Raw genomic sequence first — 70,430 nt, forward strand, 5'->3', positions numbered from 1 at the left:
TATATATAGAAAGGCAGACTTCTTAGCCATGTTCTTTTCTCATCTAAGTAAAAGTGAGCCTGATAATTAAGATCCAGACTTGTTACACAGAGGCGTTAGGAACTTGTAAAGGGGCTTTTAGAATCTGGACTCATCAACATACCTACTGGAATGATGGAGGGAATTCAGTTTCTGGTGTATAAACTGGGAGTATTATTTTCCTCGTGATTGTTGGAAGAACTGGTTTCTATGCACACACCTACAGGTGCAGTGTCTAGTCTCTGGTGAGATGTTTAAAGAGTTATTATTTATTTATGCATACAGGAACTGGGGTATAGGCCAGAGGTGCAGGGGTGAGAGGATTCACTGGAGACAGAATATGAAGCAGAGCAGGCAGGTTGACTGAAATACACTGCCATTGCTGAGGGAAGCTATGGGCAGACACAAGAGAGGTCTGCTATGTCATGTGGCTTAGCTCCCTGGCTGAGGATCAAATTTAGGCCAAAGGGGTGGTAGCACTGAGCCTTAACCCCTAGGCCACAGGGAGGCTCCTCTGGTGAGATATTTAAAAGAGATGCCTTCGGTTAGGGTATAGTCTTTTGATCACTGAGCACAGTAACTTAGGCCATAATTGATCATGAAGGCTCTTTTCCCTGTCATCCCCAAACATATACTCATAGTTAATCTTTGGCAATCAGACGCTAACAACAGGCATCTCCCAGGATACCAGTCCCTTTAGGGATGTAGGTACAGTATTTACAAAGTAGCTGTTTACAAGTTACTTTGCAATTCTCTTTGTAACAGGGACTCTGCTCTCCTGAGAATGGGACCTCTAAACAAGGCGTAGCATTTTCTCAACTAGGAAGTATAAGATTAGGATTGGAAGTAGGACCCAGTAGTAGCCACCTGTTGATGATACAGAGGGTGTGGTCGCTCCTTGGGGGACAGAGGGCCTAGGTCAGGACTCCTGCTTTGCATTGTTAGCAAATAATTTGCCTGCTGGCTGCCTGTGGATGCTGTTGGTGCAGGAGGGCTGTTCTGAGGGGAAGGGTATGTAGCTTATCACTGGTCTGTGTGTAGAGGTGAGGGAGACTTGGGCAAGATGACTAAACCATTCAACTTATCTGCTGTTGAGAGAATGCTCTTCATTGGGTGAGTGGGAAAACTGCATTTGGTCTTCGCAGATTTAAAAAGTCTCCTTTCCCCTTTTGTTAGTCAAGCAATGAATCATACTTTCCCTGCCACCCCAGTTGAAAAATTTTTCAACTAAGCGAAAAAAGATCTGGCTAGGCTGCTCAGGCGCACTTTCTACCACTCTTAAGAGCTTGACTGCACAGTGGCTGAGCCCATTCTGCAGCAGGCATGGCAGCGTTGTGGGATAAGGGCTGAAGTGGACTTGAATAATAATGACTTTAAAATGTCCTTGAACTTAGTCTGAGCTGCTGGACTTGAGTCAAAATATATGGATGTTAGTCTAGTCTAGTATAGTTGCTCTCATTTTAGACTCTGCATTAGAAGTAAATAATTTTAGTGTTGAATTCTTAGTTTAACAAAGAGCATTACTGGGTCTTTAAGAATTGAACCCCATTGAGCTGGCAAATTTGGTAGCTCTGATCCAAACAGAGCTTGTACCATATGGGAGTTGCCTCTCTGCTTTGAATGTTGTGACATTTATGTGGTGTCACAGGAAAGGGCATTTTATTTCTTAAAGCACTTTTAATGTTGAGACAGTGAAAGAACAGAGGAAGTGGCTGTGAGCAGGAAGGTGGGGGGAAAAATGCAACTCTTGCATCACAAACTCACAGATGCAAGTTTTATTTTGCCCCAACTTTTATGATGGCAAGTCAGGATGTGTAATCTTGGCCAACAGCTAGTACTGACTTCAAGGTATGGGGAAAGTTACTCATTTGACATTATCTTTATTTCTGAATCACTCTGAATGTCTACATCAAATTCCATTAACTGCAACACCACAAGAATGAATCCCTTGTGTGAGCCGTTACCATGCAATTTTGTTGAGGGTCTTGTGAGCTGTGATCTATTTGGTAAAAGGTCTTAGAGGCCCAGTGTCATCACTTTAAACAAGAAATCCAGTCTAGGTAGGAACAGAGCTACAGAAACACTTTCTGCATTTTTTTCACCAAAAATCAGCAAGAATTGAATATTTAAGAAGCTGTTTGGGCACATGTGAGCTACTGTGGGTGGTGAGGGGCAGTGTGCAGCCTCTGTTGGGACTTTATGTCTCCTGTTATGACTTCAGCTCTGGAGAAGAGGTTGGCAGAGCCACTGAGTGGGGCAGCCACACCCCTGCAGCGAGTTGTCGAGTTCTGCACGGTCTGCACGTAGGAGTGAGTCAGGCTGCAGTACCTCTGGTGGCCTCTGAGACTCCCTTGTGTTGGAAGGCTGAGCTCCTGACAAAAGAGCTCTGTCCAGAGCCTTTCCTTTCTAGCAGCAGCCAACCTGGGGGGGCGGGGAGGGGTGTGTTGAGGTGGGAGGTGCTGGCCTTGATAGGGTGGTGTATGCTGGTTATAGCACTTTAGAGTATGAAACAGCCTAGCGGGGTCCAGTCAAAAAGATTTACTGAAAGGAGCCCCATCCCTTCCAAACATCTTTAATCACCCAGCTGAGAAGAATCAGTTCAATCTGAAACAACCTGTGTCTCCCATATCTTCAGTGATAAAAGCAAAAGAATCATCCAGTCACCTGAGTTAGTCATGTTCATAGAACAAAACCAGGCACATTTTTAAAAATAATATACTAGTTTATTTTTACATCATTTTGTGTCTTTTTCCATCTCAGTTGTAATCCCCGTGGGCTTTCCATCACCAGATCACACATGTGCCATCACCATAGTCCAGTGCACTTCCCCCTCCCCACTGTTTTTGATCCCATTCCCCACCCCACCCCCATAAAATGTCTCTGGTATATAGCTGTTCATGATTATTATTTTCTCCTCTAAAACTAGGCACATTTTGAACTGGTTTAAGAGGTGGGAAAATAGAGACTTTAGCAAAACTGTTTCTCTTGTGTTACTTTATTAGAGAATAGACTAACCAGTGTCACCCAAGAGATAGGCAAACTTTAAACTTCTGACAGTCTCAAGTATTGATAAAAGTGTGGGAAGGGAAGGACGCATATTCCTGGTTGGTAGTAAATGTCTATAATAACTTTGGAGAACAATTCTGCAGTATTTAATAAAACAGGGACATGAACCTGCCCAGTGACTCATGAGTTCTGGATATAGAAGTACAAAGAGATTTTTACTAGGAGAGTTGTTATAGTGTTGGTTAATAGGGAAAAGTTGGTTTTGGGGCCAGGGAGGGACTGGCCAACTAGTAAGGAAATGCTTAATTAAATGGTCTAGTTCAGTGGGCTAGTATAGTAGTTATATGAATCAACAAGAACTGTGTGAAAAACAAGTTTGATGATATTTGTACAATGTATTACTTAGGACATTTGAAGAAAACCCACCAAAATCTTATGGTTTAGTATATATATAATGGTTTAGTGTATGTGTGTATATGTATGTGTGTGTGTGTATACACGTATATACACGTATATATATGTGTATATATATACATATATATATATATACGTGTATGTACACTTAAATGATCCGGAAGGATATACAGTTCACAGCAGTAATAGGAGTCAAACGGAGGAAAATGAACTGTAAAATTCTGATTTTTAAAATGTCTAAAGAGAATCTACTAAATGTTAATGGTCAGCTCTGGGTGTCAGAAATACAGATATTAATGTTTCTTTAGTTCAAAATGAAGTGAGAAAGAAGCAAACCTGTGAAGGTCACTGTAGGAAGCCCAGTTGTACTAACTAGGTCACTGCTCTTGGAGAGCTGGCACTGCCCTTCCTCCTTCAGCACCCCCTTCTTTTCCCTCCAGCTGTGGGCAGCTCTCCCTGTAAATGATGAGCCACTGTCCCACTTAGCTGAGGCCCGGTTGTACCTCACTTGAAGGGCCCTGAGCCAGGGTCCCAGGTCTCTTGCTGTTCCCATGACCCAGCACTAACGTGTCCTCCTTCAGGCTGCATTGCACAGTATGGACCAAACATCTGTGGTCAGACTGGAAATCCTCTGAAGACTCAGAGCTTTTCCCTGACTTGGAATTTCCAGCCCTGGAGCTGAGTGGGTCCTTTGGGGGATAGGCCCATTTACCATCAACTTTTGTGCCCATTTACCATCAACTTTTGTGTTCCACAGGACCTTACAGAACTGCTTACAACGTTTTTTTTTTTGTTTTTTTTTTAAGATTTATTTATTTGTGCATACAGAACTGGGGTCCAGGACAGAGGTGCAGGGGCGGTGAGAGGCTTCACCAGAGACAGATGGGAGCAGAACAGGCAGATGGAGGAAGTACACTGCTGTGGGGAGCAGCGGGCGGGCCAGGAGAGGTCTGCCGCGCCATGTGGTCACCTCCAGGGCAGGCAGGAGTCGAACTCATGCTGAAGTGGCTTTGCCTCTTAGAGCTGTGCTTTAACCCGTTGCGCCACCAAAGAGGGCCCTGCTTACAAAGTTTTTAACTCAGTTAATACTGGCCCTGGATAAAAGAGCAAGGAAATTCTACTTGATCCTACAAGTGGACTCTTTTTGTTTAATATAACCTGCTAACACCAGGTTATATTTAATATAACCTGCTAACACCAGGTTTGATTTCTGTTAGGAGGCCTGCTAAGAGGCTTCATATGACTTCATATGGGCTTCAGAGTCATATCTCTTAGCTAAAAACTGCTCATCCTTCCAACCCCACTCCATGTGTGTTGTCTGCAAGCACCCACTCCAGACCTTACCAGGTTTGGTGTTGTACCCAGGAGCCATCTTGATTCTGGTGCTGCTATAGTCCTAATGAAGGTCAAACTTGGGGAGCAGATTTCCATGCTCCATCATTGAGGAAGACAGTGCCTAGAGAGCAGACCAACCTGAATGCCGTGTGGAGCATATGATGATTCAGATTTTCTAATAGATCTGGAGTTCTAAGCTTTTGAGATTGGAAACTCTTCATGCTTAAAGGCTTGGAGGTGTAATTGACAAAGACTAAAATTGTGGGTATCACAGGTGTCATCATTATTGGGTTAGTCTGTGTGGTGAGTCTGGGTTCGCAGCACAGTTGGTGCAGATATATCTGCATAGTTAATATAGATTCAGGCTCCTAGACCTAGGCCAGGCCAGTTTACTAGGGTAGAATGATTTGGGCCTTTTGAAAGATTGAACTGGTAAAATGTGAATCTTTGCCAGCATGGCCTGCTAATAGGACTGGCTCTCCGTGGTGTGTTGAGTGGTTTTGTTGTTGTGTTTCTTATATGATCCTCTGTTTTCAAAGAGTAGCCAAAGAACTGTGTCTGGCATAAATGAAGCTGAGGTTTTAGGGAACTAGGAGCTTCGTGAGATGAGAGGAATGCTGGGGTACAGACACCTGAGGCTGTGCCTGTTCCATCCTGCCAGCCTGCTCTAAGGCGTCTGATGGTGTCTTATTTCAGAGGAGAAATGACTCTGAGGAAGATCCTCCTGCAGGGGCTCAGGCTCAAGATTAAGGCTCCTGTTCCTGAGCCTGCCACGTGCCATCAGCAGCAGCTCCACTGGCTTTCCACTGCAGACTGGAGGTTGGCGCTGCACGTCTGTGCCTCCCAAGGAGGAGGGCGCAGTAGTGAGTCAGTCTGGCAAAGGCTGGAGCGCATGTCCTGACTGGCACTGCCCAGAGGGTAGCGTTGAGGCCGATCTTGAGAAACCGGACTGGGGCGGAGTCCAGAGGGTGGACTCTAAGTAAGTGGTTGGTGGAATGGGCAGCTTAGACTGAGGAGAAAAGACTAGTCTCCACAAGACTTTGGAGACAGGCTGGAGAGCTCTGGCCCTCCTTGCCAGAGAGGCTCCAGGCAGAGCTTGAGAGAGACCAGTGGGTGACGCTCAGATGAGACATGAGATCTCTTGGATGGTAGACCCAAGGATGTGCTTTAAGGATGTGTTGAGACCTTTTATAAGAGGATGGACTCATTTGCAGACAAGCAAGCTTTTATTGATTGCTGGTGTGTAAATCTATTCAAACACATAACAAAATCATTTGTTGGTTTGGTACATAATAAGCTGGGTGAAAAAAAGATCAGAGCTTGTAGATCTCAGATTTTTTTTAATTCAAGATGGTGTAACAGGGCTTTTGTTTTTTTGTTTTAAGATTTATTTTATTTATGCATACAGAACTGGGGTACAGGCTAGAGGTGCAGGGCTGGGGAGGTGAGAGGATTCACCAGAGACAGAGTGGGGAGCAGAAGAGATAGACTGAAATACACTGCTGAGGGGAGCAGCCGGTGGGTCAGGAGAGGTCTGCTGTGCCATGAGGGTCAGCTCCCTGGCTGGGGATGGAGCTTGTGCTGCAGTGGCTGCGATAGCTTCACAGTGCTGTGCTTTACCCCGTCGCACCGCCAGGGAGGGCCCAGAGTTTGTGTTTTGAGCCCAATATAATTTTATTTGCTAATGGGTGCTATATGCAGTCCTTGTGTACCAATATGTCCTTGTCACAAAGGTTTTTGTGTTAAGACTGAGGATGGATGAAGTTTCCTGGTTGTTGGCACATAACTAACAGTTCTGGAGCATAGAATTGTCCTGTGAACAAGAAGAATTTTTTTCTATTGCTTTGAGGTTCTGAATGAATCATGGTTGACTTTGTTAGGCCAGTGAAACTGCCTTGCAGTATATTTGTGATTGGGGCCAAAAATGTGCATTTTGCCTCTGCCATATTTAAACAGTGCTCTTTAAGTGTATAAACAGCAGTTTACTAATGGAGCTGGGACTGTCACTTTTTTTCATTCCAACAATTTTACCAGGATGCTTATAAGTGTATCAGTTTTGGAAGAGGAACATTTGTAATTTTCCTTATTAGAAAAATATATTTCATGTGAGTACATATTTTATGCCAGTATATTTATTAATGAGTGAAGGGAAAAAATCACTGTAATGTTTCCACCCAGATAACATGCTGTTATTATTTTGGTACATATCCTTCCACCTCTTTTATATATTTACTTTGAGACCTCCTTACTCTCACCTCCCAAAAAACAGGGGGACCAGGTTCTTAAATGAACAGCAAAATGATAGTAAGCCACAGATTTAGGGAGACCTTAGAAGAAAGACAATCTTTGGCTATAAGGAAGGGGATAAAGCATCAGAGATGAGAGCCATGCTTTCGAATGTTTCACATTTAGTTTCTTAATATTTTGGGGGGGAGGCTTCTGTTTTTCTTTGTAATATAGCTGAATCTCTAGGAGTAGTTACCACCTGGATTCATGGTTATTAAAGTAATTTCTCCATTGCCCCCAAAGAACTTTAGTTATACTCAGCTTTTACCTTAATCCTTGTACAGTTCTGCAGGGCAAACCTTTCTCAGCTCTGAGCGGTCTTTGCAAGTGGGGCCAAGGAGCCACCTTGAACCAAAAAAAGAGCATTATGTCACCGGAAGCCCAAGCCCAGGGAATACAAGGTATGACCCAATAATCATACACTCCTTTGCAAGGAGACCCTTATGACTCCTTGTTTAGCGAAGAGCCAGCTGGTGACTTTCAGAGTGTACTTAGTCACTCCAACCCACTCATTCAGATCCTATTCTGTTCACAAGACTGTCCTTGGATTGGATGACTTTCTCTATTTAGAGGCAACAGCAAGGCCTTTGTGTTCAGCTGGCTTCGTTTGCCCCCTCGTACCATTCTTCAGTTATAGTCTACCAGCCAGACTCACCTTAGCCCAGCTGCGTGGGTGCTCTGAAGCTGTGCAAGCCCCGTCTCAACCCTGAGAAGGGAAAGTGACTCTGGCCGCACAGGCTGTCCTGTCGGTAGTTCAGAGATGTTTCTTGGATTTGGGAGGGGTGAGGAGAGGTATAGTTTTGGTTTTGACAAAGGTACTAAAAGGTCAACAGATCTTGGAAAACCTCACATACTAAATGTTAAGAGATACAAAATCTAATAGGTCACAGAGGAGACGACTGATTTTTCACTTTTGTACCTAGTATCATTAGGAATTAGGAAATGCACATTGAAAGGCATAGTACATTTGCCAAGTGGAATATTCAGCTAGTATCTTATTTCTCGGTTTTCAAAGGTTTAGATTCTATAGTTGAGGAAGGACCCATAAATCTGTTTTCAGATGGGTTGTCTACAACTGGTGGGCTTTTGCCAAGCGTTGAAGTTGGCATGGCCAGTTTAGATGCATACTTTACTCGAGCACCTGGAGAGGCCACAGAGTCTGGGCATGGGGGAAAAGAAAGATTAAGAGTGCCCTGTCTGGGTGACTTGGTTTAGAGCCCTGAGATTTAGAAGACAGTGGGGCAGGCTACAGAGGTACTTATTCTCGAGCGTGAGTGGGAGCATTTGGGCTCAAGAGTTTCTGAGGGAATAGTCCTTGGTCTGAGAAAGTGAGGAAAGGATATCTTTCTGCTGCAGAGCTTGTGGCTCATTTCCTTACCTGATGGTTATTCAAACACTGCCCAGAAGCTTCTCAGGTCTCTAATCAGTTAACTAACCGGCTGAGTGAGTTTAGTTGTAAGTAATGAAGAAAAGCAAAGGTCGGGGCAGTTGTCAGGATTGTGACCTGGGGTGGTTAATTACCTGGAACAGATGTTCTTTGTTACTGCTACACTTGTTAGACTTAGAAAGGGAATCAGGATGGTGTGTCAGAAGTCATTTGGGGGGGCAACCTGACAAGCAAACTAAACTTCCTCATGTTGCAGCTGTCCTGTTAGTGTTGCTGTAGTAATTGTAGAGTCAGAACAGTGCCAGTGTGGTAAACCTTGCTTGTATGCAGAATGCATATCTTAAGATCCACCTGACTAAAAGTAGATAAGGTTTGTGGGTACAGATTTCTAGGATAAAAGATTTTGCATTTGGGTTTATTGCACTTGGCTTCCTTTCCAGGGACTGGTTTTTAATTGCCTGTCAGTGGCTTGGGACTTACTCTTTGCTTCAAGGTGTGAGTAAAGGAATCACTAATGTGATGTTCTGTGTTGGTGAAAATCTAGGACTCAGGAGCACAGGTCTCCTTGGATGGGGATTGTCTTTCCTTCCAGGTAAAGCACTGGGTTTGAGTGAGGACTGTTTTAAAACATCAATGTGGGTGTTCCATCACAAAATAGATGTGTTGGTAACTTTGAGACAACTTGCTATACAAAGATCTAGTTTTACCAGGGTACTAAGCTGTGAGTCAATTGATACCACTTAAAGACTGGTTACAACTTCTTTTTCAGGAAGCATCTGCAGGTATAGCAGGAAAGTTGTCAAGTACATGTTAGGCCAGTGTATAGGAAATCTGCTTACAATGGCTGCCTTGAGGTGCATGCATTGGGCATGAGGCTTTAGCATGTTCTTTAAGATCCTTTCCATTTGCTCATGGTTTTGTGAGCCCAATGAGGAGCACCCATGTGGCCAGAGCATGGCGGACTCTCTGTGGCTTGTGCACACAGCGTGCTGATGGAGTTAATGTGTAAGCAGGAAATGGCCTCCTGTGCCAGGCTGCATATGAACCATCCTAGGTTTCTCAGACCAATTACTGTCTCTTCACTTCGTCTGGACCCAGGACCTCAGAAGCCATGTCGAAGCACCACAGCGATGTCGGGACTGCCTTCATTCAGACGCAGCAGCTGCATGCAGCCATGGCTGACACATTCCTGGAGCATATGTGCCGTCTGGACATCGACTCGCCACCCATCACGGCCCGAAACACTGGCATCATCTGTACCATTGGTGAGTAGGTGTGGTCCTCCCCAGTCCCAGATCAGGCCTCATGTGACAGTGATCATTCCTCTTCTGAAGAGAGTAAATAAACGTAGCCAAATTGGATTTTGAGCACCTAACACAGATTCTTAGGGGAAGTCCGATAACACAACAAAGCACAACAAAGCATGGGTATGCTTTCTGTTGTGTGCTAAAGACAAAATATATAGGGTGTCTTCCTTACCAGATCTTTTAGGAGCTTCTCACAAACCTTTTTGGCATGCTTTGTGCAACCAGGACCCTGTGCTGGATATCTTGTCTGTGCTTCATTGAGAGCAAAGAGGGCTGGCATCTAACTAGGCTTTGTGAGTTAGATGGAGCCTATGGAGTTGTAAGTGAATTTGAAGGAACTGTGAGTGTCCCTCTAAGTCAAGGAGGTGGACTAGCACAAAAACAACCTTCTGTTTGTTTTTGAGAGAATGAAGAGCTATTAGGCAGCGGGGGTGGGGGTGGAATTTTAGGGGGAAGTAAACTGTTCAGAGTTCTTTACATTTAAAGGTTAAAGGGTTATACCTATTCTGAATAATTAATACTGATTGCTTTAAAACTGTATTTTACTAGGCCCAGCCTCCCGATCAGTGGAGATGTTGAAGGAGATGATAAAGTCAGGCATGAATGTGGCTCGTCTGAACTTCTCCCATGGAACTCACGAGGTGAGCCTCATCAGGACAGTTTGGCCACCTGGACATCTCATAGGGAGCAGGAGGGGAGGCAGGTATTCCATTTAACCACAGTGGATCAGATAAGAGTGAGTCTGGGTTTCTTCACACTGTTGTCTTTACAACCCAACCCTGGTCTCCTTCCACGTCAACTGGCAAGTTTCCTTACACAAAGAAGGAAACAATCATGTCTCCCCTTCCCCAACATTCACATACCTCTGCTGCCATCAGCCCTCATAAAGGGGTGTGATCTGGAACATAACCCCCACTTCGCCAGCATTGTGTTCCCAACATATCCCATCCCAAGGCTTCTGCTACATTAAAATCAAACCAGTCACCATACTTCTTCAGTAGCCTGGTAGGTGGCCTTAACGATGGTGCAGTGTCTGAGCTGATTTGATCTATAAACAGAAACCTAACCTAGAACTAGGCCACAGTTGTTGGGAAATGCTCCCTTCCTGATTCTGTTCCCAAGAAAGGTACAAACTCCTTTTGGGGGGGGGGGGGGGGGGGGGGAGGGCCCTCTTCCTGAAGAGGACACTACCTTTTTAAAAGCTTTAGGCTCAACCATGTGCCTTGCAGTTTCATACCGGTATTGGTAGAGGAGTAATGAATAAGGTAGACTTTCCCTGCTCTATATAGACTTGCTATTTTTCCTGTTGAGACTATAGAACTGCTACTCTGTAAGGTCAAGTGATGAGGGGTTGCCCTCTGGCATTTGGAGATGGTGTTGAGTCTAAAAATAAAGCCTCGGGAAGTGCAATCTAAGAGGTGAATTCCTCCTTTCTGGAAACATGAGACTCTTCATAGATTCCCCAACCCATGTTTCATAAACAGCCTATGGCCTGGCTGGTGACTGGTCACCAAATGTCATGGGAATCTGACCAAGTTAGAGCAACAGCAAGCCCCTTAGGACATTCAGTAAATCTCCAGGACATTCAGTAAATCTCCAGAGGCAGGACTCACCAGGGATTATTTCAAGTGTTAAGCTTAGCCCAAAGGGAGAGCTAAGACAGCAAGTAAGGGTTGTTTCATTCTTGATTCCTGTTGCCCAAGTGTGTCCACGTCTCTCGTGTGCAAGGGAAGGAGTAGAAAGAGAGTTCAGAAGTTGACCTTTTACTGGGCCGTTGGCCTCTTCCATCCTGTAAAATAACACCTCCCAGCTCTGAAAGGGCAGGGCTGAGTGGGAGCTGCTGCACCTGCCACAATGGGACTGGCTTTGGGTTTTTAAAACTGCAAAAGGCATTTGAAGATTATCTGTGTGTTTCTTATTCCCAAATTAGAACTAGAATTTAAAGATAGATCAATCCAAGTACCACTTGTGTGTTTAATTTTGAAGTTTTTGACAAGGGTAAGGGGTCTCCTGGAATCAGGGTTTTGGAAATTGATCTGAAACTGTCCTCATAGTATATAATATAATGCAAATACTTTTAGTTTGATCACATGTCAAGGGTCTTAATTCACATGCACCTTTGACTAGAGGCTGGGACATGCTTTTTGGAGCTCCTGGGGAGTTTTCAACATTCCTATAAGCAAAACATTGAAATTGAGATCTCTCCCTCACCCAGGTGGAGGGACATCACTGTCACAGTGTCATGAGGTTTTGATAGCTTTGCTACAGTGTCTCTGTCTCCACACCTTGCAGGTCATTTATCGAATATATGTGCCCATAATGCCACATTAATCAGATACTGACTTTTAAGCAACCTAAATTTTGAAACTTTCAGAGGGATAGCATTGATTGATGGGATTATTAAAACTTGAAAATATCCAACAAAGCTACAATCACATTAGTAGAGTCCAGTATACCTCCCAGAAGTATACCAAAAGATGATACTATAGTGGCTTTTTGAATAATTGGTTTTATGGTTAGTATACACTTTTATGTCTGCAAGGCTAAAAGTGTGTGCTCATTCTAAAGTATTCATAGTTTAAAAAATGTACTAGGCTACCAAAATATGTCAAGTTCCATAAAGTAGAAATTATATAGATCACATTCTTTGATATTTTAATGAAAATTAGAAACAAAGTCTATCATAGATATACTCTTAAATCTACATATCAGAAAGTAAAGGTCTGAAAGTTAATGAAGAAAGAATTTAACTTAAACACTGGGGGGGGAAGGGGAAGAACCTAAACCTTAAAAGGGTAAAGGAAAGGAATTAACTTACAAGCATAGCTTTACAAAATGAAAAATAAGTCTGATAAAATTAAGCTAAGAACTGATTCTTGGTGGTGTAGTAAATAATAATTAATTTAAAAAGCTGGCAACTTCTAAAAAGGCTGGTCAAGGAAAAGGATGCACAAAAAATGTGCTGTACATATTAAGGAGAGTTTTTAAATCATAAAAACTTATATATTAGCTCCTGTAAATTGAAATGAAATTTAGTTTTTGTAAGAAAAGGTAAATATCCAAGAATTCAAAAATTTGAATAGACTGACAGCCCTAAGATTGAAAAGGTAATTACGATGGACTGTGCTGGAAAACTAGGCCTCCACGATTTTGAAGGCTGACTTGCTTTCAAGAAAAAGTTAGATCCTTGTTACACTGTCCCAGAGCATAGAGAAATGTAAAAAATGTCCCAGTATGTTCTTTGAAACCAACAAACCTGATGCTAAGATGAGACAAGGAATATACCAAAAGCAGACAGATTCATACACTAGACCGTCTCAGATAATGTTACAGAATTCATTAATTTAAGTCCATTAGTAGGGTGTTAAAGGGATGTCATGACCCATGACTAAGTAAACTTTAATTCTACTTTTGGATTATACAATGTGGTCAGTGCAATACAAGATGATAACAGGTGACACTTATTCAATAACTACTCTCTGCTCATCTCTACTTTATTTACACACATCAACTCTGAGAAAATGGCATTTAATACTATTCAGAACCCATTCCTTTTAAAAATGATTTATACTTCCAGTTTATAGTCTATACTGTTTTCATTGCATGCCAGCAATAGGAAGGAACCTCATCTGACCTCTACCAGTGATACTAATGATTCTCATTCTAGACTGTCTAAATGACATACTGAAGATTGTCCTGCTACCAGCCTCAGATAATATCAACCTTGGAGGTGAGGCTCTGCTTCCAGCTCCCTTCTAGCCTCCTATTTGCAGGACAGTGGTAGCTGGTTAAAGGACAAGACCCACCTTGCTGAGTGCTTCTGTTATCAGCAATGTCATATTGATAGGGCCTCTGTTATCAGCAATGTCATATTGATTACACTGAGAACTTTTGACATCTTGGCCCTGAGTCCTCTTTAGTCAAACAGTAATGAAAAGTGGAAAGAGATAAAGAGATGAAGAGAGAAGATTGAAGCCAGGATTTCTTGCAAATGAGGAATAGCAAAAGGAAACTCAGAGAAAGGCACTGTTGAGCTTTCCTTATTCCACTTGCATCTCTCATCAGACTCTAGAAAGTGATTGTGCAAACCAAGTCTGCATGACCTTAGTGGTATATTATTTAGCTTAGGCTGCTGTTAGCTAAGTAAATAATTTTGAGTTAGAGCTGGAGTCAATAGAGGAAAAACTCATAATTACCAAATCTATCAGAATCTAACTCTGATTACCAGTATTCTCTGAACACAAATTCTAGGTCTCTGCTCTGCTTGTCTGCTTTATTTAATGAATCCTAGGTAAGAGAATACCCAAAGGGACACAACTTTCTTACATGTTGAGACACTTAGACCTTTAATAGTTTCTGGTGGTAATATCCTAAAGTTCGTAAGTGTTGCTCTCAGAGTGAATAGCTGAGCCTGTCAGATAATGGAGGCGAAGGTCTAGATCATCTGCAGTGTCAGTTCCAGGGGCAGATCCTTGTGTGAGGGGCACACTTGCCATCTTCTTCTCTCCCCCAGTATCATGCAGAGACCATCAAGAACGTGCGCACAGCCACAGAAAGCTTTGCTTCTGACCCCATTCTGTACCGGCCCGTTGCTGTGGCCCTGGACACCAAAGGACCTGAGATCCGCACTGGGCTCATCAAGGGCGTGAGTATCCTGGGAGAAAGGGAACCGTGGGCACCTCTCCAGCCTTCCTCAGCAGCCTCTCCCTGCCCAGAAGCCTAGTCCTAAGCTTAGGTCTACAAATGTGGATTTTGTTCATCACCGTCAAAAACATTGCTTTGTCTTAGCTTACAAAGCGTGATATCAGAAAGGGGTCTTTATACTCAGCAAACCTACTACCAAATCTCTCTAACTTTAGGGAGGAGTTTCTTTGTCTTCCCCTATCTTTAAATAGCATAAATAAAACATTGTGGTTTTTTCCCCCCCTTTGGGTTATTTCTTTAGATATAATAAGTTAGAGAATAGCATCCTTTGTACCCAGTGGAAAATGTTTTATTGTTACTTATAGCTGAGATTAGAGCTTTGCTCCCTGGAGAAAACAGCTTTTCATTTCCTGCCTGGAAGGCCTGGCTTCTGTTATTTGGACTCAGGGCTTACTCTCCTGTCCCTAGAGCGGCACTGCGGAGGTGGAGCTGAAGAAGGGAGCCACTCTCAAGATCACTCTGGATAATGCCTACATGGAAAAGTGTGATGAAAACATCCTGTGGCTGGACTATAAGAACATTTGCAAGGTGGTGGAAGTAGGCAGCAAGATCTATGTGGATGACGGCCTTATTTCTCTGCAGGTGAAGGAAAAAGGTATGTTTAGTAGTCAGGGTCTAATTATCTAAAACCCTCTCCCGTCTCTTGACAGAAGGAAGATAGGAAGTTACTTGACTGCCAGCAAGGTTGAGTCTGTATGTCCTAAAGAGATAACTGTTTATCCTCAAAGCCAGACTTCAAGTAATCATGCTCTTGGGGAGCACATGAGATTTCTTTTGAAATCTTTTGGCTTTCTGCTTCCTGCCTTCATCCCTCAATATGATCTGTACAGGACTCCAGTGTGACTGAGAATGGTAGGCTTGTCTTAAAAAAAAAAAACCTGTGAGTAGATATTAGTATCCCTATTTAACAGACGAGGTAGCAGCACAGAGAGGGAAATTGACTTCCCCGCGGTGACAGTGGGGCTGGGCGCTACGGCCCCGTTGCCACGGTGTACTGCTTCTCGGTTCTCGGCGCTGTGGAGAGAGACAGTGGTGCCTGTGCACTCATTGCTCTTTGTCCCCACCTGCTCCATTTCACACAGGTGCTGACTTCCTGGTGACTGAGGTCGAGAATGGGGGCTCCTTGGGCAGCAAGAAGGGTGTGAATCTTCCTGGGGCTGCTGTGGACCTGCCTGCTGTGTCGGAAAAGGACATCCAGGATCTGAAGTTTGGGGTAGAGCAAGATGTAGATATGGTGTTTGCATCTTTCATCCGCAAGGCATCTGATGTCCATGAAGTCAGGAAGGTCCTGGGAGAGAAAGGGAAGAACATCAAGATAATCAGCAAAATCGAGAATCACGAGGGAGTTCGGAGGTCAGTCCCTTGCCACCTCCTTCAGCCCCAGACTCTTGAAGAGCAAAACGTACCCCATGAATACCTGGTCCGCAAACCTGGCTACATGCCCGTCAGAATGGGGACTCATAGGCCAGTCCCAAGCCTCTGAATCAGAATACTTTAAGAGGCCAGTCAGTGGAGGGCATTGACATTACCAAAAAAAGAAACTTGCCAGCAGCCAGCACCCCAGGTAGTTGGGATGTCCACAGCACAGTCCTTCCTCTTGGCCAGGGACCAGCATTGCAGAGGGAGGACAGGGCCACTGCACACAGGTCACGTACCACCATGCTGTGTTCGGAGCTCTACCTGTGTCTGCTAGAGTTGGGGGGTGATCAAAAGAAGACAGAAAGTTCTTGGAAAGGGGCTCTTTTTGGCCCCTCACTTGGAGCCATGTGGAGGAAAGCTCAGGGTCTAGTGTAGACACTGAAATCAGGGCCCCCAAGTCTCTTGGACAGCCACTGGCTGATATCACAATGCTCTGCCATGTGCCTGCTATACAGAGCAAAGCCTGGCGTTCTCTAGGTTCAGATTGTCCCAACTCAGGGAGGAACCTAATGAGTATGGCCAGCTTGGTGACATCTTTTCCTTTTTGGCTTCCCACAGGAAAGGTCTCAGACATGCTAAACCTCACACCTCCTTGTGTTGAGGCATATTCATAGGGAAGGTGGGAGGAGCAGCTCTACCCACTGCTGTGACCCTGCCATCCCCAGCCCAGTGTTGATTTTCTTTGCACCAGGCCATTTGAGGTCCTCCCTCTGCCAACCTTGAGAAGCCAGGGGTGCTAGCTTTGGCCCCAGCCAAGAAAAGCCTTGTCTCCAGCAGGTTGGAAGGGACTACCTCCAGTACTGCCTCAAGTGTCATTGCTGGAAGAGGTCATGGGCCTTGTGTCCCAATAGTCAGCAGACCACGGGTAGCTTTCCGCCTTGGTGTGCTGTCTGCAGTGGAGATAGTAAAGACACATTAAATGGGGCTCCACAAGATATCGATGGGGGGGGGGGGATGAATCCATGGGACTTTGGAGGCAACGTCCCCCCCATGCCCTCCCTACCAGTGAAGTATCCACACTGGTGTTGAGGAAGTTAGCCCACTGTAGGAGACTAAGGTAGCTGGGACACCTCCCCACCACCACCATGACCCCCCCAAGATGATGTCCCAGGTCATAGGTAGCTGTCCTTGCACACGGACACCTAGGTCAGAATCCCATTGACCTTTGCATCATTACTTGTCTTATGGCCCCTATTCCCCATAACCTCTTCCGACCTTCCCTGTCAGGTTTGATGAGATTCTGGAAGCCAGTGATGGGATCATGGTGGCTCGTGGTGATCTAGGCATTGAGATTCCTGCAGAGAAGGTCTTCCTTGCTCAGAAGATGATGATTGGGCGATGCAACCGAGTTGGGAAGCCTGTCATCTGTGCCACACAGGTATGTGTCTCCCCTTGTGCATAGAGAAGCTTTGGTGCTACCTGGTCTTTTCCCATGGACCCTGCCCCCTCCTCTCTTTCTTGCACGCACACACACAGTCCCTCTCTCCCTCCCTCTTTTCTCCCCCTTGCACCCACACAGCCATGCCCTGTGCACCTACAAATACACTGTTATCCAAAGGTACAGTCACTCTTCTCTGGACAGCCCAGGCCAGGCCACGGATCATTAATGCTTTGTCTCCTTCCAGATGCTGGAGAGCATGATCAAGAAGCCTCGCCCCACCCGGGCTGAGGGCAGTGATGTAGCCAACGCAGTCTTGGATGGAGCTGACTGCATTATGCTGTCTGGAGAGACAGCTAAAGGGGACTACCCCCTGGAGGCTGTTCGCATGCAGCACCTGGTAAGTTCTTTGGGCCTTGCTGTCTCCCTGAGCTCAGGCCTACGCTGGGATAGGGCAAGCTCTGGTACAAAGCAACACCTTACTGACTCTGCACTCATCATTTTTTGTGATCCTCCAGGTGACAAGAGGTGTGTACGGGGGGGGGGGGGGGGAGGGTCTAATTCTTTTTTTTTTTCTAATCTATCTTCCCTGCTCACATTCCCTCTCCTATTTCCATCTGTTCTGGAGGTATTCCCCTCCATTGGACATAGTCCAGTTTACTTCTGGCTTCAGGACTGTAAATCCTTCCCCTGGCTCAATGATTGGCATACTTGTACCTCTTTTTCTGAACAGCCCAGAGGACTCTGCTGTATTCTGGAAAAGGGCCAGAGCTCCTGTTCCTAGTTGTCCTCTTTGTTTGACTCCCAGCCTGTCCTGCAGACAAGTGCCTCCCTCACAGGGCGTCCATCTGCACTGCACTGGGGCTGTTGTCCGCAATGAACTGACTGCCTGCTGGGCTTGCTTGGAGTTTGCAAGTGGGACCTGCTTGCTGGGCTGTTGCATTCACTCCCCAGACTAAACACTGGGTTTAAGTGATGGGTGACATGTCCACAAACAGAGACAGGTGATAGGATGACTGTTCCTGGCTAGTCCTGGAGCAAGAACATCCAGAGGCCCTGTGCATGACTCTCCTTTCTCCCCAGGGGTTAGCTGGTCACAGCTCCTTTGCCAGGCCATGTCCCATGGCTGGCTGCTTCTCAGGGTCGGGCACTCATGGCCCCAACTGCATATTCTGGAGCTCACTTAAAGAGTCAGTGCAGAGAGCCATTATCAGGTTTACTTGTGCCTGGGAAATGAATGTTGCAAATCAGTTTTCTCACATTTGTCCTGAATCAGTTCTTAAAGTGAACAGTTAAGTAAATTTGTCTTATCTTGAAAATTTTTTCTTTGACCTTCCTATTTACTTTGTAGCCCATCCTCTTTATGTGGTACCCTCCCCTGCATTCCTCCTTAAAACAATCCTCAAAGAACCTCAGCTAGGCATCTTCCTTTTGCCCTTCACTTCCTGTGTGTCTAGTTCTAGATTTCAGTAACTCCCAGAGAAGACGTGATTTTATTTAAACACTTTCGGTGGTGAATAGAGATGTCTCAAATAGATCTCCTGGGTGTCCTCGGCATCCTTGATGAATTCCCCACTTTGAAGTTGAGAGAGACCAATCTCTGACCTTGGCTGAGATGCTACCCCATGTGACATGATTGCTGTTCTGAGCCCTGGGTCTCTGGTGGGAAAGCACCTTCTCTCCCCAGGGACGCAGGAGGCAATAGAACTTAAACCAGCGCCCTCGCTAGGTGGCTGCTCTTAAAGGTATATGAACCTCCATTCTGCTCAGTTATGTGGGTTCATATCCTTAGAGGTCAGCAAGTGACCTTAACCTGATTGACTGAACCCATGAAAACACCTAGACCTTTTTGGTGACCTCTCAAGGCTTTATCAGTGAAGTGAATTAGATGAGATGTGTTAAATTATAGCCTTAGCATTAAGTGTTCACTACCATTAAATGCTTGATAAGTCCCTGGGTAGATTGATGTAATCTTCATAACCTCTGGGTAGATTGTTGCCCCAGTTTAAAAAAGTTAATGGTTCCATGATGATAAGTCTGGGTCCATACCCATTGCCCCTGAAGCCAGCATGTCCTGCAGCATAGCACTTCGGTAGCAGGAGATAAATAAGGACTTGTCTCCATTTGAGGTCTGTACTGTGTTCAGAGACTCAGGTTCTGAGCTCTGAATCCCATGTCTGTTCATCCATAAACCAGTCTTCCTGTGCACAGATAGACCCATAGAGAGAACTGCAGGGTTTGTGTTGCCTGGCACTGCTCCCATGGGGTCTGAGCTGGGTGTGCCGGTCTCCCCTCCCTGTGTTCCCCATCAATGCTGACAGCTTGTCCTCTTCACTTTTGACTGCTCTCTCCTATGTGTAACTGGTGCAGTTAATGACCTGTAACTAAGGGCTAGGCAGTACCAGGTATGGTTTATTTCCCATTCACGTCCCTTGTCTTCGAGCTGCATGCTTTCTGTTCCTACAGAAAGAAACCTTTAACCTAGTATCCTGCTATACTCCGCATATACTGTCTTTCTTAATGAGATGGCATAACTGATTCCTCCTAACCCTTCATTCTCTAAGAAGCTGGCAATTGCATTGTAATCTAGATCTTAAGTTTTCTTTCTAATTTTTGGTGTTCTCTGAGCAGGTGGTCTATAAATAACTCAGTGGCTTTCTCATGACTGTCAATGATTAGAGTTTAATCACTTGTCTTATTAAATTTATGTGCATGCTTTCACAGGCATCTGGCTCTTCACAAGGCTGTTTAGTGTGCCCCTGTTTGTCCACCATCCTGCTTAGATGCAGTGAAGCCACATGGCTTTGGCTTGGTGTTTTGCCAGCATTCCAGTGCTGCTCAGTGTGCTTCCCTGGCAGCCATGGGAAAGGCTCACAGCACCCCCCATGTCTGAGGCCGAGCAAGCATTTCACATGTACGTAGAGGCCAGGCAGGAAGTCCTGTGGTGACCAGACAGCCATGTGAGGAGGGAGGGCCTGTTCTTCCTGTAAGCTGTGTCATGAGGCAGTGTGGTTAAATCCTGCCAAGTTTACGGGCCCCTCCTGGGCCTGATTTCATGCCCAGGTGCTATAGCCTGCTGCCATATTGTATTCCACCTCCACCCCAGCCCACACAAAGTCCTTCCAGAATGGAGGGACCACTTTCCCCTCTATTGGATGGGAAGCAGCAGCAGTTAATGCTGGTAATTCACACCTCCCTGGGCAGGCTTTCATCACCCAGCCTCTTTGCAGCTGCCTAAGGACAGATTTAGCCAATTAACCTAAGATTACAGTCTTCCTCTCTGATTAATTCCCCATTCTGTCTTTCCATGTGTGTTGTCTCTTTTCTCCCCCTCCCTCCCTCTTCCTTGCTCTCTCTTCCCCTAAAACCTACAGATAGCTCGTGAGGCTGAGGCAGCCATGTTCCACCGCAAGCTGTTTGAAGAACTTGTGCGAGCCTCAAGTCACTCCACAGACCTCATGGAAGCCATGGCCATGGGCAGCGTGGAGGCTTCTTATAAATGTTTAGCAGCAGCTTTGATAGTTCTGACGGAGTCTGGCAGGTAGGGCCCTAAGGGCAGGTAACTCCGCAGGATAACCAGCCTCTTGCTTCAGCTGCTAGAAGACAGCCGCGCTTGAGACTGGGCTCAGAGCCTCTTCGCATCTGCAGGAAGCCAGCCAGAAAGGTCAGGGCAAGACAGGACCAGAGGGTCTGTTGGTTCAGTAGGCACAGTGATGACACAGCCACCTGGTGAAGGACTGGCTCCATGAGTCATTCTTGTTTATCACGACTGTCCAGTGATTGGGTCCTCTTGACCTTTGCACTCAGGGACATGTTCCTCACCAAGTGTCTGGGCGATTCCTCTCCTCCGCCTCCCATCATGACACAGCTCTGACAAAGCTCTGTCCCCCCCTCTCGTCCCTCTGGACGGATGTTGCTCCCCTAGATTGCCCGTGAGGCAGAGGCCGCCATCTACCACATGCAATTATTTGAGGAGCTCCGCCGCTTGGCGCCCATTACCAGCGACCCCACAGAAGCTGCCGCCGTGGGTGCAGTGGAGGCCTCCTTCAAGTGCTGCAGTGGGGCCATAATCGTCCTCACCAAGTCTGGCAGGTAGGAGGTAGCGGTGACTCCTGGGGAGTGCTCTGCACCTTTCCTTGGGGGCCCTGGGAGCAGTGCATTGAATGGTGCTCAGCTGGCACTGAGCCAAGGTAAGACCCCTATGCCTGCCACCTGGACCCCCACAGGGAAGGAGCATCCCCAGCTCCAGGCCAGGATTTAGAGTGACGAGTCCATGGGCCTGAAGGACTCTCCGCAGAGCTCATAAGGCATGTTGGGTCACTTACACCCTCACCATGAACCAGAGACATCATTGCACAACTACGGATAGACTGTCTACCAAATGGTTATCTGATATTGAAAAACTGGTCTCTAAAGTAATAGAAGACAACAGTTCTGCTAATTCCAATTGCCATGTGTTCTTTCAGAGTTCAGTTTGCAGATTTAGTGCTGTTCACTGACCTACTGATTGGCTGGTGTACCCATCCCTGTCCATTTTCAAGGCTCAAAAACATGGATTCTAGCCTAGGAAAGGCTGCCATGTTGTCTGGCTGGCACATCGTGGTACCATGCAGCGGAGTGGAAGCCCATGCCTGACCTTGCACTTGGGATCCCTTGCTAGTCTGGGCCTGGAATCAGCCTCCGTCACTCCCCAAGCTTGTGCCCATGGAGCCACTGGGGTTCCCTGCAAGAGGAGCAGGCAGGCAGTCCCCATGCTTGGAAGTGAGCTGCCTGGAGAAGCAAAATGGACCACGCAGACTCCTCAGCAGAGGACTCGGGCAAAAAACCCCAAACCCCGCAAGAACCTTGTGAAAAGGTCCATCCTTTGCTCTGGCTATTTTTAACTCCAGTCTCCTGGAGTTTCACACTCAGCAAGTTCTACCTTCAACAACTGCTTCCCTCTGAAAGCCTTATATAGAGACCAAACTTTTTAAGCATCTCATGGTGTTTCCTTGGTGCCTCTTAAGTGTCCCCATCGTTTTTCTTCTGGAGTCCAGCTCCTCCTGAAAGCTTTTCCCGAGCTCTAAGACATCTGCATCTCCAGGTGTGCGCTTTCAGTGTACATGTGAGCACCTGGCATCGGAGCTTCAGAAGGGTCCCAGCTGCAGAGGCGCGTTCACAGGCAGCGGCCCCCCGCTAACACACAGCTCCTGGCCTGGCCTTGCCTCCGGGCAGCACAGAGACTTACTTAGATCGTCAGGTTTGCTGCTGAGGCCTTTTCCAGGGACCTGAGAGTCATATGGAGTAGGCTTGCATTGTAGATTCCCAGGGGGGACTGGTGGGCTCTACTTCTGTCCTCAACAGATGTCCAGCGTCAGGTGCTGTTCATATACTGCTTGACTTAGAGCTGGGTGCTGGTGAGGTTGCACTGGGGCTAGCTCCTAGTGCCAGAGTGGAAAAGTTTGGGGCCCATAAACTATTAGAGGCTCAGGCTGGCATAATGAGCTGGAATAGAGGGTGAGCTATTGCTATAGATCCTGAGGGCTTCCAGGAGATTCCTGGGACACTTCTTAATGGTTTCTTCTGCCTGCCCACCATGCTGTCTCAGGTCTGCTCACCAGGTGGCCAGATACCGCCCCCGTGCCCCCATTATTGCCGTGACCCGCAATCACCAGACAGCTCGCCAGGCCCATCTGTACCGTGGCATCTTCCCTGTGGTGTGTAAGGACCCAGTGCAAGATGCCTGGGCTGAAGACGTGGACCTCCGGGTGAACTTGGCCATGAATGTTGGTACGTGGCTTTGAGTAAGGGCTACCGCCTGGAGGGAAGGGGTACCTAGGCTGGGACTCTGTAGAAAGGGAACGTGCAGACGTTAGGGTGAAAGAACTCTAGTTGACCGTACTGGGAACACTCCTCGGAATTCTGCATCTCATTACTGTTGTCCTGGGCTCAGCCCTGGGTGGCAGAAGGGGTAGAGGGGGGCAGGCCTTTGCATTGTGGGTCTGAGCAACTCATTTCTTCTCACTCTTCCCCATTTATGCCTCAAAACGGGATTCTGGACAATCAGGGTAGTCCATTCTTTGGCATCTGCTCACTACTGAGGTTTTTATAAATTGATTAGAGCTGCTGCTCTGGGGAGTGGTGCATGTGCAAGATGTGCAAGTACTCAGGTGGCCTTCATCCCTGTATAAGAGGATGTCGAGGATGTCGTGGGTGAAAGGAAGCAGCCTATCTTCGACCTTGGCAAGGCTTTCCATTCTCTGGAGTATGGGATGGATGCTATCCAAAGGTTTTTGCCAACTCTGCCATCTAAATGATGTTTCAGAACTGCCCTGTCCCCTTTCCCAGGACTTATGAGGCTGGTGCCACCTTGTGGTGTGAGGAAGTAATGATCATCCCACCTGTTCATTTACTGCTCACTGGTTGATTGAGGGGTAGGCACATGCCTGCCTGGCTTAGTTTTTTTCACCAAACTTCCTTCTCTTTCTCCAGGTAAGGCCCGAGGCTTCTTCAAGAAGGGAGATGTGGTCATTGTGCTGACTGGATGGCGCCCCGGCTCTGGCTTCACCAACACCATGCGTGTGGTGCCTGTGCCTTGATGGACCCCAGAACCCCCTTCCAGTCCCCATCCTATCCCTTTCCCCCAACCCATCCGATAGACCAGCAATGCTTGTAGTGCTCACTTGGGGCTGTAGTGTGGCACTGGTGGGCTGGGATACCAGGAAAGACCATTAGCGCCTCTATGAAACATGGTAGTTTTTAAGATCCTGCTTGTCTGGGGTAACCCAGAGTTGGGCTGCCTATCATGTGGGCCCAATTGTGAAATAGGCCATGTTGGGGCTGGAAGTTCCAGAGCTGAATACAAAGGGCAATAATAGCTCCTGTTGCTTCTCCTTTGTGCATTGTATTCAGTTCTTATAGAAAATGGATTCCCAGAAAACTTCCAAACCTGGCCTGTGGTCAGGAGACAGGCAGCAAGAGAGGGGCCTTCAGGCTTGGGGCAGTGGTTCCAGTTAAGTAGACTGTCCCTGGTCCTTAATTGCTTCTCCAATACCTCTGCCTTCCCAACTCCCGCCTTGTGTGTTGTGCGCTTCGTTCCTGCACTCCACTCAGCTGCAGACAAATACTCCACTTTCCACCTTCCGTTTTCCCTACGGCTGTAGCCTATTGCTGTCGAGCCTACCTGTATGTCAATAAACAGCTGAAGCTCCTGTTGCCTCTGCTTTCTGATTTTGGGGGGGCTGGGAGGGGAGGAGGAGATGGTTTGAACTCAAGTCTTCTGAGTGAAATGGTAAGAGCCTTGCACCTCCTGTGGTGATCCTGTTACTCATCTTCAGGGCAAAGGTGCTGGGAAGCAGTAACTACTTGGGGAATATACCTTCTCTTTCAGCACTCCAGGGAGATATGATAGCTGTGTCTCTGAAAGCTGTATCTGGAGAAATCTTGAACCAAAGGGTGGGAGAGTGCATGAAGGGGGGCCCCTACCAAGCTCCCTACATTCTTGCTTTGGTGTGTAAGCCAGTAATGAAGTGGTCCTTGGCTTGCCCCTCCCTTACCATAGGTCTTCCTGCTTTAGATGCCCCTAATTTAAAAGAGCTGTAGGATGAGACCTGGCTCCAAGTGAACAAGTCAGGACCGGGAACCAGGTTGTTCCCAATATCTAGTAGGCATTGGCCTGGGGCACTTTGTGCCCCTTTTATTTGCTGACCCTTCATCCCTCAATAAAGGAGGGAGGGTTGGAAACGTGACTGACCACTCTAGGCGCAAAGCCTGTCAGGTGAAGAACGGAAAACAGAGTTCACAGGTCAGCTAAGTTGGAGGGTGAGGACTTTGGTCCCATTCTCAAGGCTCAGTTCATTGCCAAACCCCAGAAATCTCTAAACTTAGGCTTGCCTTCTCCACTCTTGATGTCTGCCCACGTTCAGTCCCTCTGCAAACTCCTCTGAAATTTTGACTGGAAGTACATAAATTTCCAAATCTAAAAGTGCTTAAAAAGCAATTCCTGGGCTCTCCAACTATCATGTTCAAAATCCCCGCTAGTGTTCCTCTACTCTGGTGCAGAAAGAAACTGAAAACTACTCTGCAGTTCCTTGTTAGGGTAGGGAGGCTGGCGGGATCGGTTCCCGCAACAGTTTCTAGCTGAGACTGGGAAAGCTGAAGAGGAAGACGCAAGAGGGAATCCCCGGCCCTCGCTGTGAGGGGCTGAAGGCTCAGCATCGTAATAGCCTACGTTTTTCGTCTTGGGGTGCCAGCAGTAGACCTGAGCAGAGCTCGGGACACCAGCCTGGTTCTGGAAAGGGAGAGGAAACCGCCAATGGTTCGGGCCTGTCCCTTGCAAGCGACCAATGGGCGCGCGGGGGCGGGCCCTCCTCGGACTACCGCGGGCCGGCTGTGTAGCCCGCGCGCTACTCCCAGCGCCCGCTGCCGGCGCCGAGATGACCGCTCTGAGCCAGGGCGGGACCTCCGAGGCGGGCAGGTAAGGGGCTGCCGTCCGCGGGTCTGCTCCGGGGCCTGGAAGATCCGCGCGACTGACGCTGCCGGGCGAGGCTGGGGGGGGGACACGGAAGCTGCGGAGTCTCGTCGCACGGTGCCCGCGGGGCAGGCACTTTCCGCCGGAATGCGGGCTCGGCTCCAGGGCTGCGCCGCGCGTGCCCGGGCACCGCTGGTACCGCGAGGTGATCGTGCGGGAAGTCAGACTAAGTCTGTGGTCCTTGCGAGGGACCCCGACCTGGGGAATTAAGGACGCATGTGGGCATCAGAATGGTGGGGGCGCCCACCTTGGGACGCCACCCATTGTCCGCCTCCACCCCACCCCCTCCGCCGCGGTCGCGGTTCATTCATTCTAGCATTTACTCATTCATTCCCAGTCCTTTATACACCCCAGTTGCTATTGCCTTCCACCCAAGGGATGTCGCCTCCCTGATGACCCTCAGAGGGGTCACACTCCTCCCTCTGCCAGCCGGTCTGCACTTGAAGCGGCCCGCGGCTGCCCAGAAGGCTGTGTGGAGCTGTCCTGGCACGACTCGGCCGCACCCGGGCGCCGCGATCTCCCCAGTTGGGCGGGCTGGGGCCAGTCTCTCAGCCCGGAGATCTGACCCGACGTCACTCTGAAGAAAGAAAGTTCTTGTAGCCGGGGAAGGGGCAAGAAGGCAGACGGCCCTTCAGGTGACATCAAGAATTGTGGCCTTGGCCCTTTGAGGTCTTGGGGCCCTGCAAGTGGGATTTGGGAGGTTGATGCTGTAAGTTCTTGCCCCTCTGCAGGGCTCAAGCCCAACATTCTGAGCTCTGGAGGTCAGCCTAGCATCCCTGGCTACCAAGCTGTAGAGCAAGGAGGATGAATGTGGGAGCCCTGAGCCCGCTTCACACAGGTATGGAGCTGAGGAGATGCCAGGAGTTCCCTCAACTCCTGGGGTGTCCTGACCTCAAAGAGGGCTCTATCCAGCTGACACTTGCCCTTCCCTGCTTGCTTGCTCCCACATTCCACCATTTTTTAAGAATGCCTATCACTGTCGTGGACTGCTTTCACATTTCTGAGCTTAGGTGAGTCCTCAAAGTTTTAGCACAAACAAGAAAGGTCTGTGTGCCACTTCATCCTCCTAGAATGACCTGCTGAGGTTGAGGTGGGCAACACTCAAGGTACTTTATGCCAGCTAGTCTTCTGAAGTTCTTCCAGGAACATTCTTGGGGGGCTTTGCCCAATCTTTACCGTTGCTGTGGCCCTTGAATTCCAAGTACCAGATTTGTCAGCCCAGCAAGAATTCACAGCCTTATGCTATTCTATTCTATTTTGCTGAAATTTAGGACTAATCAAGTGCCCTCCCTGGGCCTGCTTTGCCATCAAAATTTAAGGAGATGGTAGCATAGGCTCTGGGTTTTTTTGGGGATTTTTGTTTTTTTCTTATTTATTTATTTTTATTTTTACATCATTCTTTTTGTGTATTTTTCCATCTCATTTGTGATCCTGTTGGGCCTCCATCACCATAGGCTCTTAAAGGCTTTCTCCATGCAGTGTTTCTGTACCTCTGCTGACTAACCTATCCCCCCTTCAATTTCTGAAGGCATTTTATTTCTTTACATCACTTCTCCTTTTTTTTTTTCTTTCAAGATTTACTTATGCATACAGAATTGGGGTGCAGGCCAGAGGTGCAGGACTGGTAAGAGGATTCATCAGAGACAGAGTGGGGAGCAAGACAGGCAGATTGATGAAGTACACTGCTGAGGAGGGGAGCAGCAGGTGGGTCAGAGGTCTGTGCCATGTAGGTCACCTCAGGGTGGGACCAAACTCTGCTGAAGCGGCTGCTGCTCGCTTGTAGTGCTGCGCTTTAACCCGCTGCGCACTTCTTTCTTTTCTTTACCTTTGAACAATGTATGAAAGTGAAAACTGCGGCTTTCCCGCTTGGTGGCCAGTACATTAAGTCTGAACACAGGATAATAATTGGCTTTTCTCCTTTCCTGAGAGGTGAGAGTAACTGATTTGGCAGTCTTGTCTGATGCAAGTGAAACTTTGGCATGAAGTTGGTCTTGGCCACTGTGCAGCTATTCACCTGGGCGGCAGGGCATTTTTCTGTCACCACCTGTTATCACCAACCTTTGAAGCTTTGATTAATTCAGCAGCTGTTTACTAAAGTAGGAAAGGAAGGGGTAGGAGGGAGGAGGGCAGACACCTGGGAAACGGCTTCCTGTGCTATTAAGTAATAGCTGTCTCCCTAAGGAGTACCTGCCTGCTGAAGCAGATTCCATAAAGAGGGAATTGTTCCCAAGAATAGAAGTGTCTACAGAGGAGGCTGACTCCTGCCTTCTCCCTAGCACAACTAGGCATTTTTTATGAATTTAGAAATGCTTGGTCATAATTTAGGACTGGAGTGTTTTAATAACCCTTGGAAACCTCCAAAGGCTGGTTGAAAACCCACTAGAAAATTATACTTAATTTTTAAAATAGACATCCCTTTTTGACTGGCACTGTTTTTCTTCATCTGAAATAAAAAGCACATAAAGAATTAGTCTAATTCAGACATGCTTTTCCTTCTAATGTGTTGACAGGGGACATCAATAGTATATTTTTTTAAATCCTACAGATATTTAATTTCACTGGTGTCCTTTTGTTTCCTGACTTAGGGTCAGAGCAGCCACTTGGGTGGTATGTCTGAGCACACATCTGTGACTGGCTAGAATAGTTTTTTTTCTTTCTTCTGTAAAAATATTAAATATTTCGAACATGTTAGCATTAACTAAATTGCTCAAAAACTAGCCAGTGAGGCTATTCAAAATGCTATTTGAAAAATAATTTTTGATATTTGGAGAAATTTTATTGTTAAATCACCAGCAACAATATTTCAGAATTGATAGTTAGACTGGGATTTCTTGAAACCCTAACATGTTGAAAAATATTTACATTTTTAATTGTTAAATCTTTTTTTTTTAAAGATTTATTTATTTGCTCATACAGAACTGGGGTGCAGGCCAGAGGTGCAGGGGCAGTGAGAGGATTCACCAGAGACAGAGTGGGGAGCAGGATAGGTAGACTGATGAAATACACTGCTGAGGGGGGCAGCGGGCGGGTCAGGAAAGGTCTGCTGCGCCATGTGGATCACCTCTGGGGCAGGAGGGGATCGAACTCATGCTGAAGTGGCTTTAGCTTCTTAGTGCTGTGCTTTAACCGGCTATGCCACTAGGGAAGGCCACTGTTAAATCTTTTTAAAAAAGAAGAAAGGAATACAATAATCAGCAAAAGCCCATCACCAAGCTTGGACAATTAGCAAGACATAGGTCAAGCTTGTTTTGTTTGTTCCTTCTTCCTCCCTCTCTCCTGGGTTAATTTGAACAAATTTTAAGATATTATACTACTTCAGCCTCAACTTAAGTGTGTATGTATAAAAGGTAAGGTCTTTAAAAATATAACTATAGTATTGTTATCTTGCCTAAAAAAACAGTAACTTCTCCAAATGATCAGCTAGTCAATATTTAAAGTCCCCTTTCCACCATGTTGTTTCCTAGTACCATTTGTTTATTTTGATAATGATCCAAACTGGGTTTTGTAGTTGGTTGACACATTGAGTCTTTATGTCTGTATCTCTATGACCTTTTGTAATCTATAGGTAGCCCTTCCATATCTTTTTTCCCCTTGCAGTTTATTTATTGAAGAAACTGGGTTATTTGTTCCTATATCATTTCACAGTTAGTTGATGTTGTTTAAAATGTTCTTATGACTCCTGCATTTCCAGAAATCAGGAGTTGGAAGTAGAGGTTGGTCAGATTCAAGAGGTACTGAGTTCTTCAGGAAGCACATAATGTTTGATTATTTCTGTTCGGGGAAATGTTAGCAAATGTTGATGATTATTTCATTTTGACCTTTTATTTCCTTAGGGATTGCAAAATGGACATTATTCTTATTCTACTCCTCTTTTGTCACTGATTAGCTTGAATATTTCTATAAAAAGAAAAGTTCTCTCTTCAACTATTTGTCTTGAGATAGATCTAGTACTAGAAAAGCAGGGCAAATACTTAACTCTTTCTTTAAACAACTTGTAAGTTGTTTAAAGAATGAGATGTGTTCCTACTGGCACCAGAGGTGACCAATGAGTCATTTTTGTATTATGATGTTCTAAGTATATCTGATGTGTCTCCGTGCATTTATAGACTTTACTCTTCTTGAGGCTCACATTAGCACATCTTTGACTCCTGAGTCCTTGTGCCATGACCTCAGTCTTTGATGATTTCTTTATTTTCTGGAATGACAGCATGTTTCAGATTCATCTTTGTATTTCCTGCCCCAGATCTGGAATCAGCCATTTCTCCAAGGAATACTACTTCCTTTTTTTTTTTTTAAATGTCTTTTTTTTTTAAAGATTTATTTATTTATTTATTTGTACAGAACTAGTGTACAAGCTAGAGGTGCAGGGGTGGTGAGAGGATTCACCAGAGACAGAGGGAGGGAGCAGAACAACAGATCAGCGAAGCATACTCCTGAGGGGAGCAGAGGGTGGGTCAGGAGAGGTCTGGCACTCCACGTGGTCACCTCCGGATCGAACTCCTGCTGAAGCGGCTTTAGCTTCTTAGTGCTGTGCTTGAGCCCGCTGCACCACCAGGGAGGGCCTGGAATACTACTTCCTTTTAGTGAGAAATAGAATTTACAAACCAATAGTCTAAATACCAAGGGTGTTCATAGCTAGCTGAGCATTTATTTGTTTTGAAAGTAATTAGTTTTGGAATTATATTTTAAATGGATTTAAATAACTCAATTGAATTAAAGCTATAGTTGCTATAATATGAGGAGTTATAGCCTACATTAAAAACCTAATAAAAGTGGATTTCTCTCATTCCATGTCCCTTTGTTCAGACACAACTTTGCCTAAAATTCTGGGAGTTCACAAACCTACTGTGCAAACTTTGCTTTGGCTCCAGAGGGATGTGATTGACATAGATGGTCAAATGAGGTCCATAATGACAGAGGCAGACCTGGGAGGAAGCGGAATAACCAAATGACCTCACATAGAAGCAGTGGATGGGAATGGTGAGTCCTGCAATGTCAGACAGAGGAGAACAGAGGGTCAGAGGGTAGGGGTGGTTTTAGCACAGATTTTACACAAGAGATATAGTTTCATCAAAGAAAGACCATGATGACAAAGATTTGTTTGGTGGTGAAGGGTCACTAGGTAAAACAAAGTTCATTTGAGTGTTGGAAAGAACTTCTGTTTTTAAAAATATTCCTTTTCTAATATTTTGGAAAGAACTTTCCAATAATCAGGACTTCAGTGACATACCTACCCAATGATGTTCACTTCACAGGCCCACATTTTGAAATTCCTCATACCTAATTGCAGCTCCACCTTTTTTTCACCCACTCAGGTATTTATTTCTTATACTGAATTGCTTGACATGGATAACAATGAATACATTTTCCCCTCTTTTAAGACATTCTCAAATATGTAGTCACTATGCTATAATAGAAAGAGCCTGAGCTTTCAGAAAGACCTAGATTCACAAGTTACTGCTGAGTAACTATTGACTGTGTCTCTCTTTCTTCATCTATCAAAATCACACCTGCCTCACTTCAAAGCTCTCAGGCTGTATGATGCCTAGTATAAGCAGCTGCTCACCAAAAGTTATCCCCTGCAGTGCCTCAAGCTTTGAGAATCTGAGATGAGACTCAGGCTCTCTGTGATAATTCAGGCCCAATTTACCATTTTTTCAAGGTGTGACGCTAATTTAAAAAAATAAGCTTAATATTGGGGAATTTATAGACTTACATGCAATTGTATGAAATAATGCAGAAATTTCATATAGTCCATTTCTTTCAGTGATAACATCCGGCATAACCATAATACAACATCACAACCAGAAAATCTACTTTGATATAATCTATTGACCTCATTCAGATTTCACTAGTTTTACATGCACATACACACTGTCCCTGTGTGTGTTTAGTTTGTGCAACTTTATTACATGTGTGGATTTGGTAAAGTTCACTTTAAAAATCACGGTGTCTTTTTTCCCCTGTTGGATTCTGAATGTTTCCACTGAAGAATGTGGCTCTAGAAACTTGGAATTTCAGACTGTCTATTTTTGCTGTGCCATTAGAACAGTTTTCTCTTCCCTGTCTTTTCCTTCTCCTTCCTCCTTAGTCTATGAATTGAGTTTGGCTCTCTGACCATGTAATTTAGGCAAAGTATATAGAAAAGGTATAAATCAGATTTTTAAAAATACCTAAAATACAAACTATTGTAATTAATTATTATGGTTAGAATTTTGATGAGCAACCTTCCCACATATATTTTATTATACACTCTATACTGTATCATGTTTTTTCCAGTGTTACATGATATTATCCTTTCATGTTTTTAAATTAATGATTTTCTTATTATTACTTACTTTTTTTCTCCTTTTTTTGCACAGAAGAACTGGAGTATAGGCCAGAGGTGCTAAGGGGAAGGTGGTTGGGCAAGACAGGAGAGGTCTGATGCACCACATATGGGTTAGCTCCCTGGGGGGGATCGAACCCAGGCTATAGCAGTGACAGCAATGAAACTCAACTCATAGGCCACCAGGGAGGCATTATCCTTTCATGTTAATACAGTTATTTTAAACAAGCTTTAATAATAACTTGATAAATATTTTAATTGTTATATAGTCATCCAGGCTATGAATAAACCATAATTTGTTGATACCCTACCTGGTACCCTTCAATGAACATTCTCATACGTGTAAATTTGTTTCCAGTTATTTCCTAAGAATAAAATGTTAGCAGTGGAATTTTGGGGCTTGATGTATGTAGGTACCTTTTGTCATGCTGCCTCACTACAGCCACTTGGGAAACTGCCCTTTTACCAATGTTTATCAACAGTAGATATTCTTAAGTTTCTAAGCCTTTGAAATGTAAGAAGTAAAAGAAGATATAATTTTTACTATTTGTTTTATTTTCAAATAGCTGCATTGTTTTCACTGATTTTAAAGGTATTACATGTGTTCATACATTGAAATAAAATAGAAAGTATAGAATGAAAAATCACCCCATAATTCTCCCCCCATATATAATCAGTGTTTGGGGAATATATAGAATCGTTTAATTTCATAAGTGGATTATATTTTACCAATCTGTACCTACTGTTCACTACTAAATAGATTCTGGATTTTTTTCTATATTAGCACACATAGCTATACCCATTCTTTTAGCCAGTTGTATAGGAATCCATTATTTTGATTAAACACACATTTAGAGTTTCTACTTTCTTTCTATGATTTTAACCATATAAATATAAATTTTTATCTCCTTGTCCATTTATTTTCTTATTTTTAAGTTTTGGGGAGTTGTTGGATCAAAGGATTTGCATTTCTTAAAGGATATGATATATATCAGCAAGGCAATTCTGTTTTCATTCTGATCAAGGATAGTAACACTTATTTTCCACATCTGTGGTAATACGGATAATAATTTCTAAGTGTTTACCAACAAGATAGGTAAGGTAGATATTCTTTTGTGACTTGCCTGTTAATATTCGTTACCTACTTTTCTATTAGACTATTCACTTTTATTGACTCAATAAGGTAATGTTAAAAATACCAAACCTCTATAGTTTAAAATTTCATGTACCAAAGATTTTACCTTTTTTCTTCTCACTCTAGAACAGAGTTTTTAATCTCTCCATTTATTCAAGTAGTCTTTATTTCATTTTTAAAATGTCTGTGTTTTTCTTGTCATAGAGTTTCTGCCTTTTAAAATTTCACTCTTGGATATTTTTATTTGTTGTTGCCACATGAATAGAATGCTTATCCCAAAAATATTTTCTACCTATTTATTGCAAGTATACAGAGGAACTATTGATTTTTTTACGGTCATTCCAAAGCCACTATAATAATTACTAATTCTATTAGCGTTCATTATGTATCTTTCCCCATCACAGGTCTGCCCAACCCAGTGCCCAAATAAATATCTGGGCTGCTTTCTTCTGGTTTGCAACTGGCCATGTGTGCTCCTGTGGTTTATCTCACCATATTTCAAATAATAGTCATTTCATTTTTAGTGCCTCAAACTTTTATTTTTCTCTCCTTTGAGCAATGTCTAGAACTTTCAGTACAATGGTGAAACAATGGTGGGGGAGCAGGCATTACTAGGGGGTTCTCAGCAGTTAGCCAACGTGGGAAAAGTTCCAGCACCCAGCCTGATCCTTGAGACTAGGTTATCGCTCAGGAATCTGAACTTTTAGTCGGAGCACAGCCTGGGTAGCCGAGGTGGCTTCACTAGGACCCTGCTTACAGTGTCTCAAATCGTGCCAGAGGCGGGTAGGTTGGGGGGTGGTGCTTTTCCGGGAAGCCAGGAGATGCGGTAGCAACAGCTGCGCTTCCAACAGGCCCCCAGTCTATGCAGGCTTTTGCTCCTACTCCGAAAGGCCCATCAGCTCCACCAAAGGATCCGCCCGGGGGGTCAGCAGCCTCTCTGGATCTCCGGCGGGCGGCGCAGTCTCCGGGAGCTGGGGAGCCGCGACTGAGTGCCGTGCTGGAATTCTGGGTGTGGTTGCCTCCCCACGCCAGTGACCCTGCCTAGCTCTCCCAAAGGCAGACGCAGAAAATGGACTTGTGATTCGCTGGCTGCGGCAGCACAGCACTAGAGGTGTGGAGCGTCAGGTGAGGATGACAGAGCAAGGGGCAACCAGGCTGTGAGGGTGCAGCTCGTCCTCCCTCCGGAAACCGCGAGAGGAACGTCGGATCCCGCGTCTTCTCCGCCTGTATCTCTGAGGTCTTTTCACTGCGTGGAAGGGGCGGGAAGCAGGTCCGAGAGCTGCCCGGGGATTTGGATGTTTAGGAGCACGCTCACTGGGGTTCAGACGCCCCGCCGTTCTTCACTGCCCATCCCAGGGTACAGTCACCAGCCAGGTTGGGAAGGAAGAGGAGCCAGCCTTCAGCACGGGAGTCAGCTTTCGTGCCCCCTCTACCTTCTGGGGGTAGTTAGCCATCCTCTCTCCTTGTTGCCTTTTGGTCTTCCTCCTCTTGGCCTCTCGGCATATTTCGCTGCTTTCCCATGTCTCCTTTTTGAAACTGCTATTTGACTTCCAGGACCACTTGTTACCTAGTTTCCTGGCTACCTTTTGGGTCACGCTCCTCTAACCTCTTTGGGGGGGGACTCTCCTTCCTCCTCCACATCTTTAAATGCTGTGATTCTCCAGGTCCCAGGCTTTTCCTTTTCTTCCTCCTCCTCCTTCCCTAAACTCTTCCTTCTCCAGATTTAATTTTTATACCATAAAGCTCATTCTTTTAAAGTGTACAATTCAGCGACGTTTAGTATATTCACAAAATTGTACAACCTCCATCACTGTCTTAACTCCAAAACAGTTTCATCATCCCAAAAGGGAGCTATAAGGTATTAGTCATTTCACATTGTCCTCCCTGCCTCCCAGTTTCTGGCAACTACTAATTTACTTTCTGTGTCTATGGATTTCCCAAATTTGGACGTTTTCCATCCATGGAATTCTAAATTATGTGGTCTTTTGTCACACTTCTTTCACTTAACATGTTTTAAAAGTTTATTTGTATTGTGGAGTGTATAATCACTTCATTCCTTTTTATGGCTGAATTATATTCCATTGAATGGATATACCATAATTTGTTTATCCATTGGTCAGTTGATGGGTATTTGGATTGTTTCCATGTTTAAGCTATTATGATTATAATAATTATTAATTATTTGCTGCGAGCATTCTCACAAGATTTTGTGTAGATATGTTTTGTCTCTTGTGAACCTACCTAGAAGCCAGACATATAGTAAATGGTCACCAAATAAGTTTGGTTATATATTAACTTTTTGTTTAATCAATCTTGATGAGCCACCAAACTGTTTTCCATAGCCGTTACACCATTTTACATTCCCACCAGCAATATGTGAGGGTCGATTTGTCCATATCCTCTTCAACACCTGTTAATGATTATAGGTGTGTGGTAGCTCATTGTGCTTTTGATTTGCGATTTCTTGATGCAGTCTCCAGTGATCTGGAGAATCTTTTCATGTACTCGGTCATTTGCTGTCTTCTTTGGAAAAAAGTGGTTTTCAAACATTTGCCCATTTGTAATTGTATTTTCTTTTTTTTTTTTTTTAAGATTTCTTTATTTATGAATACAGAACTGGGGTACAGGCCAGAGGTGCAGGGGTGGTGAGAGGATTCACTAGAGACAGAGTGGGGAGCAGAACAAGCAGACTGAGGAAGTACACTACTGAGGGGAGCAGCAGGCGGGTCTGGAGAGGTCTGCTGTGCCATGTGGATCATCTAGGGGCGGAGATCGAACTCATGCCCAAGTGGCTTTAGCTTCTTAGTGCTATGTTTTAACCCGCTGCTCCACCAGGGAGGGCCCTGTATTTTTATTTCTCAACTTTGAGTTCTTTTTAAATTATGTGTTAAAAAAATCATATACCATAAAACTAACCATCTTAATAATTTCTAAGTTCAGTTATATAGTTCAGTATAAGTGTATTCATATCATTGTGCAAATAAGCTGCAGGACTTTTTCATCTTGCAAAACTGCAACTCTATACCCATTAAATAGCTCTCCATTTCCTTCTCTCTCCAGCACCTGGTAACCACCTGTCTATTTTCTGTTTCTATAAATTTTACTTTAGATACTTCATGTAAGTGGAGTCACACAGTATTTTTCTTTCTGTGACTGGCTATTTGACTTAGTGTATCTGCAAAGTTGTAGAGCTCTTTGTGTTCTGAATGTTAGTCATTTACAAGATACATGATTTGCAAGTATTTTCTCTTATCTATGATTGTCTTTTTACTTTCATAATGATACTTTTGGCAACACAATATTTCCAATTTTAAATAGGTTATGTGATTTCTTTTTGTTGTTTCTTGTGCTTTTTTGTGTCATATCAGAAGGCCACCATCTAATTGAAGATCATTGCCTAACTGAAGAGTTTTCTTTTATGAATTTTGTAGTTTTAGTTCTGACTTTTTTTGTTGTTAATTTTTGTATATGGCCTGAGATAGTTGAACTTAATTCTTTTACATGTGGATATACAGTTGTCCCAACACCATTTGTTGAAAAGACTACTTTAGAATTGAATTGGCCTTGGTACTCTTCTTGATAGCTGCTCTTCCTTATGTACCTACTTGCCCTGGAGATCTTCCTAGTTTCTGTTCCCATCCATGTACCAATAACACAGAAACTTATCCCTCCAGTGTGGGACTTTCTTCTGAACCCCCTTACTCATATATAGCTTGACACCTCCTCATACATGTACAAGACTGAATTCATGATTGTTTTCTCCAAATATTCTCTTTTTCCAATACATTTACCTCTGTTTTGCCTTAGCAAGACAGAGCATTATCCTACATGCTCAAACCAGAAACCTATAGCTGTGGCTAGCTTGCAGTGTTGCATCTTAGCCTATAGTCATATTTAACACAAAGTCCTTTATGCCTCCACATTCAGTTGATTGTCAAGTTGACTCTATTTGTAAATAATATTTCTTGAATCCATCCCTGGCCCTCCATCTCCAGTGCCACCAAGTTTGACAAATCATTTCTGCCAGAATACAATCTCCTAATCTGTCTCCATGGGGAAAATGTTTTTTTTTAAGATTTACTTATTTATGCATACAGAACTGGGGTATAAGCCAGAGGTACAGGGCAGAGGGGGGAGCAAGATAGGCAGATCTATAAAGTGCACTGTTGAGGGGAGCAGTGGGCAAGACAGGAGAGGTCTGCTGCACCTTGGGGGTCACCTCCCTGATCAGGGATTGAACTCTTGCCGAAGCAGTTTTGGCTAGCTTCGCAGTGCTTTACCTTAACTTGTTGTCCCACCAGGGACATATGAAAACATATAAAAGACAAGAGAATTGTTGGGTAGGCTTGTCTTCTAGCTACAAGAACCATCAACATAAGATTGTCCCTATTTTATCAATAATCAAACTCCACTCTGTCCCCCACCCCATCCTACCCCACCTCCTTTGGGTTACTTTGAAGCAAGCCTACGTATCAGAGCGATTTCTTTAACATACAACCTATACAGTGCATTTCCCTATTTTAATCCCTTCATTGATTCCCCATTGATTTTAGGGTTATGATCAAACCCACAGGACTCACAGGCTTCTGCATGATCTGGTCTGTCACCTTCTGCAGACTCGTTGCTCCTGACTTTACTGCTCACCTCTACTGGCCAGACACAAAGGCGCCATTTATGTTCCTCATAAATGCTGCACATCTCTGGCTTCAGGACCTTTGCGCATCATATTCCCCTCCCAGCCCTCCGACTCCCTTACCCTCACCCCCACATGCCACATGACTAGCATTGTGGCTATCATCTCAAATGCTTCTGCTTCTCCAAGGAAGTTTTCCTAGCTTTGTACAGTTGAGATGTCCTCCCAGGACACAGCTTTTCCTTCATAGCATTTATTGCACAGTTATAATTATGTATTGACTTATATAAATATTTGTCTTATGTCTGCTGCTCCCACCAGGCGTTTTGGGGATAGTAGCTTGTTAGTATACACCTCTCTTAGTATACACAACCCTCTCACAGAGTGGAGCGAACAGCAGGCATTCAGAGGATATTTGTGGAAGGGAGGCAGGGAGGTTGCCGGTGGCCCTTTGAAGACGGTGCTCCTGCCGGCCTCTGCTGGGGTGGGAGTTTTTCTGACCACAGATGTCCACGTTCCTGACTATACTTGGTTCTTTCTCTTAGACAACATTTGCTTTCCCTACAGCACTGAGACTTTCTTGCCAGTTTTCAGGGCAGTAATTGAGGCCTGGAAAGAGAGTATTTCCCCAAGGCCTTTTAGCAGTGAGGAACTTACAGTTCAGCTTCCCTGTCTTCTTGACTCATGACCTGGAGCCTGAGATCTTTCAGACCTGCCTGTGCCCTGAGAAGACCCGAGTGGGTGCAGAAAACCAGATTCTGAGAGGGTGTTGCAGGGTGCCTGGGTTAGGGCGCACTGAACACTGTCTGTGGATGGACAGAGCTGACTTGTCCTAAGAGTAGCCACACCTCCTGGTAGCTGTGAGTGGCCTGAGCGGCTACGGTTGTCTGTGGGCCTTCCCCTCAGTCGGCCCATCGGAGGTGGCCACGAAGAGCACAGGGGTGCACTGTTTCTTAATGAATACAAGTCTGTTTTTAGACCTGAATGACCAGCTTTTTGTCTGGAAACAGCCAGGCCCCAAGTGGCCTGCCAAGAAAAAGTGGTCTGTGACCAGGTTCTGGGGGTGCCAGCTCAAACAAATGCTGCAACAGCAGTGGGCACTATGGGATGAGGCCAGCGACAGGCGGGTCACTCAGCAGAACCAACCGTTGCCTGCTCCCTGTTACGGCCTGGGCTTTGCAGGAAATCCTGGATCTCCCCAGGAACAAAGCTTCCCGGTTTCAGCTGTTTGTCCTGCCTGTCTCCCTGGTGACCATTCTCACTCTGTAGGCCTTTGAGTTCTGGCCAGGAAGGGGGCAGCAGTTACTGGCCTCAGACCTCTGGTGGAGGGAGGAGAAGAGAGGGCGTGAGCCTGAGCAAGACTGGGCCTGTGCTGTGGGTTGCCTTAGGGCCTGAGAGGGGTGGGAGGGAGCAACTGGGTGTGGTCCAGGTGTTTGCCCCTTCCCAGTTGCTTTCCCTGGCTGTCATCCCAGGGGAGGAGTCAATCATGAGGGACATGTATGGAGCCTTGTGGGTTTAGTTTGTGACCTGGTGGTACATTCTCTGGGGGAGCTACCCCTGTAGGCACCCCATAAGGGACACGATGAGACACGGGGCCAACTCAGCTATAGGCAGTGTGAGATTCAGTGGGCCTTGCTCTCCAGGACTGGGCCAGGACTTCTGTCATTTTCTCATAGCAGCCTCACATAGCTGCAGGTTAAGGAGGGGAGGGTTGGAATAGGGGAGTCCAGAGGGCCAGGGGGAGCCAGAAGCAAACTTGAATGAACTGCTCTCATGCCAGGTCTTGTGTGTCCCAAGGTCCCACTGCTGCTGAAGGAGCTTTTCAGCAGGGAGCATTTGTTTATTCAGTGAACAGTTATTGAGGACTTACTGTATGCCTGAAGCTTGATGAGACCCTGGGATAAGAGATGAATAAATAAGACAGTCCAGTGGGGAGATGGCCACATGAGCAGGCGGTGCAACGAAGAAGGGAGGGAGGTACCTGCTCTCCCCAAAGGTACCGGCTGGTCAGGCTTCAGGGGATAAGAGGTACTTGGGGATAAGAATGAGAGGGGAGGCTGAGCTGGGAGCGGCACCTCCTGAGTCCAGGTAAGCTGTCAGCCTGGGCACATTGCTCCTAAAACCCACCTCTATGTAGAGCTGGGCTTTCTGGTGTGCTGAGGGAGCACAGGCTTAGGTGGGAGGTTAGGGAGCAGAGAAAACAGGTAGGGGATTCACTCAACCAGTAGCTAAGGACTAGATTGACCAGCGCCAGGATACTTGAGAGCCCTGGACAGTGAGCAGCAGGCAGTGGGGAAGGTCATAGCTGCTAGCAGTGGGAAGTGGGGTGATCTTTGCTCTTGGCCCATTGGATAGAAGATGCAGGGGATCGGAGATCCCTGTAGGTGGAAGGAGTTCTTGTTTGCACCAGAGCTCAAAGGGGTCCTTGTTCAGGCCAGAGCCAGCCACCCCCAGAGGGCTGGGCCAACCCACATCTCCTCCTGAGCAACTAGCTCTCCCAGTTTGTTTAGCTCTTTGAGTAGGAGAGATAAAGGCTTTGGGGGAGGGGGTTCTGATTTAGGGAACCCCACTCCCCAGAAGGGCCCCTGCATCATTATCTCTGTTCAAGAGATCCCCCTTCTCTCTCATTTCCCGCTACTGAATGGGACCGTTGGGGAGAGCTGGAGCATGGCCCTGCAGCTGTCCATAGAAGATTCCAGGGCCTCCCAGCCTTCTAGCAGATGCCATGGTAGGATGAGTGAATACTTTTAGTTAGGCTGAAATGTGAATTCTAGCTCTATTACTTTCATTTATGTAGTCAAGAGCAAGATATTTTAGCTCTTTGGACCTCAGTTTCCTCATCTGTACAAGGGAAACCATGCTACCTCACAGAACTAGAGCTGAACTCATGATGATAGGAGACCCTGAGACAGATCTGGTTGCCTCTCTTCTTCCCAGAGGCTCCCTGGGCTCCTAGGGCTTGACTTGTTTTAAACATTTGCCAGCATTCTTCTCCCCTCCTAAGCTCCGAAGACTCTGTGAGTTCTTGGTGGACCCCAGGCTTGGACATCAGATGGCCCTGCATGGCGTTCTGACCCTGCAAACCCAGCTGAGTCTCTGTACTATACTTGTGACCGCCACTGCAAGGCGTGAATGCTGTCACATGTGTACCTTGACTCTGGCCTTTGGGAAGATGAGGTATGAGCTGGCCATAAGTGCTGAGTACTATATAGAGTCCCTGGAAACAGAATTGAAAGTTAATGAGCAGCAAGTATTGAGTATTGAGGCTCTCGAAGCAGAAATGAAAGTTAATGAGCAGCCAAGGGACATGCACACTCTTTGCTCTCCCCACTTCCCTTCTCACTCTCTCCCGTAAGTCTACTCAGGCTCCGGGTGCTTAAATCGAGCACCCGGTATTCTGCTCCAACACACCTGCAGAGTCTCCAGCCTCTGCACACCTCTGGCTACATAACTCCCATCTTGTATTTCCCCGTTAGGACTCATTAGGGCGGGATCTGATTGCCGGCTCGTTTTTTTCAGCTTGCAGATCACTTTGCTGGGGTGTGGAGCACACTAACGATCGTCCGCTGTGGGACCAAAGTCAGGTGGTCCCAGCTGTGGTGTCTGGGGAAGCAGGACTCTGGCCCTCCACATCCTATCATTGATTGCCAGGATGCCACAGTTGGAAACGGAAAGTTCAGCCCATTCCTATCCCAGGGGTCATCGGCCCCGCTCCCCATACCTAACTGAAAGTATTCACCTGTTCTGGAAAGTCAAAATTGTGAATGTGCTGAGTGCCTGGGCCCCCAACACCTTTGCCAGGAGTAGTGAATTGTACAACAGAATAGGAACAGTCTGTGGCTCCCAGATCATCCCCACCTCTTCACACTCATTATGGAATTCAATTTTGGGATTTTCTTCCTTTTTGAAATTATCAGAAATGTTGAAGTTGTTGTCCAACATATGGAATATCAGTGTAGAAAGTTGAAAGTAAGGTGCAGCCTCATGTAAGTGTGGAGATGACAATCATAGAATGATTTCTTGCAAAGGATGAACATGACTTTTTTTTTTTAAAGATTTATTTATTTGTGCATACCGAACTGGGGTACAGGCCAGAGGGGCAGGGCCGGTGAGAGGCTTCACCAGAGACAGAGTGGGGAGCAGAACAGGCAGTACACTGCTGAGGGGAGCAGGGGGCGGGTCAGGAGAGGTCTGCTGTACCACATGATCACCTCCGGGGGCTGGTGGGAATCAAACTCATGCTGAAGTGGCTTTAGCTTCTTAGTGCTGTGCTTTAACCGTCTTCACCACCAGGGAGGGCCCAGGACATGACCTTTTATCTTCATGTTTAGTGTGCTGATGATAAACCTGGCTAGAGCCACACTCTCTTTGGGAGAGAAAGGTCTTGTGAGCCAGTTTCTGGGCTGTGTGTTTGTACTACGGCCCTGATAGGCGACAGGAAAGTCCACAGGAAGGACAGACTATTTCAGAACCTGTCTGTCATGTGTGTACAGGCCGCCGGCCTTCTTGCTTCTGTGACACAAATGCACTGTGTGAATATGTTCATGAAGATGAGGTGCTCTGTACTAACAGTATTAAGGGCATGGCCCTAGACCCAGAACCAGGCACAAGGACTGGCCTTGTTGACCAGGTAGTTTGCTTCTCCCCTGAGCTAGGACACACTGACTAGCTGTGGGGTTAAAATCACCTGAACATCTTGAGAAGTCTGCAGCTGAAGAGCTACCTGCCTTATGACCCAGCAATTCCAATCCTGAGTGTTTACCCATAGAAGTGTATATATTCTTGTGTCCACGAGACAGGTACTGGAATGTTCTTAGTAACACTTTCATAACAGGTAAAAACTGGAAGTGACATTTTTGTAGTGTGTCCAAGTAATGGAATTTCAAACCCCAGTGAAAGTGCAGTTCACAGGTACACACAGTATTGCGGCCCAGTATCACAAATGGATAGCTGCGTAAAATAAATAAGTCACCCAAGAATAGGCATTGCACGAATGTGTTGCCAGTGATCCTTGAAATGGGGGGAAAGAGGGGCAATGAGACTGGCAGGAGCAGGAGGAGCATCTGAGGGGCTGGGTTCCAGGTACTGGGAAGTCCATTGACTCTTGCTGTTAGACTTTATATGCATTTTCCTATTTGTAATTTTACTGAAATAATTTGTTAAAAATATCTAGTTGTGGTCCTCCCTGGTGGCGCAGTGGGTTAAAGCACAGCACTGAGAAGCTAAAGCCACTTCAGCATGAGTTCGATTCCTGCCTGCCCCGGAGGTGACCACATGGTGTGGCAGACCTCTCCTGACCCGCCCGCTGCTCCCCTCAGCAGTGTACTTCGTCGATCTGCCTGTTCTGCTCCCCACTCTGTCTCTGGTGAAGCCTCTCACCGCCCCTGAGCCTCTGGCCTATACCCCAGTTCTGTATGCACAAATAAATAAATCTTTAAAAAATAATAAAATAAAAAAAATATCTAGTTGCTTAAATGTCACCTCAGAAATTCAGATTTAATTGGCCTGTGACAGGGCTCAGGTATTCTTTGTTTCTTTAGGAAGCTCTAGAGGTGATTCTAATGTGTACCCTGCAGGCTGCATGGTAGTCAGCAGGGTGCAATCTTTTCCCTCAAGTGGGAGGTGAGCTGCATGCTGAGTGAGAGGTAGAGGTGAAGTGAGGAAAACTGGGGGTATCCAGAGCAGCTGCTAGAGAGGCAGCCCAGGTCCAGGCCACCAACCCCCAGTGACTAACATTCTTTCCAGGACATGTCCACTCAGTGTTGTGTCTCTGGAGGTCTCTGCTGCTAAGAGGTGTTTTTGCTGGTGGAAGAGAAGGTCACTAGGCCATAAAGCCCTGGCTGGCCACAGGAGAGGGTAGAGCCGGCTTTGAGCAGAGCTGGGGGATGACACAGGATGCTCTAGGTTGTCAGATGTCCAATAGAAGTCATCTTGGGAGAGTGTGGGCGCCTCCCGGGACCCGCCCATGACCAAGACCCAGCTGGCTTGGGCTGCTAGGCCAGCCCAACTGTCTGCTTCTGCTTCAGCGCCAGGCTTGCTCCTGCCAGTGGTTTGGAGGAGCTCTGGAGGGAGGCTTGCCCTGTGGTTAAGAAAGGCTGGGTTTGGGGCAGGGGGATGGGTGAGCTTGAGGAGCGTTGCCAGGCGAGTGACAACCCAGGGCACGCTGCCAAGCCAGCGCTGCAACGCAAGGGAGGTAGGGCGGGCCCAGCCTGTGCTTTCTGCCACCTACCCCATCCTGTCCTGTCTGGGCCATTTATCCTCTCCTGTATGTCTTCTGCCTCCCACTGGAATTCCACATTTGATCAGTCAAGCACAAGGATTGAGGATTGAGTGATGTGGGGCCAGGACTATCAGCCTGCCCCACAGATGAGGGCCCCTGGAGGGAAGGGCCAGTCTCTGGATGACCCTCATTAGTTCATGTCTGCCACCCCCCCTCTCCTCCCTGCAGGCTGTCAATTATCCTGTGCCTCTTCACTCCCATGGCCTTGCCTCTTCTCTCCCCTCCTCCCTCCTGGGTATCATCATCCCTTTCTGTGTGTCCTTTACTCATTCTTTTAGCAGTAGGCAATGGGAACAGAGCCGTATGACACACACTTGGGGGACCTCAGAGTCAGTTGGGGCTGACAGAAGATGAACAGACAAGCACAGGCTGGTGTAGAAAGTGCTGGTAGGGACAAGGACCCACCCGGAGGGTGTGAGCAGCTCAGCAGGGGGCACACCAGGAAAGATTTCACAGATGAGGCAACATTTGATTAGGGCTTGGAAGATGACCGGGAGTTTCCCAGATAGACACACGTGGGAAGGAATTGCAGGTAGAGTGAGCATGCCAGTGTGAGGGCTACTGCGGTGAGCAAGCTGGGAGATGTAAGGCTAGCGGTGGCTACAAGTGGGTTGAGTTTGGGAGCTGCTACCAACATCCAAGAAAAGGGTGATGGTGGCCTGGTTTGTCTGTGTAGCAGGGGTGGAGAAAGTAGATGGCGTGGAAAGCCTTGGAGAATGGCTGGCTGTGGGGGCGGGGAAGAGAATGAATTGAGGACTGTGCCTTGGCTGCTGTGAAGGGGGGAGTCTGTGGGGCTAAGTGCTCAGAAGGAAGCCAAGTTGGGGGCTGATGCTGAGTTCACTTTGATGGATATATCTAGAGGCAGGTCCGACATTTAGGAGGAGATGGAGGGGTTAGATTACAGCTGGAGATATGGAAGTGAAGCCTGGGGGAGGCTTCCAGAGATGAGAGCTTGTGTGTGGTACCCCCTGGAGTCTGGTCCACAAGGTGTGCAAAAGCAGTGCAGCTTGCATCTTGGGGTCCCTCCTCACTGTCCCTCTCCCTCTCTCCTGCCTTCTGTGTCTCCCCTAGCTCAGCTCTGACATCTCTGGTGCCATCCTGCCCTCTCAGCAACCCCTCAGACAGGGCAGGCCCATACCAGGTTATGGTGTGATAAGCTCAGTATTTGTGGAACGAATGAAGGTGTGGCAGTGACCGCGATCCTGCACTAGCCAGCGGCACAGGGTCTGTGTTCTCTGGACTGGCCTTCCTGCTTCAGACCAGGCAGGAAAGGGCCGTGCTGGAGGAGTTGTCCAATGTTTTTATTTAATCTCCCTTAATATCACAAACTACTGGGTCCCTTGCTCTGTTCTCCTGACAATGATATTTTTTTGTGAGTTTGGCTGAAGGAAAAAAAAAAAGGCATGGATTTGGAAACCCTGATCCCAACTCTGTAATATGGATGTGGAGATAGGGGGTGTCATCCATAGCACAGATAATGAGCAGCTGACTCCTGAAAAAAAAATCCATGTGGAAATGAACAGAGATTACCAGGGGGCTGCAGGCAGGTTGAGCAGGCTGGTTCCCCGCTCTGCGGCTCCCTTCTGGCTTCAGGTCAGGGCCCAGATGATCCTTGGGTGTTCCCGTCTGACTTTCTGCTGGTGAGTGTTCAGCAACCTTGCTACTAGGACCTTTCTGTCTGGTGTTTCTTTATTTTCATTCATCTAAACAAACACTATGGGGAGAAGATGAATTAGCAGCAAGTCTGTATTGGAGATAACTAAGCTTTTCCACCACAGGTCCCTGGTGCCCAGTATCAGCGGCATTGTCAAGACAGCCAGAGGGACTGGTTGAGTAGGTCAAGGGAAGGTGTGGCTCTTTGCCATCACACCTACAGGGGTTTCTCTTAGTGGAAAGGTGCTCAAAAGTCATTTTTTAAATTTATTATAATAGTTTATTTTTACATTATTTTGTGCCTTTTTCCATCTCAGTTGTAACCCCCATGGGCTTCCCATCACCAAATCACCCGTGTGGCATCACCATAGCCCTGTGCACTCTGCCCCCCCATTTTTGATCCCATTCCCCACTCCACCTCCGTAAAATGTCTTTGGAATATAGTTGTTCATTATTATTTTTTTCCTCTGGTCCTTTATGCTCCTGCTATGAATGAAACCATCTGGTATTTTTCTCAAAAGTCATTTTTGACTCCCGTCAATGGCCAGGATTTTCTCTGAAGATGCTGTGGGAAACGCACCCAGAGTTTTGCAGTCCCCACGGTCTGTCTCTCTCTCCAGCCTCTGTCCTTGACCTCCAGTGTGTCTCAAGGGTCTGCTGCAAGCTAGCCTTGCTCATGGTTCCTGTGGGGGAGGGGAGTCAGGGATGGAAGAAACACGCTGGGGCCCCTGGAGATGGAGAGTTGGAGCACACTGACAGTATGACAGGAGTCTTTAGGCTGTGTTGGATGGGGGCCCTTTGTCTAGGCTTGGCACCCCTCCCTGAGAAAGCCACAGTTGGAGCTAGAGGCTAGGATGAGTTTGATTCAGAATCCATGCAAAGGTATGATTTTTCCACACAAGATTAGATTAAATCTGGCATGATTTGGTAAAGCACAGTTTCTGTGACTTTTTTTTTTAAGGTTTATTTTTATTGATGTATGCACACAAGAACGGGTGTAGGCCAGAGGTGTGAGGGGTGAGAGGATTCGCCAGAGACAGAGCGGGAAGCAAGCAGAACAGGCAGATCAACTGAAATACGCTGCTGAGGTGGGCAGCGGGCCGGTCAGGAGCAGTCTGCCATGCCATGTGGGTCGGTCCTCTGGCTGGGATGGGCTCTGGTCTGGGATTGAACTGCTGCAATGGCTGCCTGTAGCTTGATAGTGCTGAGACTTTAACCAGGGAGGTCCCAGTGTCTGTGATTTTTGCTGAACTACAGTTCTGAGAGTCACAGGCCAACTTCCTTCTTGTAGTGCTCCAGGCTGAAGTGCATATTCCTTAAAGTGGAGCCCATTTTGTCTCTTCCTGGTGGTTTAGTGGACTCCTGGGCTCAGGGCTCAGTGGTTTCTTATGCCTGCTTCTCTTTCCCTAAGGAGGCCTCTCCTGTCAGAGCACACAGTTCAAACCAGGAACAGAGAGACAAAGACAGGTCCAGCACTGTCCACAAAAATTAAACACAAATGCAGCAACAATACCAAATAAAACTAAAAGGCAAATACCAAACTGGGGGAAAATATTTATAGTGATGATAAAGTATGGATTAATATTCTTAGTAAAAAATTATACAAATCAGTAAGAAAAATAAACTCTCAATTGATAATTTACAGATGAAACTTTTTAAACTCTTAATTTTGCGAGTTACAGTTTGCTCTTCTGTTCCACTTACCCTCCACCAAACCATCTGTGCTATTACCCCATCTTTTCCAGTCCTTCCTCCCTTCCCCAACCCTTCCTGCCACAGAAGAAATTCTAATGACTAATATATATTTGAAAAAAATACTATTTGACCTACCTGTAAGCAGAAATAGAAATGAGAATAGTAACTTTTTCCACCTATCAAATTTGCAAGGTGAAAAAAAGCTAATACCATGTGTCAGGTTTGAATGTAGGGAAAAGAGCACCCCAGTAGTGCTGATGACCACATTAATGGCTATAGCATCTGCAAAGCATTTTGGAGGTGGCTCTAAAAAGGCTAAGAAATATTCATTTTCTATCCACTAATTTCATTTCTGAGAATCTATCCCAGGAATAGGGCAGCGATCATCTTAAGCAACGAAAGTAGGACATACAAATTATATGCTATAAAATTCCACTCATATTAAATTATGCATTTATGCATAAATATTTTCTTTGAGCAGTTTTATTTTTTCCCTTATGATTCTGATCATCGTAGTTTATAATTCTTGTATTTTCTATAGTGAACATTAAAAAAATCAAGCAATGGGGGAGACTTTTTATGAAATGTGAAATGATGAAACCAAATTCAGAAATTTCAAATCACTAGCACAGTATGTCACTTTGTTAGATTCAGGAAATGTACGCTGAGGTGTGTACCACGTTGAAGTGTGTACCAAAACTCTCCATTCGGTTGAGGCAGGGTCACCAGGCCACATGGCTGTGATTGGCCTGAGTTTTGGGGGGAAGTCACCCAGCTCTACACTGTGTGACTCTGAGTCCAGCCTGTCTCTTGGTCAGTGTTGGCTTCTTATTCTACCTAATGGCGAGGTAGGGGAGGGTAATCTCCAAGCGTTCTGGTACTCAGCTGATTTGGTGACTTGCTCTTGAAGAAGAGTATAAGGTCCCTCAGATAGAATAAGGCAAGGAGACAGAAGAGAGAGGAAGGCTTTATTGTGCTGCCGGGCAGGCGAGGTCTGCAGGCCCCCAGCAGGGGCCTTGGGAGTCCCTGTCCCCCCCACCCCAGCAGGCAGGGTACAAGCTCGGGGTCTTTTTTTTTTTTTTTTAAAGATTTATTTATTTGTGCATACAGAACTGGGGTATAGGCCAGAGACTCAGGGGTGGCGAAAGACTTCACCAGAGACAGAGTGGGGAGCAGAACAGGCAGATGGACGAAGTACACTGCTGAGGGGAGCAGCGGGCGGGCCAGGAGAGGTCTGCAACACCATGTGGTCACTTCCGGGGCAGGTGGGAATCGAACTCATGCAGAAGTGGTTTCAGCTTCTTAGTGCTGTGCTTTAACCGGCTGTGCCACCAGGGAGGGCCTCGGGGTCTTTTATATGTCCTGCTCTGTCCCACTCTGTCGGGCCTGGGGAGGTAGTAGAAAAGTACCAGTGAGTCATACTGCTCTTTTGGTCAGCCTCTCCCTCTCCTTTGTTCAGGGTCTTTGATCCTTACCAGAGCAGCAATCTGAGGGAGGGAGTGGCAACCTGGGGCAACATCCCGAAGCCAACTCAGCAGCATCTCACCTTGATATCGCTAGACATTGATACCTTTTGCCATTCTGGGGGCCTGGGTGTGAGGCCTGGGTGAGGGGTCTGGGTGACCTTTCAAAGAGAACTTTGACTTGCCTTGATCATGCAGAACAGAGAGAGGTTGAATGCTGGGGTTTACAGGTTCTGGTTCCAGCTCCCTATCACCTGAGAGAACTTATCTCCTGCACAGGACCTTGCCACCAATTCCTGGCATCACACTGACCTGCCTTGGTCCTGTTTCCAGCCACCCTCTCTCCATGTCAGTCCCTCAGCCACTCTGTTGGAGACCGTTTGATTGTTTAGACTTTCTTGATTTCTGCTTAGTCAGTCTGCCCTAGGGGATCAGACTGGGGGTGCCTTATGCTTTGGAGTTGTTTAGTGGAAACATGAGCTCAAAAGTCATGAGGGAGCCCCATGAGGGAGTTCAGAAGTCATGAGGGAGCGAGGTTATCTCCTTGCTCTGGGGCCCTTTCTCAGGACATTTTTGAGGTGGTTTGGTAGTTAGGACAGAGTGACTCTCTGAAGGCCACCAAGGCCACTTCCTGGTGTAGGCAGACCAGACCTTCCTGTCCCAGAGTCCACTCCCACAGCATCAGCTGCATTAGCTCCTTGGCTTTGATAAGGCCTCTGTATTCAGGGACTCTTCAGAACTTGACCGTTTACAGTAAAACTGTTCTGGCACCTCAGAAACTTTTGCTTTCCGTTTAAACAGTACTGAGTCCTCCCTCCCAATCTAACTCAAGGGTGGGACCGGAGGCCTAACAGGTGCCTGGGCTCTAAATAAGATAATCAATTTCCTTCCCACCCAGGTATAAACTGAAGGTCAGACTTTCAGGAAGAGGGCAAGTGACACTCTCCTTTGTCAGCTGGCCTAGAGCCCCCATGCCTGAGCTGTGGCTCAGCAGTGCAAGGTCTGATGGGGTCGGGGCTGCTCCAAGCACAGTGAAGCTGGCAGGGAAAAGGGTCTCCATGGCATCCCCCTTCCTGACATGGTCCTGTTTCTTTTTAGCAACCAACAGATGCATGGAAAGACGGCTTCTCTGAAGAGTTCTGTGTCCTGCACAGAGAAACTAGATAGAGGTCAAGAGTCCCCGGACTCAAGGTGAGGCTCCCCCAAGTCAGAAATTCATGCAGATTGTGGGGGTGGGGAGCCTTCAGGAGGCTACCTGGTAGAAAGGGGACATTAAGGCTGAGTCGGGATCCCCTAGTGGGTCTGTTAAGTTGGGCATGGCTGCTCAGGGCCCCTTCCGCCCACTAGCAGGACTGTGCCAGGGCACTGGGACCTAGCAGAGTCCAGGCTTCTCAGATTACCAGCCTCTTCCCTGCCTACCTGTCCTCAGGCTAACCTGGCCAGGGCAGCCCTTTGCATTTCAGCTCCTCCCCACTCCCCTAGCCTTGATAACCCCTGTTACATCAGGTGAGTCTACAGGGAAGAGGCTGCAAAGGAAAGCAGTCCTTTGGGGGTCATGGCCCATGGCCTGGCCCCAAAGCCGTGAGTCTGACACCTCCATCCCACACCCTCCCCTCCCCCCACCAGGTCCCAGTCCTGTACTTCCTGTTCATTTAGTCTTGGATCTGCTCCTCTGCCTACCCCTTGGCCAGAGAAATGGGATAGGGCTCTGGACACACAGCGGTGGGCAGCTCCTAACCATCTCTGGGACTTCTCAGTGAGGCTGAGCAGAGCTCTTGGGGACTACTACTCACAGCTGTCCCAAAAGACAGCACTTAGCAATTACTCCCTGCATTCAAGCTCCCCCTTCCCCAGGGACAAGCTATGTGCTTATGCTGATGAGCACTTTGCTGGGATCCCCCAGTCTCCATTCTGCCCTGCCATTCAAGCTTCTGACTTGAAGCCAGGGCAGAATTGGCACTGAGGTTCCATGGGCAAGACCCGAGGGTTCCTTGTCCCTGGAATGGAATGTCTCCTTTGCAGTCTGCCCTGGTCAGAAGACTTGAAGAGTGAAGAGACAAAGAGCAGCCGCGAAGTGGTAAGTGTGTGGAAGCTGACTTCTCACTGCCCACCGATGGAGGGCCCTGGGCTGCCTGAATTCAGTGGCTGTTGACTCCTGAGCCACCAGATCTGTCACCAGGAATCCGAAGTGGGTGTCCCCTGCTGGGCCTTATGGAGTGGCGAATCCCACTCCAGTCAGACCCAGCGTCCCAGGGAAATGAGCTGGGTGGGGAGCTCGGTCCCCCACACCCACTGCTTGCTTATGTTTGCTCTTTGCTAGGCCCCCAGGGGCCCCACTGCATTATTTCCTGGTGGCGGGAGCAGGGCAAGCTTCAGTGGTCCATCTCCCAGGGCTTCTCAACTGCAGCTTGTGTTTGCAGACTCCACAGAGTAAACAAAACCAGCAGTACCACAGGCTGTTTAAGGACATCCCTTTGGAGGAGGCCGTTTTGAAAGGTGAGCTGTCTCCCTGGTGTGGACTGGACAGGTGCTGCCGGTGCCGGAGGAGGCCTGAGTCCTCTCCTCCAGAGCCTCTAAGGCAACAGTTAGATATGGGAACTCTCTGTCCTTTGAAAACAGTTGGTCCTTTTCGCTTAAAAAAAAAAAAAAAAAAAGCGTGAGAACACAGCACTGGTGGGGGATTTAAAATTGAAGTTATGGAATTTTACTTGAGGAAGTAAGGCTTCCAAATCTTATTTTTGTTCTGCTTTTAGTAGTGACTATTCTTTCCTGCTCAGGCCTGCTGTCACTGAGCCTGTGGTAGCATTCACACAATCAAGGCCTCCTCTCCAGGGCAGGGCAAGGCAGGGCAAGGCAAGGCAAGGGATTCTGCCTGGAGTGAGAACCCAGGTTAAAGGAGCCAAGGCCTGCCCAGATACTTGGGGCCTGGGTACAAAGAAAGAAACACCGAGCAGTTAGGTGGGGTGGGATGGGGCAGTCAGAATTCTTAGGGTTTGGGGAGAAGGGATCAATGGGGACCCAGAATTGGGAAGGGGATTCTGAGGAGGAGAATCCTTGAAACTGGACTCTGGATGCCTAAGTGTGAGGACCAGGGCCCTGGGGCTGCCTGACCTTGCTCATGGCAGTCTTCTCTCCTGTGACTTCCCAGTGTGCTCCTGCGCTCTCCAGAGGGATCTGCTTCTTCAGGGTCGGCTCTATATCTCTAAGAACTGGCTCTGCTTCCATGCCAGCCTTTTTGGCAAGGATATCAAGGTATGGAGTAAGGGTTGCCAGTGAGCCCCTGTCCTTAGCTCAGGGAAGGCAGAGCCCACCCACCCCCACCCTTGTGGAATTGCTTGTGCCTCTGCATGCTGGCCCTTGTGGAAACCTTTCACTGGTCGGATGAACAGCTGCAAGGTGAGCATCAGTGTGCAGGGGAGCAGCCCCGCCCTTCCGTACAGGCCTCCATCTAGACCCCACATTTGGCCTGAGCTGGCCACAACAGATCGCAGTTAAATTAAACCATTTTGCCTATGGGTGTTTCCAGAGTGTCTTTAGAAATTGAATGGGATGTCACATTTAGGGGAAGCCATTAGCGCAGCCAGGAGATGACTCAGGAAACTCCATTCCTAGAATAGAGAATTTGCCAGAGGAATCATCCTTGGCTTGGTTAACTGGGTGTAAGTCTGGTGGGGCCTGTGCTGACAAGATAGGGGTGGGAGGGGGGATTAGTAGAAGGGGAGCTGCCTGAGAAGGTGGAAGGTTCTCCCACATGGGGCTAGCCTTCTCAGTGGTGCCTGAGCTTGGCTCACTGCCAGCAGCGGCTGGGACCCTGTAAAAACTATGTCATCGAAGATGAGTCCTGAGAGCAGCTCACCTTTTCTCCCTAGGTGGTCATTCCTGTGTTATCTGTACAAATGGTCAAAAAACACAAGGTGGCACGGCTTCTTCCCAACGGCCTGGCCATCACCACCAATACCAGCCAGAAGGTCAGTGAGTCTCTGGGTCAGTGTGTCCTTGTCAGTCTCCCCTTACCAGTCCCAGAAGTCCACAGCCTGACTCTGTTTTCTTTCCATGTCCCAGTATGTCTTTGTGTCACTGCTCTCCCGGGACAGTGTATATGACATGCTAAGGAATGTCTGCACCCACCTACAGGTATGGCACTCAAGGCAGGCACTCAAGGGGCCAGGGAGGCTGCTCTCATCTGGAGTAAAGTCTTGGGACAAGGCCAGCTCTTCAGCACCAGGCCTGGGGAGTAAGAGGCTGGGGTTCAGTATCACAGGCCATCCTTGGACTGTGTGCCTGTGCTTGTATGCACATCTCTTTGAGGCCAGTGACCCTTGTGTGCCCATGTTTATGCTTGCACCTGTGTTCCCCCAGTTTTCAGACAGACAGGGCCCATGACTGCTCCCCAATATGCCTACAACTCTCTGTGGTTCTCTAGAGAAGAAGGGAGAAGGGCAGCAGCATGTGGAGTACATTGCTTTGCATTGTGCCTCTGCTCCAATGCTAACTCGTTGAACCCCTGCAAACTTGAGGGGCTAGAGTCCCTCTGACCCAATGTGGCTTATTTGGAGGTAAAGCTCTCCTGGAGGGTGTGCTCACCACCCCAGTGCTTGGCGTTGGCAGTTCCAGATGGACAAGTGACCCCTGTTCTTTCTCCTCCTCAGCCTTCCAGCAAGAAGAGTCTGAGTGTAAGAGAATTTCGAGTGGAACCTGAGTGCAAGTCTCTGGTGAGAGCTGAGGCTGGAGCAAAAGCTTCTAGCCTGAGATCAACTGGCATGGGCTCCATTCCACACTTGTGTGGGCATAGCCAATGACTCAATCCCTTCTTTCCCTCAGTAAAGTCAGGGGGGCTTCAAGGTGCTAGGAATGTCCCTGAGGAAGAACTAGAAGGCTGTCACCTCAAACCCAGGCAGTCATCATAGATTTGCTGAGGTCCCTACAGTTTCCTTTGTTTCTGGGTAGGTACAACTGAGGTTTCTAAAGTAGAGAAGGGGGGTGGAAATGACTCCAGGGTGTTTGACATGTCCTTCCATAACTGTTAAGCATCTAGCCAAGCATGCCATGTGCACAATACCTTGCAGCGGACAGAAGGTGATGTTCCCATTTTTATTGAAATAGATTCTAGGTGCCTCTGCTAAGGTTAATGTAGTGCTTAGGGTTAGAGTGATTTATCTCATCTAAGATTCATTATCCTGAGCTTTTTTGGTATCAGCTGATCTCTGAGCACATTCCTGTTGGCTCCTGCCTGTCCATCCCTGGGTCTGGCACATATTTCCACACTACCAGTCTTCAAATACATGGTTTCCTGGAGGAGTGACTGGTCTCAGCAAGGGAGCAGATAGGATAGACATGCGGTTGCAATGGCAATGTTACCTGCCTGCCTGGGTACCTGCTTCCATGCCTGGTAGGCATCCACAGTGGTAATAAGGCTTTGGTTTCAAGAGGTTTCAAGCCCTTGGCAAGAGACCCCAAGTGCCATGATGAGACAGCTTCTCCTGCCTTCCCTGCAGGAAGCCTTGATCCCAGAGATGAAGTGGAGAAAAGTATGCCCTGCCTCCAGGTCCTTGTCCCTCCCAAACAGCATCCATTGTCTCCCTCCTTCAGCCATGGACTCGACAGACAGCTTCTTCCCCTCCAGGAAGCCTGCAGGGACTGGTGAGTTCCAGGGGCTTGTCCAGCACAACTGTCCACAAAGACCAGGCTTTCCCTCCTCCCATTTGTGCTAAAGAGAATGTTACAAAGCCGAGTGCTGCTTCTTTCTCCAAGTCCATGAGGGAAAGCCAAGAGCTCCCAAGAATGGGGGAGGTGGGCATGGCCGTGCTAGTCTGGGGTCCCGCCTGCCTCAGGGAAATGACTAACTTCTCTCCTTCACAGAGAACGCTGTCTGTGTGGAGGAGAAGCTGGAGGAAGAGCTCAAGAAAGATGGGGACCTGAGGCTCTGGGATTACCAGCTCCTCAAGGTCTTCTTTGTGCTGTAGGTGACTGTATGGGTGGAGGGGAGACCCATCCTGGTGTCTGGGTGTTTGGAGCAGGGTCCTTGGTGTCATGGGGAGGATGCTTTCCAGAGACAGGGGATGGTTCTAAGTCAATTCAGTCTCCAGGGGGTGTCTGGAGACCTCATGGCAGGCCATTGATAGCAAGATATTTGTCTCCAGTTTTTAATCTGGGTTAAAATGATGAGGGGCAGGACATGAAACTCTTGAGAAAAGTGGTATGGGGCTGGGGAGGGGGAGGCCTCACAAAATGCAATGGGAGCATCAGATAATTGGGGAGAAATACTGATCAGGGAAGACCATGACTTTCCCACTGCCTATCCTTAGGCAATTTCTAGAACCCTAGACTTGTCTGTAAATTTGCCTTGAGACCAGTAGAGCCGTGAGGATGTCAGGCTATTGCCTTTCCTCTTTCCCTCCCTCATCAACTTCCTCTAGTTCTGCTGGCAAGATTTTGCCTGTCAGCCTTGGACCTTGCTGGCAGAATGGTCCTACTGGTTTAAGGGGCAAGCTCAGTGGCCTCCCTGAGGTGGTGCCGTGCTATGTTGACTGGTCAGAGAGACAGTGGGCTCAGCAGAAGGTCCCAGAACTCCTGCTTTGCTTTGAGGATGAGTCTTTTAGCTGCTAAGCTTTGAGGATGAGTCTTTTAGGGCGAGTGAATATCAGAACCCTCAAGTGGCCTCTGAGAAGCAAGATGCCCAGGCTTGAACATGGTTGTAGGGAAAGGGTTCTTTAATTCCTCCAATTGCCAGTAGCTTAGTTTCCACACCTATTCTCAGTGAGCCTCTGAAAATGCCCTTTTTATAGAAGAGAGATTCACCTCCTTTTACCTTCTTTTTCTCCAGGATCTGCTTCTTGGTCTTGTCCTCATCCTACCTGGCATTCCGCATCTCCCAACTGGAACAGCAGCTATGCTCCCTGAATTGGGATGGCTCCATCCCTGGGCACAGGTGATACCCTTTCTCTCCCTAGTACCTCTGGGGTTGAGGTTTAAGGACCAGAGCCAAAGCCATTGGCAGGCTGCTTGCTATCCTGGCTGAACTTGGCCTGCCCTTGAGCTGGTTTGATGGAGGGTTGGCTGGGCAAGGTACAGAGATCCCACCCTGACCTATGCTCAGAAAGCTGGGGGCAGAGAGTCTTCACAGACCCACTGTCTGTTTTCTCTGATCTGGGCATCTCTCCTTTGTGCAGGTAACAGCCGCCTACTCCTTCAAGAAGAATGCTTGGGTGCTAAGGTTCCCTTGTTTCAGGCTCCTGCTCTGCTGGGACTGAGTGTGAAGGAAAATATTTCCGATCCCCGCTCCTTCCTGCAACTTTCTTCCTCTAACGAGTGACCACAAGGACCTGTTTATAAAATTCCTATAATTTTTGGACTCAAGCCAAAAAGCCAGATTTTTGGAACTGAGGAATTGTACACTGAACTTCAGCAACCATTCAAATGAAAAGGCAATTCTGTCTGCTCCTTGGAAACAGTTTTAGCACACAGGTGGAGCGTGGCCGCTCCTTCCTCTCCTCTCAAAACCTACTGTGCTCTCCTCTTCCCTGAGACGCTCTGCTGGGGGCCATGGGCTTCTCTGCAGGGAGCAGGGCATCTCACAGGCCCAGGGCAGGCTGGAGGGAGCTGTAGGGCAAAGGCAGAGAGGAGAGCTTGTGCCCGGATAGCAGTGGGCTCTCCATCCAGGCTGTTCTGGCCCCTCATGGGAGACTGGCTCAGACTGAGAGGACGTTCCCCGCAGCAGGGGACTGCGCCGCAGCGGAGACTTCAATGAAGCAGAACAGAGGTCCGGAATTCTGTGTCCTCAGCTGCCACTTCCTGGTGAGACAGGTGGAGCAGGGCTTTTGATCACTGTGGCCACAGACCTGGTACCGGGCCTCCCCCTGCTGTGCCCAAACGTTTCCAACGGCCCTAGTCCTGGAAGTGGGTGTGGGGAGGAAGAGAGCGGTAATGGCTTTGATTTGAGGTCTGGCTTTGTATTCCCTGCCTGACTGCCCAGCTCTCAGTCACAGGAATGGCAGGGAGGCATGGCTGGCAGGTGGTGTGATGGTGTTGAGCCAGCACAGGGCAGAGCTCACTCAGGTCACCAGTAGTCGGGGGGGGGGGGGGTCCAGTCCACGACTCTGTTTTTCATGAATAAGGTGGAGATGTTCAAGATGAGCCTGATCTGAGCAAGGACTAGGTCAAGGGCGTCTTTGGGGACAAGAGAGGTGGGGGTGGGAAGGGTAGACAGGTAGCGGCTTTGCCTTCTCTGTTAAGGCATTTTCTCTTCTAAGAAGCATCTGTGCCCCTGAACTGTGCCCTGCTCTCCCCAGAACTCCCATCTACTAAAATAGGACCTCTGATGGTTCTGGAAGGGCCTTAGCGGGGAATGCAGAGATACCAGAGAATGTCACTGTTGGGGGCAGGAAGCCAGCTGGTATCAGAAATAGCCACTGTATTTCCCTCTTCAGAGAAGTTAACTGGGGAGAAATTCAGGTTGAAGTGATTTATTCCAGAACCATGATTATCTGCTCTATTTATGACAAACCCAATGAGGCTACCAATTCCCTAAGCTCAGACTGGAGTTCTCCACATCTTCTCCCAGGCTCCAGGGGTAAGTTTAGAATCTGGCCTGGTGACTTTCCTGCACCAAGTCTGTCTGTCTCAGGTGAAACTTACTGTTCCATTCTCTACAGTGCCACTTTGGATGAATGCCCCTTCTTTTTTCTTTCTGGAACCAGCCCCCTTCATCACACCTTTTCATCATATTTTCAGGGAACTAATTTTCCTTGCCCCAGCACCTCCCACCCCTGGTTTTTGCTGGAGGCTGGGGAGACCAGGTCCACTTGGATGGAACCTTCCTTGGTCAGAGACCGTGAGAGGTGCCAAGTTGTGGGTGACTGTGCCAAATGCTGGGGAGCCTGGTCTCCAGCCTTGCCCCAGCCTTAGAACCTTGGGGGTTTGCTGCAAGGGAGAGGCTCTGGAGGTCCTCCTGGAGTTCAGAGTGGTATGAGTGTGCCTGATTCTTTCAGAGCCCCCGCTCTCCATTTCTCTTTTGTTCCCCCAGCCTAGGCCTTTGGGGGCAATGTATCCTCTGTTGTGCTCATTTATAAACTATGTATGTTTTTACAGACTTGCTTGCACTGGCCAATGCTCCTCTAATTCCCTGAGGGTTTGGTTCAACTAGATTTGGGTTGTTCCACTATGGCATTAGCCTTTGAAGATGTTTTCAAATAAAAATCTGATTTTTCTAGTGACTTGTGATATGGAGACTTCATTTTTGACTACTCACTCCAGGTAGTCTGACAGGAGGCTGATGGCACCCAGGTGATTCCCAGCTCCCTCTGTCAAAGGACTCATACTTCATGCATGTGGGGCAAGGAAGGAGAGCTCTAGGAAACCACTGTAGCCTCTACCGCTGCTGTGTGGACACTAAGGATGCTTCTCTCTTTCTTCTGGACAATTCCACAGCCAGGTCCTTGGTTCCAATAATATTGTGCTTCAGACTCAGGAATTAAAGCCAGAAAACTCCTGCAACCTTTTCTATGACATCAAGTTTAGATTAGAGAGGTCCACTTCCAACCTAGGTCACTGCACTATTTTTTCTCCTTAGGGTGCCTCCTCGAGTAGTGATTCATTCATTCCATAAATGCTGTGCTGTGTGCCAGGTACTATGCTGGGCACCAGGGATAGGGCAGTGAACATGTCAGGTAATATGCGTCCCCATGGCACTTTCCTTTCATGTAAACTTACGTTTCCACTAAATCTGTAAACAAGATAACTGCAGATGTGACTAAAAGTATCAGTAGGCCCAGCACAGTTAAAGGATGCAAGGTCAGGCCAAGTTTCTAACAAGTAGGAACTTTATTGCACTCCTGGGCGAGGTTCACAGACCCCAACGACAGAGGAGAGGTCAGGGAAGTTGAGCCTGCTGGGGGGAGTACAGGTAAGTTTTTATAGGGTAGGGAAGCTGCTTTGCTTTTCTTTTCTCCAAGACAATTAACCAGCAGCACTTATCTGTATGCCAACATTACAGAGTTGATTCCCAGAATGCAGGAAGTTCCTAGACTTCAGGAGGTTCAAAGTTAGGAGGCTTCAGTCATGCAGACAGTAACAGTCCCAGATTCAAGGTTCAGCCCCAAGCCCCACCCCACCTTCCCCAGACTGTCTACACCAGAGAGTGATTAAGTCCCAAGAAGGAAAGAAGTAATGATATGAGATAGAGTAAACGGAAAGAGAGCTTTGGGTGGGTGGTGGTCATAAAAGGCGCACGGAAGTGATATTTATACTGATACTTAAAGGAAGAGGAGTTGGCCATGCAAGTTGATCAGGAAAGAGTATTCCTGGCAGTGAGCCAGCCACCCAAAAGGTAGAAAAGAACAAACACATGCCGGAGGAGGAGCAGAGGCTTCCTGACTCAAGTCAGGGAGTAACAAAAGGACAGGATGGTGGAGCAATTAACTCAACAATAGCCTACCACCTCAGGTAATTAAAAGGGGAAAGGGCCCAAATAGACATTCCCCAAAGAACACACACAAATGGACAGCAAGCACAGGACAAGATGTCGAACATCTTTCATCATGCAAATCAAAACCACAACGGATGCACTTACAGGTAGAATATAGAGAAGCCAAATAAAGGGTCAGGAAAAAGGCGCCTTGCAAACGGACCCTAGAACTGAGGCATCAGCAGGGGAGGGAGAGGGACCACAGCAGGGGCCGGGAGAGAACAGGGAGGATGAAGGCTGATAAAGGCTGCTATGGTGGTGGGGAAACGATGGACAGACACCTGAGGGAAGAAATCAAGTGCTGTCCATTAATGAACAATGATGTAAGAACACACACACACTACCAGGCATCCCTTCACACTCTATAGGATGGCTCCTACCAAAGAAACAAAAACCAAATATTGTCAAGGATGTGGAGAAATTGGAGCTTGGTTGGTGGAATTGTAAAATGGTGCGGCCACTATGGAAAGCAGTATGGCAGTTCTTAACCGATAAATAGATTACTGGCCCCCCCTGGTGGCACAACGGGTTAAAGCACAGCACTGTGAAGTTAGCATCAAGCACTACAGCATGCGTTCTATCCCTGGCCAGGGAGGTGATCCACAAGGCTCAGCAGACCTTGCCTGTCCTGCCTGCTGCTCCCCTCAGCAGTGTACTTTGTCAATCTGCCTGTTCTGCTCCCTACGCTGTCTCTGGTGAGTCCTGTCACTGCCCCTGCACCTCTGGCCTATACTCCATTTGTGTATCCATAAATAAAAAGTAAAAAAGAGACAGAATAACCAAATAATGTGAGTATTCACTCAAATGAACTGAGAACAGGAAGATGAAAAGCTATTTGTTTACCTTTGTTCAAAGCTGCATTATTCACAATAACTGAAAATGGAAGCAACTCATGTCAAGTGTGGTGAATGAATAAATTAATGTAACACACACATATGGATATCATTCAACCTTATAAGGAATGAAATTCTGACATGTACAATGAATGAAACTTGAGGACAATGTGAAGTGAAATAAGTTAGTCACAGACAAGTACTGTATGGCCCATTTATTTGAGTTACACGGGATAATTGAATCCCTAGAAAGGGAATGCTTGTTGCCAGTGGTGAGTGAAAGTAAGTGGGGAGTTAGTGTTAATGGGCTCAGTGTTTCCATTTTTTTTTTTAAAGATTTATTTATTTATTTGTGCATACAGAACTGGGGTACAGGCCAGAGGCTCAGGGGCGGTGAGAGGCTTCACCAGAGACAGAGTGGGGAGCAGAACAGGCAGATCGACAAAGTACACTGCTGAGGGGAGCAGCGGGCGGGTCAGGAGAGGTCTGGCTCGCCATGTGGTCTCCTCCTGGGCAGGCGGCAGGCGGGAATCGAACTCATGCGGAAGTGGCTTCAGATTCTCAGCGCTGTGCTTTAACCCGCTGCGCCACCAGGGAGGGCCTCAGTGTTTCCATTTTACACGATGAAAAGAATCCTGTGATGTAGTCATTGCACAACAAAGTGAAGATGATGATTTTATGTGTATTTAACACAAATTTTTAAATCCTAAGTCGGTTAGAGAGGCAGGTAGAAGAGAGTTTGGATTTTATATAACCCTTGGGTACCCAGCTGGATCTGGAAAATTGGGACTGGCAGGACAAGTGGTTGCTGAAACCAAGTGTTTTCTTTTGCTAGAGGAAAAAAACATGTGGCTGTAATATGTGGGAAAGTATGGCTGTAAATCTACCTATGAGAATGTAGCCTCCTTCTCAGTTTCCCAGCTACTGGTCTATAACAGTAGTAGCATCACAGAGAGGGCACGTAGTAATCGATTCGTAAATTAAAATGAGCTAGTTTTGCAAGGGAGACACAGCCGCTTTACAATTTGAGAAATAGAGAGAAATATATATTATGAAAGACTTCCAGTTTTGGAACATAGAATAAGAATAGTCATGGGGAGAGCAGGAATTCTAGTGAAAAGGGAATTCAGGAGTGAGGGGACTCCAGGAGAATATCATCCCACCAGCCAGAAACTTTTCCTCTGCAGCTGGGCCCCAGCCAGCCAACTCTGGCCCTCCTGCCTGGTAGCATTACATTAGAACACCTATTGAACTGCATGAGGTAATTTATCTCTGCTGTCCTAGTCCCTGGGCCACAGAAACAGGGTTTCTGAGCAGAGAAATTTCTTAGGTGGGACAGGACAGTGGCCAGATCCTTAGATTGGTCTGGGCGGAATTGATGCCAATTGGGCCACCAGGTGGCAGCAAAGTCCAGCAGGAGGAACAGGAGTGAGGTGAACCACAGACTTCATTCTTTCTCAGCAAGGTCCACGCCTGGCACCCTAAGAACCCCTGGCTTGGCAGAAGGGCCCAGGCCTGGTCCAAGTTCAATGGTGGAAGGGAGTCTTCAGCAGGTTCCTGCAGCCATTTCTGTCTGCCTTGTTCTTCTCCCCTTTCCTCTTCTTTCATATCCTGGAGAAAGGCCCCAGGTAATCCTGAAAGAGAAGCTACCCCAGATGCTCTCTAGACCTTCTGAGGACAAGGCCACAGGAAGGCAGAACTGGAAGGTAAGTGGAATGAGTATTAGGGGTTAAGGGTGTAGCCAGGGGATGGGAGCTCGGCTTCTCTTCCGAGGGTACAGAAATGCTAGGCTTTCCTCCTGACCTGCCTTCACGATAGCATCTTCTCTTACTCAGGCCAAGGAACTGCAGAAACCTGGCTCTTGTAAGTGAAATTTCAGGAGTCTACATGCTCTTCCATTAAGAGAACAGGGCCAGGCCCCAGAACAGAGAAGATTCCAATTTAATGGTTACATTAAATGTGCTTTGTCTACTGAGGGTGAGAGTGAGGGAGGCATTTAAATCTCTGGAATGAAAATCAGAGAAACCGGAGTCCATCCCTCTTCGTGCCTGACCTCCTCAAAGCCAACGAGCACCTGGCACCCAGCGGGCCCTGCTGGCTGGGCCGCCTTCTCCTTGGCAGGGCTCCTTGCCTTCCGGGAATGTGTTCCTTCTTGTTTGCCACTCAGAGCCTGGCCCAAAGCCAAACCTGAGCTACTCGGAATACCATGCCCCACTCACTTCTCTCAGGATCTGGGAGGAGGCTTCTCTGCTTGGGGAAAGGCCGGGCCTCCCTCCAGCCTCATCCCACTTGAGCCGACGTCCTCAAGAACCTTAGACCCTCCAATGGCTGAGAGCGCGACTATTTAGGGAGGACGCAGCAAAGCAAGAGTGTGACACATTGATGTCTAATCCTACTGGCAGTCTTCTAACTTGGACCAACGTGGGCAAAGCATTACTCACAAGCTGTTCACTAACTTGTTAAATGCAGAAAGATTGGCCTAGGCACCACTTTGGGAAAATGTGACACCCACAGCTCCGGGGTTCACTCTAGCATGAAGGCATGTTGACTGGTGTAGGATTTCTTTTCTTTTTAAGATTTATTTATTTGTGCATACAGAACTGGGGTACAGGCCAGAGGTGCAGGGGTGCAGTGAGAGGATTCACCAGAGATAGAGTGGGGAGCAGAACAGGCAGATTGACGAAGTACACTGTTGAGGGGAGCAGCGGGTGGATCAGGAGAGGTCTGCCGCTCCACGGGGCAGGAGATCGAACTTGCATGGAAGCGGCTTTGGCCAGCTTGCAGTGCTGAGTCCTAACCTGTTGTGTCACTAGGGAGGGCCTGTAGGATTTCTTATGGAAGTGGTTTTTTTTTTTATTTCTGTTAGTTCCAAATAGCAGTCTAATTTGAATCCACGATCTCCACAGTATGTACCTGCATTTAAAAGTTTTGTTTTTTTTTTTAAAGATTTTATTTTATTTGTGCATACAGAAATGGGATACAGGCCAGAGATGTGGAGGGTGAGAGAATTCACCAGAGACAGAGTGGAGTGCAGAACAGGCAGATCAACGAAATACACTGCTGAGGGGAGCAGCGGGCGGGTCAGGAGAGGTCTGCCACGCCATGTGGTCACCTCCGGGGCAGGCGGGAATCGAACTCATGAGGAAGCGGCTTTAGATTCTCAGTGCTGTGCTTTAACCCGCTGCGCCACCAGGGAGGGCCTGCATTTAAAAGTTTTATTAAGCACTTACTGTGGGTTCCTGATTGTATGTTTCTGTGGATAACAATGATACTAGAATTTTCTGAGCACTTACCTGGGTACCAGGCCCTAAGCAGGTGCTTTTAATGCTCATATCATCTGACACTTGAAGCAAGAGGCACTCCATGAAACAATACAGTTTTCACACCGTCTGGTGTGGAAACTGAGACTGACAGGCTAGAAATCCAATATGGATCCCTGCAAAGCGTTTACTGAGACCAGGGAGAGGGGAGAGCTTCATGGCACTGTAAGACAGGATAAGTACAGGAGGGAGTGGTACACTCTGACTCATGATGAGGGGTGTGCAGCTTGTGTGGGCTGCAAAGAACAAGATTTTGATCAGAGGAGAGATGTGGGGAGGATCCTCCCCAAATGCTTTTGGGGGTAATTTTTAAAAGGATGGTGGTGCGGGGGAAGATGCAGATGAAAGTGGGGGGGGGGGGTTTGAGAAGCTAGCTGAGTTCCTGCTGGGAACAGATGTTTAAGTGGGCAAAATCCTTCAGGACATAAAGGTAGAATGAGAAAGACTTAATCTTTCAGGGAATAAGGAGCTGTTAGAGCCTTTGTAGTTTAGGAATGAACAGTAAATTTGATTGGTTGGCAATGGAATACAATGGATAGAGATTAAAAATACAGCAGAGTAGATTACAGCTTTTCACCTCACCCCTACTAACATTTTGGGCTGCATAAGTCTTTATTTTGGGGGCTAACCAAGGTGTAGGATGCTTAGCCACATCTTTGGTTTCTGCCCACGCATGCCAGTAGCACCCCCAACCCCTGGTTGTGACAGCAAGAAAACATCTCCTCCATTGCCAAATGTCCCTGGGGGTCCGGTAGGGTGGTGGTGTGGGCAGAACTACCTTTGGAAATCACTGCTCTAGATGATGGGAGATTAGGACTTTGATCTCAGAATATTGGCAAGTGTGTTCATAACCAATCACATGGGTCTACTGACTTTAGAATAGCTGACAAAAGTGGAAATGGTTTCCTTACCATAGGAAATTTATCATCAATGCCAAGGAACCTAATGGCCTAGAGAAAAGAGGTTTCAGAAATGGATCATTCTGCATATTAGAAACCTCTAGAGGATACTCCACAGCTACCAATAATGTGATTTAGAGTCATTAGTAAGAAAGTGGCTGATATCAGGATTTTTTCCCCTCCCCCACCTCCCAAGTCACATCATATTCAGTAACTACTCTGGGCAAGGAACATCCAATCTGTCTGCAGGTAGAGAAGGTGCTGATCTATAATTCCAATAGGTTTGCAGGCAATTTTGCTTTCTACAATTTTGCTTTTGGTAATTGGCAGAGTGGATGGGTAGAGCCTGGCTTGCCAATGAAGAGATGATTTACTGAGGTATATCTTTGAGCAGGAATCAGTGTAGTCTAGCCTTCTGGCTTGCTGCTTATTGCTTTAAATTGCTTTATTGGAACATAGCCACACCCCTTTGTTGGTAGATGGTCTCTGGAGCTGCTAAGTAGTTACAACAAAGACCCTATAGCCCATGAGCCTAAAATATTTACCATTTGGCCCTTTAAGAAAAGTTTGCCAATCCGTGGACTAAAGAAAAATATCTGTGTGTAAGATTATGGACTTGGATAATGGGAATGACGGATTTTTTATTTTTTTTTTTTCATTCAGAGAATTATCATTTAGCAGAATAGGCACTGTGCTAAGTACTTGGATTATATTATTGAACAAAGCACAAAAAGACCTTTCCCTTCATGCAGTTAATATATTCTAGTGAGGAGCTGGAAACAGACAAGAAATAAAAAGATAAGTTATATAGCATGTTAGTACTAAGAGAAAAGGAAAAGAAGTAAAGCAAGAAAAAGAGGACTTGGAAATATTGATGGGAAGATCCAGCTGAAAAGTTGACATTTCAGCAATGACTTAAATGAGAGAATAAGCTTTGTTGGATGTTTTCCAATTGATACAAAAGATCTAAGGTGTGTGTGTGTATGGATCTAAGGTGACTGTTTCTAGCTTGTCCAGAAACAGTCAAGATGCAGTTATAGCTGAAATTCGAGAGAATAAGGGGCAAGATCAGGCAATGGGATCAAGGAGGCAATGCAGGGCTACATGGGGAGAGGCATGAGATTATATAGCATCGCTGGACGAACTTTGGCTTTTACTTTGAATGAAATTGGGGCAGAGGAGTGAATAAGAAGCTTTTATTTATTTATTTTTGTTTGTTTGAAAAGGATCATCCTTGGCAGCAAGGGAGGGAAAGGTGGAAGTAGGGACATTAGGAAACTTGTGTTAATCCAAGTGAGAGAAGATGGTGGCTTGGATGAGGGTAGAATTAGAGGTGCTGGGACACACCAGGATATATCCTAGATAGGATCTGAGGGCAAAAATACCACCCACATGTTGGGGATGAGGAAGCATGGAACTCAGAGACCACATGCCTGGACAAAACTGGACAACCTCCTATCCCACACGAAGCTCCAAAATCAAGGAGTCCGAAGAACCACTCCTCACACCTGCCCTGAAAAAAGATTCCTGAATAACTCTGCCTCGCTACCTACCTCACCATTGCACCTAGGGGGATTAGAGCAGCCTGACCTGCTGCAGTCCATGAAACCACAGAATATACCACAGAATATTCTCAGAAAAAGAGTCATAAAGGATGACTTCATGGAGAAAGCCATGAATGCTTCGGCTTTGGGAAGGAAGATCAGAAATGACATATTGGACATACTTAGCCTGAATGAGTTTTAGACATCCAACTAGGGATGGCAGGTTGGGAATAGGCTACACATGGGTCTGGAGTTGAGAATTGTTAACTTATGGATGGCATCTCTTAAAAGAGTGTATTTATTTTCTTATATTGTGGGTCGTCCTTCAGTATTTTTTTCTTCTTAGGTTCGGGCCTCCCACCAGTCATCCATCCATGTACACTACCCAGCCTCCTCCCCCACCGTGTCTCCCTTGTTCCAATCACTCCCACTCCTTCCTGGCTGCAAGACGTGGATTGTCTTCTCCTGAAATCTTGTTCTTTTCCTAGGCAAGGACCGGGTTCCTGTGGTACATTCTGTGGTATATTCTGTGGTTTCGTGGACTGCAGCAGGTCAGGCTGCTCTAATCCCCCTAGGTGCAATGGTGAGGTAGGTAGCGAGGCAGAGTTATTCAGGAATCTTTTGCAGGGCAGGTGTGAGGAGTGGTTCTTCGGACTCGTGATTTTGGAGCTTCATGTGGGGATAGGAGGCTGTCCAGTTTTGTCCAGGCATGTGGTCTCTGGGTTCCATGCTTCCTCATCCCCACTGGTTGTACAATCCAACATGTGGGTGGTATTGAAAACCATGAGACTAGATGAAATCAGCCAGTGCTTGTTGACATACGAGAGGCTGGAGGACTAACTCCTGATCACACCATCACAGAGATCAGGAAGAAAAGAAGGAACTAGAAAGGAAGTTTAGGAATGCCAGATGAGTTAGGAGGAAACCAGAAGAGTATGGTGTTCCGGAAGCTATCATATTATCAAGGAGGAAATTAATAGGTGCCACTAATATTTTTTTTCTTACCGAAGCCCAACAAAAGTTCTTTCTCATGTGAATGTAATCCAGAAGTTTCCAACCAGGAGAACGCCAATGAATGAAATTTAGGGGTCATTCTCTCAATATAGAACTGGCCCAGGCTCCAACACTGTGGTCCAAAGGTGCTGAGACCTCAACTTCTCCAAAACTTTCCAAAATTGCTTCTCTAGCTCCTGAGAGAGCAGGAGGCAGCCTTCCTGGCTACTGTCCCCTTCTTGCTCACAATGTGCCATCCCTCAGCTTTCATGTTTCCAAATGATTCACCACCAAGGTTTAGAAGTAATGGAAAGTGACAGGACAAAAACGCATTGCTTATAGAAATCGCAGCCATTCTGTGTCCTCTCAGGAAAACTTCCCCTTGGTCATGTCTTCAGTAGGTCCTGCCTCTCTGTCTGTTGCTGAGTGAGTGTATTGCAACATAGACTTTTTACCAACCTCCCGCAATGGTCCCCTCTACCTCCCAGCTTCATTTTCTTTTTATAGGACATTCAATTAAAATTCAAGTTTTTTTCATTTTATTGTTTAATCTTTTTTGTATCCGTCTTGCCCACTCAGGCTGAACTCAGGGAGTTTAACTTTTCAACCAGAAAATCCATCTAGATAGACATTCACTTCAACAAAACTAGGTTTCTAGCAATAAATTAGGCCACATTTCTGAAATCAGAAAGGCTACATTCAATTTTTGTTTTTAAGAGCAAATATTCCTTCCTGTCAAATAAAATAGAAAACAACTACCAGCCAACCATGAGGGACTTCATCTGGGTGGTTAAGAGTACAGGCTCTGAAATCAGTACCCTATATTTAAATCTCATCAATTTACTTAATTTGGGCAACTCTAAGCCTCAAGTTTCTCATCTTTAAAAGAATCCATCTTATAGTTTTATGGTGATTACTAAATAGGAAAATTCATGTTAAATCATTAGAAGTCCCTGATACATAGCAAAAGCCAGGAAATATTACTTATTATCTATTAAATGTCCATAAATAAATGTAAAGGATGAAACCAATAGTTGGTACATGGAACTAGATATGGGCTATTTTAAACATTTTTTTAAAGCTTTATTTATTTATGCATACAGAACTGGAGTACAGGCCAGAGGTGCGGGGGTGGTGAAAGGATTCACCAGAGACAGAGGGGGGAGCAGAACAGACTGACTGATGAAGTACACTTCTGAGGGAGCAGCGTGCAGGTCAGGAGAGATCTGCTGCGCCACGGTTGGTCACCTTCCTGGCAGGGGATGGAACTCGCACTGAAGTGGCTGTGTCCAGCTTCACAGTGCTGCAAGTTAACTTGTTGTGCCACCAGGGAGGCCTATTAAACATTTTTAATGGTACTATAAAATGAATCTTTTGCGAATTCTCTACCTATTTAAAAGGATATAAATTGTTCATATGCTTTGATGGCTCAAAATTCTACTTTTATATTCCTCAAGCGGGACTTGGAAATGAAAGTTATTTATGAGGAGTGTTGACAGCACTACTATTTATATAACATCAGAACTAACCAAAGGCATAACATAGGGAAATAGTTAAGGCAATCATTATTAACCTAATATAACTCCATGTTACCTTTAAACATAACAAGTAGAAATGAACAAGGGTAGAAATTTATAAAAGCAGAATTAAAATAGTGCTTATACAGATTACAAGAATGTGAAATGTGAAAATTTCTAAGACATCAGCAGATAAGTTGGAGAGCTACTTATGGTTAGAGTTACATGTTTAGTTAAGTTCCTTGTTCTCTGCAGGTTGCTAAAGTTCATCACACCCTCCCCCAGCATAAGAGTAGCTTGCTCTTAATGCTAGCACGAAATGTTTACTGATTAATATGGCATTTTATTTTTTGTTGCATGACCATGGAAAAAGGATGGGCTGTTCTTTAATAAATTGCTCTTATAACATATTTATGCATTCAACAAATAACAACCAGTATTTATGTGCCAGATACTATATTGAGTAGCAAGGATTCAGTCATGAACAAATCAGACGTGATCCCTGGTCTTAAGGACTTTTACACTTTAGCGGGAAGAGGGTCACAATACCAAAATTCAAAGTGATTTGGGCACATTTAAAGATTTCATGATGCTATGGATTAATGTTTAAGTAAGGAAAACAAACTAGTTTTGTGTTCAGGGAAGATTTCCCTGAGGAATAGATTACATAGGATTCTTGACATCTTGAAGAAGAGCAGAATTAGAGTGGGGAGAGAACAGCAAGTGGGGAGTTTTTTTTTTTTTTTTTAGATTTATTTATTTGTGCATACAGAACTGGGGTACAGGCCAGAGGCTCAGGGGCGGTGAGAGGCTTCACCAGAGACAGAGTGGGGAACAGAACAGGCAGATGGATGAAGTACACTGCTGAGGGGAGCAGCGGGCGGGTCAGGAGAGGTCGGCCACACCATGTGGTCACCTCCGGGGCAGGCGGGAATCGAACTCATGTGGAAGCGGCTTTAGATTCTCAGTGCTGTGCTTTAACCCGCTGCGCCACCAGGGAGGGCCACAAGTGGGGAGTTTTTAAGGGGAAAAAAGCTTTGTTGTGCTGAATGAACTAAAAAGGTCTGCAGATGGAGCACAGTAAGCTATGACAAGAGTGGTCTAGGGTGTAGTCATAAACGCAGAGGGACCAGATCAGGCAGAACTTTATTAATGACATTGGCAGAATCTAAAATGGATTGGGGGAGGAGAATACGCATGAATACTGGAAGAGGACTTTAGAAGCTATAATGGCAGTTCAGAGGAGAGAGGACAGTTGTTTGTATTAAAGTGGCAGCACCATCAGTAGACAAATACGTGGACTTAAAAGATATTTCAGATGCAACAGAACTAGGGGATTGATAGATGTGAAATGTGGGGGAGAAAAGACAAGTCAGTGATGCCTCCTAGCTTCCTGGCTAGAACTAGGTGGGTCACTTCCTGAGGCAGGGAACACTGATAGAGCAGGTTGGATGGTGGAAGGTGAGTTAGGCTTTGGGATTTGTTGGGTTTGTGTTGCCTATAAAAAAGCAGGGGAAAATGTCTAGTAGGTGGGCTCAGGAATTCACAGGTTGAAGTTGAACTGGGAGCGTTCAGGAGAGACGACCAGGTCTGAAGTAACTGAATCTTGTTTGTTTGGGGAGTGGATGAGAGTCTAGGAAGTATGTGAACAGGATGTAATAAAACCCTAAGAATCTATAGCAAGTAGAGAAGAAACTAGTAAATAAGAATAGTTGAAGAAGTACTAGGAAATTGGTTGTCACATCAGTTAAAAGAAGGATGATTTGAAAAGGAGTGTGTGATGCTGCTAGGAAGCTTAATAACAACTACTAGTGATATTATTAAGTATCTTTTGTAGAGTGGTAGAACCAGAATCTAGATAACAGTGTGTAAAAAGTAAAAGGTCAGTATTTAGAAGGAGGACATGAGGGCC

General features: G+C 46.6%; 2 protein-coding genes across 11 annotated transcripts in view; both read left to right on the plus strand.

The window, feature by feature from the left end:
* Positions 1–24,444, plus strand: part of PKM (pyruvate kinase, muscle) — a 58,775-nt gene extending 34,331 nt beyond the window's left edge. For 5 of the 8 annotated variants that reach the window (XM_012728587.1, XM_012728586.1, XM_012728589.1 and 2 more), the window contains 11 exons: positions 7,344–7,460; positions 9,545–9,711; positions 10,303–10,394; positions 14,267–14,398; positions 14,866–15,052; positions 15,540–15,810; positions 17,104–17,254; positions 17,502–17,654; positions 20,629–20,795; positions 22,842–23,023; positions 23,726–24,444. In XM_012728587.1, coding sequence (XP_012584041.1) covers positions 7,344–7,460; positions 9,545–9,711; positions 10,303–10,394; positions 14,267–14,398; positions 14,866–15,052; positions 15,540–15,810; positions 17,104–17,254; positions 17,502–17,654; positions 20,629–20,795; positions 22,842–23,023; positions 23,726–23,832 — 1,726 coding nt within the window. In that variant the 3' untranslated portion in view covers positions 23,833–24,444. Of the gene's footprint in view, positions 1–7,343; positions 7,461–9,544; positions 9,712–10,302; positions 10,395–14,266; positions 14,399–14,865; positions 15,053–15,539; positions 15,811–17,103; positions 17,255–17,501; positions 17,655–20,628; positions 20,796–21,179; positions 21,347–22,841; positions 23,024–23,725 lie in introns of those variants that run through there. The other 3 variants (XM_012728588.1, XM_012728592.1, XM_004687620.2) reach the window with 3 other exon arrangements.
* Positions 24,445–34,080: 9,636 nt separating this feature from the next.
* On the plus strand, positions 34,081–58,147 carry GRAMD2 (GRAM domain containing 2). 3 transcript variants are annotated; one of them, XM_012728737.1, is made up of 12 exons: positions 34,081–34,351; positions 50,049–50,141; positions 50,973–51,027; positions 51,371–51,446; positions 52,099–52,202; positions 52,820–52,918; positions 53,013–53,084; positions 53,600–53,662; positions 54,446–54,590; positions 54,810–54,909; positions 55,774–55,878; positions 56,120–58,147. In XM_012728737.1, exons 2-12 carry the CDS (start codon positions 50,059–50,061, stop codon positions 56,121–56,123), a joined length of 906 nt encoding a protein of 301 aa, XP_012584191.1. In that variant the 5' UTR covers positions 34,081–34,351; positions 50,049–50,058; the 3' UTR covers positions 56,124–58,147. The 3 variants fall into 3 exon arrangements, with proteins under 3 accessions (XP_012584191.1, XP_012584193.1, XP_012584194.1); XM_012728740.1 differs by lacking the exon at positions 34,081–34,351 and adding an exon at positions 34,362–34,496; XM_012728739.1 differs by lacking the exon at positions 54,810–54,909.
* The last annotated feature ends 12,283 nt before the right edge of the window (positions 58,148–70,430 follow it).

The sequence above is a fragment of the Condylura cristata genome, unplaced genomic scaffold, assembly GCF_000260355.1.
Source record: "Condylura cristata isolate star-nosed mole 26May11 unplaced genomic scaffold, ConCri1.0 scaffold00023, whole genome shotgun sequence".
In the NCBI taxonomy this organism is placed as follows: Eukaryota; Metazoa; Chordata; class Mammalia; order Eulipotyphla; family Talpidae; genus Condylura; species Condylura cristata.

Bases quoted from the DNA above. Each gene is read 5' to 3' on its own strand.
- GRAMD2 (XM_012728737.1), top strand. From the start codon at position 50,059: ATGCATGGAAAGACGGCTTCTCTGAAGAGTTCTGTGTCCTGCACAGAG. The intron at 51,447-52,098 runs GTGAGCTGTCTC...GTGACTTCCCAG, and splicing joins GGAGGAGGCCGTTTTGAAAG to TGTGCTCCTGCGCTCTCCAG. The intron at 54,910-55,773 runs GTAGGTGACTGT...CTTTTTCTCCAG, and splicing joins CTCAAGGTCTTCTTTGTGCT to GATCTGCTTCTTGGTCTTGT.